Source organism: Micromys minutus (genome assembly GCF_963924665.1).
Source record: "Micromys minutus genome assembly, chromosome: 25".
NCBI classification, from domain to species: Eukaryota; Metazoa; Chordata; class Mammalia; order Rodentia; family Muridae; genus Micromys; species Micromys minutus.
Window position 1 is genome coordinate 2,262,113 of NC_137960.1, and position 68,568 is coordinate 2,330,680.

Consider the following 68,568-nt stretch of genomic DNA (forward strand, 5'->3'; position numbering starts at 1 on the left):
AGCATTTTTCATATGTAACATTTTAACCAGCAGGTTCCAAATGAGTTATTTCATTTAAGGCTCTGTCTTAAATGCCTGTTACCAATGGTTTGTTAGCTTCCTAAGCGTGAGGATTCTAAGTGTCGATTTGTTGCCAAGTTGCCAGACTGTTACAGAGCAGTTTACCTGACCCTGGGCGGAATGAAACTGACTAGGGACTGTTTTAGTACAAGTACAAACCACTCAGTCCTGGTCCCACCAGGAGGAATATAGCTTTCAGGATTTGGGAGGGAGATTTAAAGACAGAACTTTGTTAGTCTTCTGCCTGTTTTTTTTTTTTTTTTTTTTTCTTTCTTTCTTTGTTCTCACCGCCTTGTGGCTTAGAGCCAACTGTTGCCTGTTGATAGTTTGTGACCAATATGTGTCCTGTTAAATTGGCCCTTTGAGAACTCAAAAAGTCCCAACTTGGAGTGTTTTTTGTTTTCACAGTCTAGTTGTTTCCACTGCAGATAACTTCAAGTTGTCAGTGGTTAACAACTGTCTTTTAGAATTCTCAAGTATTTTGCGGTGGGTCTGCCAACCCTTGTAAGCCAGCTTTACATGCACTATTTATTTATTTATTTATTTATTTATTTATTTATTTATCTGTTTGTTGTGCAGGATGCCGGTGTGCCCTGAGGTCAGAAGACAGCTCCAAGGAGCCTGCATTTCCCCCTGACCACGTGAATAGAACTTTTTTTTTTCTATTCCACGGGGAATAGAACTTTGGTCATTACCCACTGAATTATCCACTGGGTCATGTTATTTTAGACAGTTGTGTATTTGTTTTAGCCTTTGGCTTTATTTATTTTCCTCATCCTCACCCTTCCCTTTGTCTCAGTTGCTTTAAAAAAAAAACATCTGTCTCTGGGAGATGTTTCAAACTCTTGGAACGAATGATGTTATTTGATTGACAGAACGAAGCCTTCCAGTTTGAACACGTTTGCATTTTACCTGGTTTCTGGCTGTGTGTGTGTTGCTGGTTCAGGCACGTCACAGGCTTCAGAAGTCAGGGGTAACTGAGTTTGGAGAGTCCCCATATGATCCCTTCTCGGTTCCTCTCACCAGGGAGACCTCCCTCCTGGCTGCCACTGAACAGCTGTGCACCGGGGCTGGTTCCAGGCCAGGCTGGGAGTTCCCACTCTGCCCGCTGCCACTTTCAGTTCTTTCTTTTTTTTAGGGTTTATTTATTTGTTTTATGTATGTGAGTACACTGTAGCTGTCTCCAGACACACCAGACGAGGGCATCAGATCCCATTACAGATGGTTGTGAGCCACCATGTGGTTGCTGGGAATTGAACTCAGGACCTCTGGAAGAGCAGTCAGTGCTCTTGACTGCTGAGCCATCTCAGAGGAGCCGGACCATTCAGAGCATATTGAATCCATGCGCTCAGATTCTTACTCGGGGTTTGGCTGACTAAGCCTGCTCATTTAGTTGTTTATTAGCAAAATGGCACTGAGCTCTAGAAACACAAACCGCCTCAGGGTGACTGAGCCTTGATTTGACGGGAGGATGGAGGAATGGCTGACCCTGTCTGAGGACATGAAACTGTGGGACCTGGGCGCTGTTTGACATGGCTCCTGGAGCACCTGTGAGCTGCCTGTCAGAAAACAATGGCTTTGTACCCTCCTCAGTGAGCCCCACGGTGAAATCATGTCTCCCCCTTTCTTCTGAGCTTTACCTCTGAGCTGTGCTCAGCAGTCCTGTGACAACTTTTATGGTTTACATTATTTTAAAACATTATTTGTCTTGTGTGGCTTGCGGAGGCCAGCGGTCATTAGCAGGTGACTTCCTCAGTCTCTCTCTACCTTACATTTTGGGACGGGGTCTCTAAGTGAACCTGGAGCTCACTGGCCATCAGTTCTGAGGTTCCGGGCAGGTGTCACGGTGCCTGGTTTTCAAGTGACTGATGGGATTCCCAAGATTTTTGTGCACAACCAGCCCTATACTGATGGAGCCATCTCCTCGGCAGCGGATCTACAATATTACAGCCCCATCCAGGGGCAGGAGGGATGGCTCAGTGGTTAAGCACCTGGCTGTTCTTGCAGAGGGTCCAGGTTCAGTTCCTAGCACCCACATGGCAGCTTGCAAACAGACTCCAGTCTCCTGGCCTCTACAGGAACCTGCACACATCCGTGCTGGAAGAAAAAAAAAACACAATAGTAAACAAATCTATAAAATAATAAAAAAAAAATCAACCCATAGTGACTTACGCATTTCTTTCCCAGGGTCCTCTTTGTCTGGGGGTGTTTGGCTTGGGGGGAAGAACAAGGAGGTATGCATTTGATGTGGGGTGTCACGGCCTCCATCTTAAATCCCATTCCTACGGTATAGAAGTACTGTAGACTTTAAACGTGGTTAGTTTTGATGTAGATACTTTTATTTATTTGCAACTTATGTTTTATTTATTTTTGTAAGTTTTTTTAATAATAAAGTTTATTTTTATAAAAGAATGGGAGGGCATGCTGGTCTCTGGGCGGGGAGGAAGCTTCTGCCCACACGGTGTGTCTCTGACACCCATTTCACCTTTGTCCATCACACCAGCCTCTAGTTCCGTAAAGCTTATTACAAACGAGGAAGGGGCTTCTGGGGGCCAGTCACTCATCGTAGAATTTCGGCAGCTCATCTCCCAGGATGACGCGATGGTCCACACCAGCAGCCGTAATGGTGACCAGGTAGATGACACCCCCACTGGAGCCATCTCGGTTCATGGCCAGAGCGATGGCTGCAGGGGTTTCACGTAGGAGAGAGGAGCAGAAAACGGCTTAAGTACTCATTTCCTTCCCTTTGCAGCTACATGCTATTCCCCTCAGAATGTCCAGCAAACCAGCGTCTGCCCGCGTCCGTGCTGTAAATGGTCCAGTTACCTAGAGGTTAGCAAGAACTGTCCAAGTCCTTGAGTGCTGAGCAATCAGATCACGTGAGCTGGCTGGGGGCGGGGCTAGCCCAGTTCGCTGTTGGTTCCCATAGTGACCTCACACCCTTATGTGATTGGCTTAAGACAGTCCTGTTCCATCCCTACTGTCCCAGAGCTCCATCTCTTCCACCATGTGTCTTGTCTGTCCCCTCTCACTCTCTAATGTCTCTCCAGTTTCAAAAGTTGGAGATGGAGAGATGGCTCAGTGGTTAAGAGCACTTGTTATTCTTAAAGAGTTCGGGTCTCAGCAGCCACATCGGGTGCCTTACAACCACCTGTAACATCAGCTCCAGAGGACCTAGCATCCTCTTCAGGCTTCTTTCTACACACACACACAAACCCACACATAGACACAATCATGTACATGCGCATAATTAAAAGTAAATAATTAAAAAAAAAAACCTTGGGCATGGAATGGCCACCCTTGTATTCCTTTTCTTATTCCTCATGATCTACTTTCTTTCCACATCCACAAACCCTCTGCAAGTCGCCTCTCAGTTGGCTAGTTACCGTTTGTGGTGAAACGCCGGCACTCCTCGGAGGTCATGCCCGGCTTATAAGCTGCGTCCACATAACCGTAAATGTAGGTGCTTCCGGAACCGCCAATGGTAAAGGGCTGTCGAATTAGCATCCCTCCCATGGTTCCGTACACCTAGAGAGAGGGTCCCTCAGGTCAGGGTCGGGTCATCCACAGCTTCTCTGTGTTAGATGAGCTAATGTGAAGACCCAGGATCCTCACACTTGAGCTGCAGTCTGCTTTTATCATTTATTTTGTTCGTTTTGAAACAGGGTCTCATTACTGTAGCCCTGGCTTGCCTGGAGCTCTCTCTAGAGAACGAGCTCTTCAAACCCACAGAGATCCACACGCCCCTGCCTCCCGAGTGCTGAGACTGAAGTTGTGTACCACCACACCTGGGCTGGAGTATCTCTTTAAGGAACCATCTTTGGACCACAAAGCTAGAAAGACATGCGACGTTCATCTCTCTGAGGAGTGGGGAACCCTGAAACCTGGAATGGGCACACTCACCTGGCCTCCCTCACGCTGGTCCCAACCAGCTACTATGAGATGCGCTAACAAGTCCTCACGGTACTTGTAGGAGATGTTCCTCACCACGTTTGCAGCAGCCAGAACAAGGGGTGGCTCCTCCAGTTCCAACCTGAGCGGGTGTTGAGAGTGAGGATCAGTGGCACTCTATTCCTCTGCCACCAACACCCTCTCTGCCAGGTCACACTTGAACCAGTAGCTGCCACAGATACCAGCTTCTCCCCCAAGTGCCCAGGGGAGCCGGAGCCCCACAACAGAGGTCTTCACCTGCTTCTCTCTTCTCCACCTTCCCACTCCCAACGATAAGCCCCTCCCTTGACTCTGAGGGCCCTGCCCTCATCGGTTAAGGCAGATGATAAGCTGGCTTCCGTCCCAGTGACCTTGGTTTGTCCCGGCAACTGCCTGATATCAGGAGTGGGCCAAATGGCTGTCTTCTTCCTGATTTCCTATATCAGGGCAGTGATATTCACTTTCCAAGTCAGCACAGGGGAGATGGAGTTGCTATTGTGATTTCCTCTTCACAGATGCAGAACACTGGCTCCCAGACGCTCCAGTGTGAGCTCAAAGCTGGCAAAGCCACGCAGTAGGGGAGTTTTAGCGGGAGGGGAGTCAGGACCCCGGGGCTTTGTACCCGTGCAGCTCCAGCTGGTAGGTGGCCATGTCAGCTATGGCTTGGGCATCGGCAGCGGAACCAGAGAGGGCACAGTAGATGCGCTGGTGCAGAGGTGAGAGCTTGTCAAACACACGGTTCACTACTGCTGCTCTGTAAGGAAGGAGCCAGGTGGCCAAGTTGATTTGAAGGGATAAGAGCAAGGCTTACAGTGCTTTGATTAAAGCAGGAAACAAACATCTCAGAACAGCAAGTCACTGCAGTAACTGAAGTCAGATGTGCTGGGCAGGGCAGGGGAGAGGGGTGTAGCCCAGGTGGCAGAGTACCAGCCTGGCTCGCACAGAGCCCAGCATAGCAGGGGTGGGCATGGCGGCCAGACATACTTGTACTCTTAGGGCTCACGAGGTAGAGGCAGGAAGAACAAGAGTTCAGGGCCAGACTTGACTACATAGCAAGTATGAGGCCAACCTGGGCTACAGGAGAGTCTCTATTTTAGACACTACACTCCCAAAAGACTAGTTTTTTTTTAAGTTTATTTACTTTTGTTTTATGTACATTGGTGTTTTGGCTGCATGTTTGTCTGTGTGAGGGTGTCAGATCCCCTGGAACTGCATTTACAGACAGTTCTGAGCTGCCATGTGGGTGGTGGGAATTGAACCAGGGTCGTATGGAAGAGCAGTGCTGTTAACCACTGAGCCATCTCTCCAGACCCAAAATACACTTTTAACAACCTTTCTTTTTTAATATATTATTTAAATGAGTACATCATAGCTGTCTTCAGACACACCAGAAAAGGGCATTAGATCTCATTACAGATGGTTGTGAGCCACCATGTGGTTGCTGGGATTTGAACTCAGGAGCTCTAGAAAACAGGCAGTGCTCTAACCCCTGAGCCATCTCTCCAGCCCCTGTAGTACATACTTTTAATCCCAGCACTCAGGAGGTAGAGGCAGGTGGATCTTTGAGTTTGAGGCCAGCCTGGTCTATCTAGTAAGTTCCAGGACAGCCAGGGCTACACAGAGAAACCTGTCTCGAAAAACAAAAACAAAAGGTGAAACAAGAGGAAAAAAACTGCCTCTTTCCAGAATTCCTTTGCCGTTCATCACTTCGAGCGGCGAGGGAAGTTCTGTGGAAACACCACTGTGATCCCAGTCTGGCGTGTGTGTGTGTGTGTGTGTGTGTGGAAACTGGCCAGGACGGAGACCGAGCAAACCTACTCCAAACTCAGGCAAACGAGTAAGATATAAGCTGACAAAACCGCCATTTTTTATCTTAACCTCAGACAGCCCCACCCCTCTACAACCTGCCCTGTGCCCTCCCCACTCCGAGACACTATCCCTCCATGTCCTGCCCCAGATTCAGAGGATGCCTCTCCATCCGTGCATTAGGATACCTTTCGGAACGTTCAGCTTCATTTCTGGGAAGGTTACCATACTGCTCAGAAGCGGGCAAGAAAAATGAGCACTTCAGGCCACCCAGCTTCCCCCCAACACAGGCCTTCCATGTTACTCACCCTGCTGACACCCGGGAATCGGAGCCCACCACGACACCCCCGTCAAACTCCACCGCCATGATGGTTGTCTGCAGAGGGACAGAGTTAAAAAAAAAAAAATCAGAGCAAGGAGTGTCTTGACCCTTCATCTTAAGGAAGAGGAAATGCCCATGGCTGGAGATGACCGACTCAAGGTCACACAGTCCTTCTGTGTGGTGTCTGGCTGCAGGGGACTGTCATGGCTTGGCTGTGGCACAGGGTAGAAAAGAACCCTCTCCCCAAGCCCTGGCTTCCCTGACTGAACTTCCCACCCTGGAAAGCAAGGATGGGTTCCCAGAGGCAGAAACTATCCATGTGGGGAGAGCAGGACAGGAGGAGAAGGCCCAGGAAACTGTCCCTGCTCCTTGTGAAGCATGCACCACACACGTTATTACTGTCACACAGGCCAGGCCTTTCCTGGACCCCCCACCTGCAGCCTTACTTTATCAGAAGGGGCGCCTCGGGGTTACTGGACAAGGGTCACAGAAGAGGCCAGTGGGTTAACATGGCCAGGAGCTGAGGCGGGACAGAAGCGGCAAGGATCGTTCAGGCAGGGCACAAGTGTCATCTAAGCGAAGTCTCTGCAGCAAAGGGCTGCTGGATAGCAGGTTTTCCAGGCCAAGGAAAGAATTCGGGAAGAGTGGAGGGAGCCATGTGTACTTCCCCCCATATCCTCTGAGCTAAAGACACCTTAGAGACCCTCTGTCGCACCGAGAAGACTGACTTATGGAGAAGGAGCTTTTGCAAGCCACCCAGGTCTCACTCTGAACCCCTGATTGATCTGATTTCTAAGTCTCACAGCTCCGTGGCAGCGAGGGAGATTTTGTTCCAATCTTTCTGTCCACTCCACACCTCTCTCTGATCTCTGGGGACCCTGCACGTGAGTGTACTTTCTGATCACAAATAAAAGGCCAGAAATGGCCACTCCGTTCTAGAGGCTGCTCTTCCACACCACTTTAAGAGTGTGGTTGGTGGCTTTCGGAGAACAGAAACCAGCTGCCATCTTCTCCCCAGCTCCTAGGCCTGAGCAAAGTTCTCAGGCAAGCATGAGAATGGGAGGAGGGGGGAGGAGGGGGGAGGGAGGAGGGTAGCACCTGGAACAAGGAGGACCACCGATCATCTCTGCCTCCCCCCAATCCCAGAGCCAGAGAGTTTGTCCTCACTCAGGGTGGAGGTTGTCTGGGGCCAGGTTAAGCAAAGCTCTGTAGGCTGTATAGGTACGATCTTTGCAGCGACCTTCCATATAACCTTCCCTCAGGCGCTTCACTTAGGACACCTCAGCTCCCCTTTGCAGGGGGTCCCCAAGCCCCTCACATGATTCAACCAGTAGTCTCCACTGCGCAGTCCAGAGTGAAAGCGAAAGCGCTTTGAGAGCAACTTCCCTTAGACGCTTCCAACTCGGGCCAAAGCACGCACTTTTCCCCCCAGCTTCGCATGCCGATCCCTCCACAGACCCCTGGACACCACCACACTTCTGAGCAGGGATACCCTATGTTCACTGCGGAGCGCAAGTGCTGGAGGCTATTAAGCTTCCTAAGTCTCTTAGTCTCTTGGTTCAGTTCCCAGAGCTGTAGGGGGTCCCTGGTCACCCCACCCGCTAACTGCCACCCCCAGACTCCATTACCCCGGTGTGGACTTCTCCGGTCCCGTACGAGCCGGAGGTAGGTGCTCCTGCCCGCAGCATCCTAGCAGAGAGGAGCTCGGCTTTCCAATCAGCAGCGGCGCGTGGCGCAGGCCCCTTGCAGCCCGCGGCCCCGCCCAGTCAGCGCTCAAGGGGCGTGCCGTTCTACCAGGCATTTGGCGCCCAGAGACAACCTGAGCAGGGCAGATCTGCCCAGAGACAGGTGACGACAGAGGGTCCCGCCTTAAAACTGGGGCGGTGCCTGGGATGGGAAAATGCACGCAAGTTAGGGAAGAAGGCTGGGGAAGGAGAGGGCAATAAGAGTCATGGAGAACAGGCGTGCCAGGGCTGCTAGGCAGAGCTCCAACTCGGACTTCAGTGGCAAGCCAGTCTGAGAAGGGGGCGTGTCTGGTGATTCCGCGGCCGCTTTCGGTTTCTTCTTCCTCTAAACGCTTTACTTCTGGCCAGGGCCACCAGCCCGAGCTGGTTCCTGGGACTTTCCGCGCACGCCCTCGGACCCGCCCTTCTTCCCTCCCCACGGAGACTCCCGTGCGGCGAGGACGCGGAGAGCGAGGAGAGTTCCAGGATAGGACCAGACTCTGGACAGCGCACGCTCGATGGCTGCGCACACGGGGCTGGCGGCCGCCCTGCTGCTGCTGCTGGACTGGCTGCTGCTGCGGCCCGTGCTTCCGGCAATCTTCTCCCTGCTGGTTCCCGAGGCTCCGCTGCTCCGGGTCTGGGCGGTGGGCCTGAGCCGTTGGGCCATCCTGGGACTCGGGGTCCGCGGGGTCCTCGGGGTCACCGTAGAAGCCCGTGGCTGGCTGGCTGCTTTGCAGCCACTGGTGGCAGCCTTGGGTTTGGCCCTGCCTGGACTTGCCTTGTTCCGAGAGCTGGCCGCCTGGGGAGAACTCCTGAAGGGCGACAACGCTGGATTACTGCACTGGAACAGTCGTCTAGATGCCTTCGCTCTCAGTTATGTGGCAGCATTGCCCGCAGCCGCCCTGTGGCACAAGTTAGGGAGCCTCTGGGCGCCCAGTGGCCAAAGGGGCGCTGGAGACATGCTGTGTCGGATGCTAGGCTTCCTGGACTCCAAGAAGCGGCGTCTCCACTTGGTTCTGGTTCTCTTGATCCTCTCCTGCCTTGGTAAGGGGCGAAAGAGCAGGCCACAGGGGACAGGCAGGAACCCAGGGTAATGGGCAGAAGGAAGATTAAAGAGGTCCGGAAAAGTGTCAGAACCTAAGGGGTGCAACTCAGGAGGAAGAGAAGGACCCAGGCCCGAGAAGGGGTCCTGACCAAGGCGTTAGGGACAGGGTCTTCCGGGACAGAACTTCACATCATAGTCCTAGTGTGAGAGTTTCTTTCCACACTGCTATCTTTCCGTTTTTCTTTTCTTTTTCTTCTCCTTTCTCTTTGAGACAGGTCTTTCTATGTACTCTGGCTGTTCTGGAACTTACTATGTAGCTCAGGCTGGCCTCACACCCACAGAGTGAAGGTAGAGAGGCAGAAGTCGTGGGTGGTTTGCTCATAGTTTGTGACTGACATGTCTTCTCTCTCTCCCCAGGGGAAATGGCCATTCCCTTCTTCACAGGACGCATCACTGAATGGATTCTTCGGGATAAGACAGCTCCTAGCTTCACCCGCAACATATGGCTCATGTCCGTTCTCACCATCGCCAGGTGTGGAGGGTGGGGGTGGGGATCCCGGAGCAGAGGGGACTGGATGTTGGGACTGTTTACGTGACGCTTCTGTGGGGATCTGGGACTCTGCCTCAGGAAGGGACACCGCTGACCCCCCTGTGTCTCTGACTCTCCAGCACAGTGCTGGAGTTTGCAGGTGACGGGATCTACAACATCACCATGGGCCACATGCACAGCCGTGTGCACGGAGAGGTGTTCCAGGCTGTCCTTCGCCAGGAGACAGGGTTTTTCCTGAAGAACACAGCAGGTCTCTCACAAAACCTTTTCACTTTTATAATATAATCTACAGATCGTCACACACACACTCTCGTCTGCCCTGCTACATACATGTATACACACATTCCCAGGTTGGATCCCCAGTACCATATGAATGGGGTGTGGTGATTCCAACACTTGGGGGATGGAGGCAGGAGCTAGAGGTTGAAGTTCAAAGTCGTTGCATAGCCAATCTGAGGCCAGCCTGGGCTACAGGAGATCCTGTCTCTAAAGCCAAGGCTTCCTGTATGTTAGGCAAATCTCTACCAACTGAGAGGTCCCTTCCCAAGCCTTCTTATTCATCGTATACCTCAGATGTAGCAAACACTGTCCTTTTTACTCTAAGAAAAACAGTGTCTGCATTCAAACTTCCCTATAGATAGAAACGGCAGATTTTTAACTCTGGAAAGCCAGAGACCCTCCACTCCAACTGCCTCATTTAAAGTAGAAGAAACTGAATTCTAGACACTAGACGCCGAAACCTACCTATGCAGAAACATGGGGTCAGACCCGAGGGTCTCCGTTTCCTAAAGGACCCTGGGCCTGCCTTTCCAGAGCTGTTGCCTCCCTTCTCCCCACAGCCACTGGAGGGCCAGGGGCAGGACACAGACAGGGTTTACACAGTATCCGAGGAGCCAGAAGCTTTCAGGGAACTGGAAGTTCATTTTACATTAGCTTTCATTTATTTATTTTTAAAGACAGGATCTCACTGTGTAGCCTTGGCTGGTCAAGAATTCACTAGGTAGACCAGACTGGCCTATGCTTCCCCTGTCCCCAGACTGTTGGGATTAAAGTGTGTGCCACCACACCCAGCCACAACTTTTCCTTTGTTTCCCCCTGCATTGAAGTCCCTGCACCTCCCCAGTCCCCTAACCCTGTTAGTCCTCTCAGGATGCCTTACTGACATGCCCACCCTGGCCCCAGACTGTTTGTCAGCCCTCTTGTCTCTGAACCACTTGCTCATTGTCTCTGTCCTCAATCTGGGCAGGTTCCATCACGTCCCGGGTGACCAAGGACACAGCCAACGTGTGTGAGTCCATTAGTGACAAGCTAAACCTGCTGCTGTGGTACCTGGGGCGAGGCCTGTGTCTCCTGGTGTTCATGTTATGGGGGTCACCGTACCTCACTGTGGTCACTCTGCTCAGCCTGCCCCCGCTTTTCCTTCTGCCTAGGAAGCTGGGGAAAGTGTACCAGGTGCGTTCCCAGGATCCTCAGCTCCTATGCTGGGTGTCCCCTAGCCTACCTTCAGTGTGACTTTGCACTCCCGAATCTTCCTGAGCCTCTGTCCTGTTACCTCTGGCCCCACACTACCCTGCACCCACATCTGTTTACTATGCCTTCTGTGTAACTTCTGGTCACAATCTGTCCTTACAAATCCCAGGCTGGAGAGACAGCTTAGGGTTAAGAGTGCTGGCTGTTCCTGCAGAGAACCTGAGTCTGGTTCCCAGTACCCACGTGACGCAGTTCTCCGTGGCCTGTAGTTCCAGCCTCAGAGGATCTGACTCCCTCTTCTTCTCTCCATCGAGATCTATACACACGATGCTCACACATACACAATAAAATAATCTGAACAAAAGTGGACTTGTTTCCTCCACGCCGCTTCTGCCTAGAAGGATGGCAGAGCTTTCTCTTCCCTCTGTCCCTCGGACTCTTTAGTAGGAAACCTAGATGCCCGTATTCTTTCTCATCTGCACACCCTGTGTGATGTCTCTGGTCCTTGTCCCCCATAGTCACTGGCAGCAAAGGTGCAGGAGTCTCTAGCAAAGTCCACGCAGGTAGCCCTTGAGGCCCTGTCGGCGATGCCTACCGTGCGGAGCTTTGCCAACGAGGAGGGAGAGGCTCAGAAGTTCAGACAGAAGTTGGAAGAAATGAAGACGCTAAACAAGAAAGAGGCCTTGGCTTATGTCACTGAAGTCTGGACCATGAGTGTGAGTTCCTTTGTGTGAACATGTCTTGATTTTGATGTTTCCCAACCCTCTTTCTGCTCCTCCTCCAGTGGGGAATGGTTGGCTCTGGGCTCTGTCCTTACTTCTCCCCCTGTTTTGTGGGTGCAGGGTCCTTCCACATCGGCACACAAAGCCCACGTGACCCATGTGTTAGGGAGACACCACTGTCCCAGCTCAGGACCTTCCTTGTCCTCTCAGAAAGCCACACACTTCTGACCTTCCACAAGGCGCCCTTAGTGCTGCACACACACACACACACACACACACACACACACACACACACACACAAACACACACACAAGTAAATGAGTGGAGTGCTGACCAACAGCAGCAGGAAAGCACGCGGTAACCTGCCTACAGGGGCTCCCGAGGTAACCTGCTCTACAGGGGCTGGAGTGAGTAAGCCTCTGAGCTTGCTTTTGTAACACTTCCAGGTGGAGATGGTTCAGCCGCTCAGGACTCAGACTGCTCTTCCAGGTGACTGCACTTATGCAGGCAGCTGGCACCAACTGCAGCTGTAGTTCCAGGGCTTCTGACGTCTGCGGGTGTCTACTCTCACCTGTGTGTACCCGCAGACACCCCCACCCCCACACAGACTTAGAATTATAGGAATAAGTCTTTAAAAAAAAAAAAGAGTCAAATGTTCCTCAAACAAGGAGACCGCGGCGATGGTGAGGACACGGAGCTGTGTTTGAGTCTGGCCCTTGACCCCGCCTTGCAGTCCGTTTTATCCCATGTTTTCCCTGCAGGTCTCGGGAATGCTGCTGAAGGTGGGGATTCTGTACCTCGGAGGGCAGCTGGTGCTCAGAGGGGCTGTCAGCAGTGGCAACCTTGTCTCCTTTGTCCTCTACCAGCTTCAGTTCACCAGGGCTGTTGAGGTGAGCCCCGCCCCCGCAGGGCCCGGGCGGCGGTCTCTGGCTGCGCACCCTTTGCCTGTTCAGCGAATGCTGTCACGCTGGCGGCCCACCTGCTTTCCTGGTCCGTCCCAGCCTCACCCACACCCCACTCCACGATGCAGGTCCTGCTCTCCATCTATCCGTCCATGCAGAAGGCTGTGGGCTCCTCGGAGAAAATATTCCAATACCTGGACCGGACTCCTTGCTCTCCACTCAGTGGCTCATTGGCACCGTTAAACATGGAAGGCCTTGTCCAGTTCCAAGATGTCTCTTTTGCCTACCCAAACCACCCCAATGTCCAGGTGCTCCAGGTACTGTCTACTCAGCCATTTTACCTCTTCCTGCTTCTTACCAGTGACCCAGGCCCTCTCTAACGCTCAAAGGTGACAAAGAGAACCATGTGTCTATAAACCACCCCACCCAAGGAACCAGCTTGGTTCTTGGGGAGAAGAGACCTACAGGAGAAGGCTTCTGGGGCTCAGGATGGCTCAGGGGCCAAGAGCATGTGGTGCTCTTGTGAAGGACCCCAGTTTCCAGCACTCAGATTGTGGCTCACAACCACCTGCTTCTTTTCCAGAGGATCCTGCATCCTCTTTTGGCTTCTGTGGGCACAAGGCATGAACGTGGCAAGTCTACAAGCTGGCCAAACACTCATGCACATAAAAATGAATAACTAAAACGGTTTATTTTTGTTTTGTTTTTAAGATAAAACTCCTTTAACTAAGGAGTTAGCAACATGTGACTCTAAATGTCGCACTAAGTGACAGAGGCCTCCAAATGCTTTCACTGTGTGCTTCTCTGGCCTCCAGGGGCTGACATTCACGCTGCATCCCGGAGAGGTGACCGCGTTGGTGGGACCCAACGGGTCGGGGAAGAGCACCGTGGCCGCCCTGCTGCAGAACCTGTACCAGCCCACCGGGGGCCAGCTGCTGCTGGACGGCCAGCCCCTGGCCGAGTATGAGCATCACTATCTGCACCGTCAGGTGAGCAAGAAGGAGGTGTGGGGGAGGGGAGGAGATCAAGCCAAGAGAAAATTCTCCACGAAAACCCTGCCAGCCATGGGCAGAGTCGGGCTGTGTACCGAAGTCACATGACTGTACGGTATGCACCGGACTGTGACTCTTCAGTCCCTGGACAATGACACTTCTGTGTTTCTTGTCTGTGGCTCTTCACATTTCATCTCAGGTGGCCGCAGTAGGACAAGAGCCACTGCTGTTTGGAAGAAGTTTTCGAGAGAACATTGCCTATGGCCTGAACCGGACTCCAACCATGGAGGAAATCACAGCTGTGGCCATGGAGTCTGGAGCTCACGATTTCATCTCTGGATTCCCTCAGGGCTATGACACAGGTGTTTGCATTCTCACGTGGAGGCTCCAACAGTCCTGCCTCCATTACTCCATCCCTCCAAGTGTGTGTGTGTGTGAGTGTGTGTGTATGTGTGTATATGTGTGTGAGTGAGTGTGTGTATGTGAGTGAGTGTGTGTATGTGTGTGTGAGTGTGTGTATATGTGTGAGTGTGTATGTATGTGTGTATGAGTGAGTGTGTGTATGTGTGTGTATGTGTGTGAGTGAGTGTGTGAGTGTGTGTATATGTGTATGTGTGTGAATATGTGTGTATGTATGTGTGTGTGAGTATTTGTGTATATATGTGTGTGTGTATGTGTCTATGTGAATGTGTGAGTGTGCATGTATGTGTGTGAGTGTGCATATATGTATGTGTGTGTATATGAGTCTAAATATGTATGTATGTCTGTGTATGTAAGTGTGTATCATACCCTGAGGCAATTTATATGTGTGTATGTGTGTATATATGAGTGTGTATGTACATGAGTGTGTATGTGAGTGTTTCTGTGTGTGTCTGTGAGTATGTATGTGGGTGTGTATTATGTGTCTGTGAGTGTATGTATGTATGTGTGTGTGTATGTGTGTGTACACCTACCTACATCTCAGCTGGACTCTTGTCTCTGCAGAGGTAGGTGAGACTGGGAACCAGCTGTCAGGAGGTCAGCGACAGGCAGTGGCCCTGGCCCGAGCCTTGATCCGGACGCCACGCCTGCTTGTCTTGGACGATGCCACCAGCGCCCTGGATGCTGGCAACCAGCTACGGGTACAGCTCTGCCTCTCATCCTTTGTCTTTTTGGGCCACCTCGCTATGTGGTCGCAGCTGGCCTGGACCTCACTTTGGAGACCACGCTGGCCTCAGACCCTTAGTAATCTTCCCACTGCTACATCTGGAGGGTGGGGTCACCTGTGTCATCTTCCTGAAGTGTCTGTTACCCATCCCCTGTTAGTTACACCACCAGCATAGCAGTTCAAACCTGTCCTTGGGATTCTCGGTTCCCATTAGCTTTTCTCCGGGACACCGGCACCAGTGAACAGAGTCCCTGCCCCAACAGTCGGTGTGGGCTAAGCTTCTTTGTGTCTCAGACACTCTATCCCACCCTTTGTACTAATCTGCCCATCAGAGTCTTTTGCTGTGCTTATTCTGTGGATGACAAAACAGAGGCTAAGAGAGGTTGATTAACCTTTTAAAAGTCACACAGCTGTTGAGCAGTGGAGCCTGGGCCCAGATACAAACCATCCAAATCATCATGTTCTTTGTTACTGTTACATTTCTTTTTTAGAAAATTAACATTTATTTATTTTATGCGTATGAGTGTTTTGCCTGAATGCATGCCTGTTCCTAGTGTCTTTGAAAGTCAGAAGAAGGTGTGGATCCCCTGGAACTGGAGTTGTGGATGGTTGTGAGCCACCGTGTGGGTGCTGGGACTCACGCCCTGGTCCTCTGGAAGAGCAGCCAGTGCTCTAAATTGCTGAGCCGTCTCTACAGCCCCTGCATTACATTTCTTTAAATTGAATATAAAAATTCTCAGCTTAGGGGCTGGAGAGATGGCTCAGAGGTTAAGAGCACTTGCTTTTCCTGAGGACCTGAGTTCAATTCCCAGCAACCACATGGCAGCTCACATCTGTCTGCAACTCCAGTTCCAGGGTTTCTGACACCCCCACACAGGCAAAACACCAATGAACATAAAACGAAAATAAATTATATTTTTTCTCAGTTTATTAGTAGGTTATTAAGATATGTATGATATAGAAAGGACGTGAGAGATGGGCCATGGGGGTGAATCATGGGGGTGACGTGGTGGTGGGGTGAGGACGAGGGACTGGGGAGGGTGGAGAACCAGCTGTTGGGATGTAACATACGGGAGAATAATTTTCTTCTGAAATTTCCCAGTTTATGGGTAGAGATGAGGGGCTATTCAGACCCCTCCCCCTGCGCTTCTGCTCTTCGGGCGCCACCTCTTGAGAAGACGCCTTAACAAATTAAAGGCTTGGAGAGCAGCCCGGGATAGAGGCGTCCTTAGGGACTGAGAATGTGCCCCAGGGAAGCCCAGGGGCCCGGGACTGGAAGGTCTGTGTTTCCGCAGGTCCAGCGGCTCCTGTATGAGAACCACAGTCGGGCTTCTCGGACGGTTCTTCTCATCACCCAGCAGCTCAGCCTGGCAGAGCAGGCCCACCACATCCTTTTTCTCAAAGAAGGCTCTATCTGCGAGCAGGGCACCCATCTGCAGCTCATGGAGAAGGGAGGGTGCTACCGCGCCATGGTGGAGGCTCTAGCGGCTGCTTCGGACTGACAGGCGTCTGGACTGCGCACTGCGCACGCGCGCGACCCTCCTCCCGCTGTCCTCTGCTCTGTGTGGCAGAGAACCTGGGAGCAAAGACGTTACCACATCCATGGAGATAGCCGAGGAGGGGAGGTGTTTGTTACATGAGACCATGTAACGTCCAGGAGATGCCCAGAATTTACCACCAATGTTTCCCGACCTATTAGACGGTTCCAGGTACCCCAGGCTAACACGGAGCTGCTAAATCTCCCGTCTTCACCCTTCTGGTGTCGAGTTTGTGTCACACCACGCACCCACAAACCTGGTTTATGTGGCGTTGGGGCAGAATGAGAAGAAACGCCCAAAATGTGCAGAGAAAGGACAAGCAGCTTGCAATTAACCAGAGGCCTAGGTGGCATTCTGTGGGGTTTTGATATTTATAATAAAACTGCTGTTTTGTATTGTGGCTTCTCCTGTTTTTTGGCTCCCACAAACTGCTCGCCAGCACCCTTCCCCCAATACAGCCCAGCGTCCCGTTCTTCTTCTGTTTTACTGCTGGGTCTGGGTCCATCTTTTATTTCCGGAAGCCCTCATTTCTCTTTTCTACCCACCCACCGACTCCTTGTGCTGAGCAGGACCAGGCGGTAGCCTCTTCCTCTCGGCACCTCCAGTCATCAGCAACTGCATCTTGGTGTCCTCTTCCTGGTTGAGGCTGGAGGAAGCGCGGTGGCGCAGCGGGTGGGGACCCCAGAACGCCAGACTGGATGACCTGCCCGCTCTGATTCTTTCTGAACCCGCTCACCCTCAGCGGCGCACGCCAGGATAATCTCAGTGAAATGGAAAGGATTATCCAGTAAATCTCTTCCATTCAGGGAGGGCCCGGTGGTGTGACGTCAGCAGTCGCTGGGCAGATAAGGTCCGCAAAGGTTGCAAAGAGAGGTGGGGTTTAGGATTCAAGGAAGAAGCGCTCAGCCCTGACTTGCTCGGCGTGAGCAGCGCGGGGCAGAAGGGTGCGTCCTCGTGGGTGGCCCCCACGTGGTGAGACTGCTGAGTCGCGAGGGGCCCTAGCAGGGACACATGGAAAGACCCGAACTGCGTCCTCTCCTTAGTTTGTCTTTCCCCCTTTTTTCCCCTGGTTGTCCCAGGACCTAAAGACCTCGTGCACCCATTTATCGCACTTTCCAGTTTCTAGAAAACGAGCTCGTTTGAGTGCTGCCCCCATCCCCAGGACGCACGCCTAGGTGAATCTGCTCAACGCTCCTGTCAGGCTCCAAGTTTCTAGAGCACCTCTTTAGGTGACAGAACCCTATCCAGTCCCCCGCTGTTCCCAGAGACGCCCACCCCAGCCGCCCTGCTTGTGGGTCCTCCGAAGGCACAGCTCCTCTTCCACGCCACAGTTCATTCTCTAGCTGGTTTCACCGACATGGCAGCAGGAAAACTCGTCCCCAACACATTTTTAGTTCGGACACTCATAGACTGGGCTCTACACAGAAAGGGCAGGAGATGGGGGTGGGGGACTGGCTCCCTCCCCTCCGAACTGTGGCTTTCGCTTTCACTTCCTGGTCGGAGAGTCGACGGATCTCCGGGGCTAAGTGGTCATGGCGTTACTGGATCTGTGCGGTACTGCTCGGGGGCAGCGGCCCGAATGGGCTGCCCCGGATACGGGAAGCGGGCTTCGCTCGGACCCGGGACACTACAGTTTCTCCGTGCAAGCTCCGGAGCTCGCACTTCCCAGGGGAATGCAGGTGAGGGCCGTGGGCGTTCTTGAGAGATGTAGGGTGGTCGTGATGGCACCGGGGAAGGAGAGTCTGCCTGGCTCTGAGGGGGTGAGGAAGCTAGGAGGGGCTGTTCAGATGAGCATCATCCAGACTAACTCTGGAGAACCAACGTGGAGATTAAGGCATGGGAAGGCGGGAGGGAGGGTGAGAGAAATAGGTAGGGAAGGGAGAGAAGGACACACACACACACACACACACACACACACACACACACACACACACGAAGAAGATGGTTGGTGCCTATCCGTGCACGAATCACCGCGCCTTCACAGGCCCACCACTAACTACTACAGGGACTGTACAGTTGTCTATGAACTTGGGTGGCTAACCTGGCCTCAGAAACCCGCCCTGTGTGTCCTAGGACACCTTAGGTGGTCTGGGTCTCAAGCCCCTCTGCTGTAAAATTCGAACACGGTATTAAAATGTGGGAGGGAGGCACGGATCAGGAAACACATTGAAGTCAGCTTCCATAACCTGCAGGGAGGCTCCTCATAACTGAGGTGCTGGTCTGCCTCTTGCCTCTCTTAGCCCACTGCATTCCTGAGGTCCTTCGGTAATGACCAGGAAAGGAACGTTCAGATTGACATGGCCCATGGCACAACCACACTAGCCTTCAAGTTCCAACATGGAGTCGTTGTGGCTGTGGACTCCAGGGCCACTGCAGGGAGCTACATTGGTGAGTAGTGGGAGCTGCTTCTCAGTAGAGCACAAGGCCTGCACAGAAGTTCCCACAGAGCGGGCATTGTGCTGGAGTGCACCAGGGAGAGCTGTGGGCTCACCTCTTGGATCTCAAACCTCTTCCAGCCACCATAAGGACAAACAAGGTGATCGAGATTAACCCTTACCTGCTTGGCACCATGTCCGGTTGTGCAGCCGACTGTCAGTACTGGGAGAGGCTGTTGGCCAAGGAATGCAGGTGGGCAGATTTTCTTGTCTCCTTCCTTTCTTTAGCCTCCCTCCACGGTGAGCCATTTTAGTGATGGTAAGGTTTTTTTTTTCTTACAAAAAAAAGCCTTTGTGTGATTAAAAATCTCCCAAACCCTAGCCTGTGTAATAAACCAGATAAGCTGGCAATTATTCAACCTGTAGGATGGTGTCATTTGCTAGGCTTTTAAAATGTGGTTAGGAGGTTTTAAATTCGAAATCTCTGCTCTGTCCTTCCATGGGAGAGGAGGAGCACTTCCCTGAGGCCTCCTTCCTCCTCTCACAGGCTGTACTATCTGCGGAATGGGGAGCGCATCTCTGTGTCCGCAGCCTCCAAGCTGCTTTCCAATATGATGCTGCAGTACCGGGGTATGGGCCTCTCCATGGGCAGCATGATCTGCGGCTGGGACAAGAAGGTGCGTGGCGTGTTCCCGAAGAGTTCTCTTACCCGTTGAAGCCTCCCCTCCCCCATGCTTGGTCCTACCAAAGTGTGCTGTCTTTTTTCTTTTTAAACACATTGTTACAGGTTTTTATTTAAAAATATTTATTTCATTATTTTATGTATATGAGCACACTGTAGCTGCCTTCAGACACAGCAGAAAAAGGTCCTACAGGTGGTTGTGAGCCACCATGTGGTTGCTGGGAATTGAACTCAGGGCCTCTGGAAGAGCAGTCAGTGCTCTTAACCAATGAGCTATCTCTCCAGCCCCTTAAAGTGTGCTGTCTTAACTCAAATGTTTCTATGATGGTATCTATGTTGCCTGCCCTCCACAAGTCACGCTTGCTTCTTTATAAGGGATGGTTTCCCATCTTCTAGGGACCAGGACTTTACTATGTAGATGACAATGGGACTCGGCTGTCGGGGCACATGTTCTCCACTGGCAGCGGGAACACGTACGCCTATGGGGTGATGGACAGTGGGTACCGGCAGGATCTCAGTCCTGAAGAGGCCTATGACCTTGCCCGCAGAGCTGTTGTTTATGCTACGCACAGAGACAACTATTCTGGAGGAGTCGTCAATAGTAAGAGAACAGCTCCCCCAGCCCCTGAGAAAATGGGGTGAACTTAGGTTGGGAGACTCAGGGGGGATGTATGGAGCATTGTCAGATCTGAGAACCCCGAAGTCCCAGACAAAGGTTCTTAGCTTGTGTGTGTGCGTGGGGTGTGAGTGTATGTGTGTGTGTGTGTGTGTGTGTGGTGTGAGTGTGTGTGCATGGTGTGTGTGGTGTGAGTGTGTGTGTGGGCATGGAGTGTGAGTGTATGTGTGTGGGCGTGGGGTGTGTGTGGGGTGTGAGTGTGTGTGTATGTGTGGTGTGAGTATGTGTGTGTAGTATAGGTATGTTTGTGTGTCCGGAGGGTGTGAGTGTGTGTGTGTGTGTGTGTGTGTGTGTGTGTGTGTGTGGTGTGATCACTCAATGCTCATGTAAGTTACTGCTGCTTTTACCACATCGTCCTGGTAGAGACTTCTGAAGAAAGGCCTGACACCCTGTTCTCTTCTCAATCACCCACAGTGTACCACATGAAGAAAGATGGCTGGGTGAAAGTGGAGAGTTCCGACGTCAGTGACCTGCTGCACAAGTACCGAGAGGCCACTCCATGAGGGCTGCTGGCAGACTCAGGGACCTGGGACTACTTCAGTTAGGAGAAAGACCCAAGCTGGGCAGGAGACAAAGCTCTGAGGTTAAGGAGACAGCTGCATTTACCCTCACTCAGCACCCTACTCACAGATACCTTTTCAGTACAATAAAAGAAGAAACGGTTGTACATGTCTCTGTGTTGTGGCTGAATGGGGTCAGGCTGTGGGGTCCTTTGGAGGGAGGGCTGGGAACCAATGGGAGACCAGGCCACACCCCTATTGAGAAGGGGTTCCTCAGGGCCTTCCTTCGGCTGCATCTCTTAGGAGGACCTGTCACCCATCCACGGTCCTTCTACGAGTGTCATGGTCTTGGACCTCCAGTGTGGCTCCTAGAAGGGCTGCCCTTGGGGGCGACTGGGAGGACTTTGTGGTGACTAAAAGCACGGAAAGGCTCAAGTAGCACCTTCGTGACATTGGATATTGAATGTAAAGATGTGCCGAGGTTCAGTTTCATGGTTTCACCCCTGGCTGGCTTCCAGATGGGAGCACATGGAGATGGGGGAAGCCGAGGAGAAAGTGAAAGAAAAGAAGGGGACCCCTGGGGCTTGTGTAAGTGCAGGATACTCAGCACGGGGGAGGGGGGCGGTGGGGAGGGTGGGGGTGGGGGGGGTCTTGGTTCAGGAGTCAAGAGCCAGGTCAGGGGTTGGAGGACTCCGAGAGCCAGAACAGCCAGGTGGGAGCCTTCTCCACTAAGGGTGGTTCTAAAGCCCAGAGCGGATAGATGTAGCAGGACCTGCTTTAATGCCACCCCTGCCCTCAACATCTGAACTGCAATGACTCATGGGTCACCACACCAACATGTCTGAGGGGGCTTTTCCTTCAGAGGTAATTTCAGTCCATTGAGTCATTTCTGCTTGTGGCACTCTGGTGGGGCAAAGACACCGTTTTCATCCCGAGATGAACTGGAGCCTCGTGCTCTGTGAGGCTCCTTCCTTGAGCCCAGAGGGGTGATTTCTACAATAAACTGGGCTCAGAGGATGGTGTCAGCCTACATCCTCCTCTGACTATCTCTCAAGCAGGACCCTCAGCGCAGGTGTGCAGGTGCGGTGTGCAGGGAAGAAAGTCTGAGGACAAAGGGCCAGAGCTTTCTGGGTTCAAAATCCTTGAAGGGGAGCCTTTGCCCTAGAGATAGAATCTGAGGCCTTCTTGAGCTTTCCTGGGGGGAGGGGGACTCAAGCCTCTCTTCCCTTCCCAGTCCTTCCCTCTTCTCCCTCCCTTTTCCCAAAGCAACTGAAGGTGAAACTCAAGTGTGGTTCGCTGACTGGGAGAGAACCCAAAGCCGCTCCCTCCTCCATTTTCTCCCCCTCCCTCCACGACCATTCTCTACTCTCCGCCTTTCTCCTTCACCTAAGCTCCTTTCTGTCCTATCCTCCTACTCTTTCCCCTTCCTCAAATATACTGGACAGCAAAGCTTCGGCTCAGGCAACTTTATCTCTGAACTCTATTCCCAGTAAAACGAGCACTTCTTAAAATATTCTCGGAGGTCAGAGAAATGCAAGGTTTACTCCCCCCGCCCCCGCTCCCCCAGGCCTTTCAAAGCATCTCAGACCCTCAGAGGTTTGCTAGTAGCGGCCTGGGAGGGCGAGCCTCCTTGGGGACCTGGGGCGTTCAACCCACCCGCTGATTGACATGCGCCATCTGCTGGCGGCTGTGTGTAGCACCGCGACCACGGCAGCGAAGTGAAAGCGAAAGCTGCGAGACCAGCCGCTCACTTGAGGGCGTCGCTGCTCTCCCAGGAACCCCAATTTGGGAAGAAGCAGATTTCAGAAGCTCCCCCGAACTGCCGCTCTGCAGCCGCAGGTGAGTTCTTCTGGATAGAACCCGAGTGTTGGTCCAACTCTAAATCTTTGGTGTCCCCATCCCGCTCCCCACTTCTGGTCCCCTGTTTTGGGTCTTCTGCTTCTCACTCCCTGCCCCACGTCTTCTGCTCCGTGGCCCTGCCCCTCACCTCTTTCCCAAGCTCCTCTGCTCCATTCCATTGCTCTGGGTCCCCGGCCTTCAGTTGGGCGCACCGTCCCAGCGCCCCTGCTCCGGATCTCCTGCCCCAAGCCCTCTATGGCTACCAAACTCAGACGCGTCCGGCTCCTGCACCGGGTCTCCTGGCTCTAAGGACCCGGGGGAATGGGGGCCGGGCTGTGTGTCTGGGGACTGAGTCTTCTTGGCTAACACCAAGAAGCTTCAAGGAGACAGACCCGGTGTCAGCAGACCGCCTCCCCACTGCCTGTGGGGTGTGTGTGTGTGTGTGTGTGTGTGTGTGTGTGTGTGTGTGTGTGTCTGTCTGTCTGTCTGTCTGTCTGTCCGTCTGTCTATCTATGTTAGAACAGTGTGGCCTTCACTGTTCCTTCAGACAGGCAGCGTGGCATCAATCCTAGGAGAGAGTTGACTAGGAGGGGACCTCTCCGGTGAGCAAGAAGTCTCTGTGGATTTGTGACCAGGGTTGGAACTCCACAGCCCTAATTTCTCCCTTTCTTTCCGCAGACCCTACCATGAAGCTGTCCGACCTGAGGCCCTGGGCCTCTCTGCTGCTGGTGGACATGGCTTTACTTGGGTTGCTACAAGGATATCTGGGAAATCTATTTCCCTGGGGGCTGCCAGGACTATGGCTGGAGGGCACGCTGAGACTTGGAGTTCTGTGGGGAATACTAAAAGTGGGAGGGCTGCTGGGACTTGTGGGGACCTTTCTGCCGTTGCTCTGCCTGGCCACCCCCCTGTTTTTCTCGCTGAGAGCCCTGGTGGGAGCCACCGCGAACACCTCAACCGTCAGAGTGGCTTCTGCCTCCTGGGGCTGGCTGCTGTGTGGCTACGTGGCTGCGGCCCTGAGCTGGGCGGTGTGGGCTGTGCTGAGTCCCGCTGGAGCCCAGGAGAAGGAACCAGGCCAGGAGAACAACAGTGCGCTCATGAAACGGTTGCTGAAGCTGTCCATACCGGACCTGCCTTTCCTCCTGGCTGCCTTGTTCTTCCTTGTGGTGGCTGTGTTGGGTGAGGGGGAGAGGGACCACTGTGGGAGGGAGGTGGGAGAAGGGCCTTGCCAGGGTGCGGCCTCCTTATCCTTCTTGCCTTTTTCAGGGGAGACGTTAATCCCTCACTATTCGGGTCGTGTGATTGACATCCTGGGAGGTGATTTTGACCCCGACGCCTTTGCGAGCGCCATCTTTTTCATGTGCCTGTTCTCTGTTGGGAGGTAAGAGATGATGGACTTCCGGTCCTTCCATTCTTACAAGTGTCTGCATGTACACCTGCCTGCCAGAAGAGGGCGTCGGATCCCAGTATAGATGGCTGTGAGCCACCAGACAGTGGCTGGGAATTGAACTCAGGACCTCTAGGAAGAGCAGCCAGTGCTGTTAACCTCTGAGCCATCTCTCCAGCCTGCCTTTGACTCTTTTTATACAGACCCAGAAGCCTGCAGTCTCAAGGAAACAAACATGGGCTGCTTAGCTGGGTTATGGCTGGGATCCTTAAGTGTGGCCAGTTCTCGGGCATATTCTGTCCTAAGCTATGTCCTTGTCTGTCTTTTGTGGACAAGGGTAGGCATATACGCCAGAGGTCCAAGGACAGCTGGAGTCAGCCCTGTCCTTCCATCGTGTGGGGTGCAGAGCTGGAACTCAGGTCAGCACCAGGCATGGTGGCCAGTGCCTTTATCACCTGAGTTGACCCACACAGTGCATTTTGATGTCTTAGAAATATTCTTCCTTCTGCACTAACTCAGATCATCATGGTGGGTGATTCTCAGATGCAGTTCCACACTTAGCTCTGTTTTATAAACCCGGTTGTTCCAGGGACACTGCTGCTGGTTAGAGACCCTCACCTCCCACATTGCATGCTCTGAACCTCAGTGTATCACACTCCCTCCTGGTCTTTCCTAAAGATGCTCCACCTTCCTATCCCCATACACAAACCCCAGTACTGCGCTCTGGGCCTCAGCCTCACGTCCAGACAGCATCCTGCTGTTTCTTGCTTTCAGAACTATCTCTCCTGAATTAAGTAGCTCAGTGAGTTACATGCTTACTGTGCAAACATGAGGACCTGGGTTTGAATCTCCAGCACTGTGCACCTCAGGGTGTGGGGTGAACACAGGTGGATCTCAAGGCAATGGTCCATGGCCAATCTAGCAGAAATGGTGGGCTCTAGTTCAGAGGGAGACCCAGGCTTCCAAAAATAAGGTGGAGAGTGATCTAGGAAGGCATCTGATGTCAACCTTCGAACACACACACAGCTGCACACTTGGATGTTCATGTGCACCCTCATGCAAACCACACACACACACACACACACACACACAGAGCAGTACACCTGTATATTTATTTGTACCCACATGCAAGGCACACACTCACACACCTGCATGCACACACATGCATGCACACACACATGCGCACAAACACACACACACACACACACACACACACACACACACACACACACTGTTGCTCTTTTCATTCTTACTGTGCCCACCCAGAGCTCACCCTTTCATGTCTGCTCATCCAATATGGCGACTGAAGTTGCATTTGAAACCCATACTTTGTAAAACACCCGCTTTTATTCATTTAGAGAATACTTCTTCTTTATGTTTCTGTTGTAAGACTTTGGCTGGTTTAGGAGGCTCTCACAAGGATTACAGACGAGACTGGTGACTGTGGGTATCACAGAATGGGAGGGCAGGACTTGCTGCTGTTTCCTTCGGAAGCACACGTGGCCAGTGAGCCTTGAGCACACGGGGATTTGAACCAGTTACGACAGTGATCCCACACCTGGCTTCCGTCTGCCTCTCCTAATTCTTGATTTGTATTCTCACTGCTATCTCCCTCCCCCTTCTCTCCATTTCCCCACATTGCCTGTCCCCCCTCCACCCACCCCAGCTCCCTCTCTGCAGGCTGCCGAGGAGGCTCCTTCCTGTTCACTATGTCCAGGATCAACCTGCGGATCCGAGAGCAGCTTTTCTCATCTCTGTTGCGCCAAGACCTTGGATTCTTCCAGGAGACCAAGACAGGTGAACCTAGCATGTGGGTCTTGGGTGCTCTGACCCTTCCTGGAGTCCTCAGTTGCGCTCCTGTCTGCCACCATGCTGGAGCCTGGGAGTTTTCTTTTAGAGCAGGATAGAGGTCGAGCCCAGTCTCTTTGTAAAGAAGGAGGGAATGAGACAACAAGAAGACCCAGAGTGAGGTTTGGGGTTTCCATCATTCTCTCGGTCCTCCCCAGGGGAGCTGAACTCAAGGCTGAGCTCTGACACCTCCCTGATGAGCCGCTGGCTCCCTTTCAATGCCAATATCCTGTTGCGGAGCCTGGTGAAGGTGGCGGGGCTCTACTTCTTCATGCTCCGGGTGTCCCCCCGACTCACCTTCCTCTCCCTGCTGGACCTGCCCCTCACAATAGCAGCCGAGAAGCTGTACAACCCCCGCCATCAGGTATGTGTGCGTGTCACAGTGCCCTGAGAGAAGGCTGAAGTGTAGAGGCGGCTTCTACCTGCAAATTGCAGGATGAGAAATTGATAGATAGATAGATAGATAGATAGATAGATAGAGATAAATTAATGGATGGAAAGATAGATGGATAGATAAGTAGATAGATAGAGAAGGACAAATAGAGATAGATATAGATATATAGATAGATGATAGATAGATGGATGGATGGATAGACAGATGGATAGATAGATGATAGATAGATAATAGATGATAGATGGATGGATAGACAGATGGATAGATAGATGATGGATGGATAGATAGATAGATAGATGGATGGATAGATGGATAGATAGATGATAGACAGATAAGTAGGTAGACAGACAGACAGAACACCTCTCTCCAGCCCCCACAGTTCTATTGGATGTTTGTACCACACTTAGCTAGTTCAGCCATTCACTGATGGACGTTTGAGTAGAGGAGGTTGGTGGCACAGTAGATCTATAAGCAGTGACGGAGAGGGAGGTGAGCGGGACGTCTTCCTGCCTTCTCATGAGCTGCTCAGAGTCTGTCTATGCCCTTCCCCCAGATGACTGGATCAGAGTGAAGGACATCTTAGGAGGTTTACACTGCGTTTTTATTTTATGTGTACGGTCATCTGCATCCAGTGCCCGGGGAAGCCAGGCTTCTGATTTCTCCACATTTCCCTCCAAACTTATTATCATTTTATCTTAATTTTTAATTTGAACAAAAGCCATTTTCCCCTGCAATAAGTTGCGGTGCAGTGGGTTATTGTGGCTTCTGTGTGCATTTTTCTAACCATTAACGACGTTACGTGAATTTTCCTGTGCTCACGAGACATCTGACAATTCTTTGAAGGGATGTCCACCCGGTGCCTTTGGTTACTCTTTGGCCCTTTGGCTATGAGAAATTCCTTTGCCCATTTTTCCATATTTTTTTTAAAAAGGTGTTTTTAAAAGATATTTTAAAAATATTTTTGAAACTGTATTTTTAAAATACATTCCACATACATCCCGGATGTTAGCTGTGGACTGCATGGGTAGGCTAGTGAGACATGGCTCTGACAGGGTTCAAACGGTGTCAGGAGACCATTGGTTAGAGACACCGAGTATGGCTGCAGCAGAGAACAGGCTGAGCACAGAGGGATTCTGAGGGGCTGCTGTTGTGGGGGTGTTTCTACAAGCACAGTCAGGCTGTGTTTAGTGTCACTGTGTCCTAGAATAGTTAGTTTGTGGTTATCACGGCCTTGAGGCAGGGGCAGACCCACCACAAGTCAGAAACGGCTCAACCCAGAACACGGGTCTTAAGATGGTGTCCACCCTTTGCAGCTGGGACTTGTGGTTAACTCTGAGGGGATAACGGTTATGCTCAGAGGTAAAGGATCTACGGAGCCCAGCCTTCCTGAGGCAAAACCGTCTTGTGTGAAGTTGGGTGACTCAGGTCAGCCGCCCTCCCGGAACAGCAGCTGCTTAACTGCTTAGCTGATGAGTGATTTACAAATGGCCATGACCTTGATGTTTTTTTCACTGTGGACAGGTCCTATCTGTCTTTGTTACTGGCACTTTCCGTGTCCAATCCAAGAATTCATTGTTCCATTGTCAAATCTAGTTAATTGGGGCTGGAGAGATGGCACGGTGGTTCAGAGTCTTACTGCTCTTGCAGAGGACTGGGGTTTGGCTCCCAGCACCTATATCCCAGCTATCCAGTGGCCTCTTCTAGACTCAGAGACACCTGTTCTCATGTACACACACACACACACACACACACACACACACACACACAAATAAAAGTAAAACAAATCCTTATACAAAGAGTTTTTACAGTTTTAATTTTTACATTTAGGTCTTTGATCTATTTTGAATTACAGCTCCACCTTTTTAAAACATAAAGATTTATTTTATTTACGCATTCACTTGTGTCTGTGTGCATGCTCATGTATGTGCGTGTGCGTGTGTGGGGGGCACAGAGGCCAGAAGACAGCCCCTGATTCCCTGGGGTTGCAGGTGTTTGTGTGGCATAGTTTGTGTGCTGGGGTTGCACCCTGGTCATCTGGAAAAGCCGCAAGCTCTCTGAACAGCTGAGCCACCTTCGCAGCCAGATCTCCGTCATAACTACTCTGTCTCTTTCCTCACCTGACATCAGGTGCAAGAATTCACTTCAAATGAAGGTTAAACAGAATAGCACGCATGTCCCACAGTGCTTAACACTGAGACTCCGCAGTTCACACTCATTCCCTACTTCCTGTGCCCTGTGAGTGTGTGAAGTGCACAGGGGGCAAGCACTTTACCCACGAGCTCCGCAGCACCTCTACCTCTTCTTCCTCCCCTCCCCTCCGCTCTCCTCAAAACATTCCTTCTGGAAAGAAAGGCACGGAACAGTGAAGAAGAGCTGGAGGGAAGCCCCTGCCTGTTGTGTATGCCTCACAACGGGCTTATCCGCTGCTCCCGTTTCCAGGCGGTGCTAAAGGAGATCCAGGACGCAGTGGCCAAAGCAGGGCAGGTGGTGCGCGAGGCCATAGGAGGGTTGCAGACCGTGAGAAGCTTTGGGGCCGAGGAACAGGAAGTCAGCCGCTACAAGGAAGCCCTGGAGCGATGTCGACAGCTGTGGTGGCGCAGAGACCTGGAAAAAGAATTGTATTTAGTCGTCCGGAGGGTGAGGCGACCTGTGCAGGGCACAGGGTGCAAGGAGAGGGCCCGTGGATGGAGGGAGGGAGGGAGGGCTGAGAAGCCAGACCACAGAGGCTTTGGGAACCTGTGCTGCTTCTGAACTGCGCAGAGCAGGGACTGAGGACTCAGCTCTCTCCTTCCGCCCAGGTGATGGCCTTGGGCATGCAGGTGCTGATCCTGAACTGTGGCGTGCAGCAGATCCTGGCTGGAGAGGTCACCCGGGGCGGCCTGCTCGCCTTCCTGCTGTACCAGGAGGAAGTGGTACATCATGTCCACGTGAGTGAGGCGAGCTCATGAGATGCTCTGGGCTTCGGTCTGGGCTTCTGGGCCATGAGCTTTATTTGTTTAACAACAACAACAATAACAACTCCCCAAAACAAACCAAACAAACAAAACCCCAAACAACAACAAAAACCTAGTTAATTTTCTTATGGATAATTTTAAACATGCTTTAAAAAGCCATTATAACAAGTCTTTAGTTAACTTTTATTTGCTTTAACAATGATCATAACCCTAATCTTAACCCAAACCCCACTCTCACTCCAGCCACAAACCACTCTAACCCTAGCTTCACTCCATCCTAAACTAACCCTTAATCTAATTTTAACCCTAACCTTCCCCACAGCATGCAGTGTTTGATCTGCCTTCAGTTCCCTCCTATTATTTTAAAACAAATTCAGATACACCCACTGTGACTGACTGGCGTCTTCCGGTCTCTGTGTCTACAGATTTAAAATTCCCACCTTGCTATCTATTTGCTGAAGGAATGGATATTTTTGCCCTGTGCTGTTCCCTATGGCCTGGGCTCTGTGTGTTCTTATTTGTAGCATTAGTCTGTAGTATTGTTCCGGTGTGTTCTTCGGACTCCGTTTTCTATCCATCGGTGATAAATCTGGAAGCTTTTAAGACCCAGGTCTCTCTGTACTTGTGTCTGTGTCTTCCTCTGGGAGATACAGCCTATCCGGCTCTCTTGGTGCTGCTGTCTGAATCTGATGCTTAATGCCTACATCTGTTAACTTGTCAGGGTTGTAAACTAGTACTCTCTGGGGTTCCATCCCTTATAACTCGATTCATCAGTGGAGAGACTTAATCTCACCCACCGTTGGGGTACCCAGTGGTATACTCTAATTAGAAAAGATGTTTAACTGTTTCTATTTGATCACTTCAAAAAATAAGTTATTTGCTTGGGGCATTGAGCATAGCTTCCTCAGTTACTTCTTTACGATCTGTCACGGGTGGAGGGTTGTGCTCAGCTCTCTGATGATCTCAAAGTCGAGCTGGCCACAGAGACGGCCTCATACAGGATTTCCTGTCCTGAGCAAGATGCTTCTAGGCACAGGGCGCAGAGCAGACGTGCTGTGTGGATTCCATGGCTTTTCAGTTGCAAATGAGAACACTGAAGTATTTCTGCATCTTTAAAAATCCACCAAAGCTGCTCTGGGGACAGCAACACATGTCTGTAATCCTGTGACACTGCAGCCCTGAGGGAAGATGTGACATTTGAAGTCAGCCTGGGCTAAGTAGCCAAAACTGTTTCAAATGAATAGAGACAGAGCCACCCTCCACTCCTAACCTGTTCCCTCCCAGAGATTCATCCTAACCATCCATTAAAAGGTAGAGGTTCTTTTTCTGGGGGTGGGGGTGGGGTGAGGAGCAGGAGAGACCCGCTGAGGCCGGGGTGTGGGTAGAGTGTGTGCGGAGTGAAGGACCTGACTTCCTGACCTGTCTGTTCCTGTTTTCCAGAACCTAGTATACATGTATGGGGATATGCTGAGCAACGTGGGTGCCGCTGAAAAGGTTTTTTCCTACATGGACCGACGGCCAAATATGCCAAACCCTGGGACCCTGGCCCCTGCCAGGCTGGAGGGGCGTGTAGAATTCCAAGATGTCTCCTTTTCGTACCCCAGTCGCACTGAGAAGCCTGTGCTCCAGGTGTCTGAGGGAGTCCCCATGGGGTCTGGACTTCTCTCTGCTGCGGTGGTCAGGCATCCCAGCCTGCACATCACGTTCTCTAGGAAGCCGCCCTTAACTCTTCCCTGTTTTTCTAGGGCCTGACATTCACGCTGCATCCCGGAGAGGTGACCGCGTTGGTGGGACCCAACGGGTCGGGGAAGAGCACCGTGGCCGCCCTGCTGCAGAACCTGTACCAGCCCACCGGGGGCCAGCTGCTGCTGGACGGCCAGCCCCTGGCCGAGTATGAGCATCACTATCTGCACCGCCAGGTGGGAGGGGCGCCAGGGAGGGAGGGGCCGGGGGGAGGAGCAAGCTTGAAGGGCAGATGGGACTGGCCCTGGGAAGGAAGGCTGGGGTCCTTCCCGAGGGTGCCAGTTTTTCGTTCTGTCCGATCTGCGCAGGTGGTCCTGGTGGGGCAGGAGCCTGTGCTGTTCTCGGGTTCTGTCAAGGACAACATTGCCTATGGCCTGAGGGACTGTGAGGACGCTCAAGTAATGGCAGCTGCCCAGGCGGCCTGTGCAGACGAATTCATAGCGGAAATGACTAACGGGTTAAACACAGGTACTTACAGGTCTCCAGCCCACCCTGGCAGGGCCAGGAGAAAATGGATCTAGGAGAGAGCGCATTCGATAACGTGCAGCGTTGCAAGCATGAGGACCTCAGTTTGATCTCTAGAATCTTTAAAAACAAAACAAAACAAAACACAAAACCAAACAAAAACCAGGCTGGGAATGAGTTCTGCCCCCTCCCCCACCCCCATGCACACACATGCTCACGCACATGCACGCACACACCAGATATTGGAATTTGTTCCTGGGGCGATGCTTGTAACCCCGTTGCTCCTCCCTTCATTCCCACTTTTCATTCTGTAGCTCCAGCTCCCCTCCTGCTAGGCTTTCCTACCTCCTGATTGGCTAACAGAAGCAGATGAGGGAACACATTGTCCTTTCCTGTGGGAGGGGTGTTTTCTGACCCCTCCTGTGTCTCAGGAGGGGGATTTTCTCTGATTTCCTCAGAAATCGGCGAGAAAGGGGGCCAGTTAGCTGTGGGCCAGAAACAACGTCTGGCCATCGCCCGGGCCCTTGTGCGGAACCCGCGGGTCCTCATCCTGGATGAGGCTACCAGTGCCCTGGACGCCCAGTGTGAGCAGGCTGTAAGTACCAGCATGGAAGGGCAGGGGACAGTGTCAGGAAGCGCGAGCTGAGCAGGACTGACGTCCAGCTGTTGGGGAGAATGTCTGCACCTTGGCAGGGCTGTGATTGTAATTGGTTACTTTTGTTGCGGGATCAAATACCGGACAAAATGAACTCGCCGGCCCGTTATTGTGGCTCCTGGGTGGAGAGCCCCATCCAGCAGGGGTGGTATGGCTGTGGGATTGTGTGGTTTGCACTCCATCGTCGTGGATGGAGAAGCCAAGCGTGGGAACACTGGCTCTCAGGTGGCTCCCTCTTTCCCTCTTTTTAAATATGGTCCAGGACCCAGTGCATGGGTGGGCGCCCCCACTTTTAGGGTGGACTATTTTCCTCAGGCATCTGTCCTCTCTTATTTACTCATCTGTTTGTGAGTCAGTCCTCACAGCCACACCCAAGTGTGCTTTGCTTGTGCCCTGGGCTTTCTTAGGTTGTTGGCAATGGAGATGAACTATCCCCAGGATGGAGGATGGTGGGCTGGGTGTCTGGTCGCCCATAGCTGCCTTTTCCAAGGGCAGCAAGACAGCCATGGAGAAGGGCAGACCCCTGTCGCCCACCCTTTGAGGCCCCCTGCACAGCCCAGACCTCCTTTAGCCCGAGGGGATGGCCCAGCTGCCTCATTCTTTGCCTTTCTGAGTCTTGTGCTCTGTCCTCTGCAGCTTCAGGCCTGGAGATCGCAGGGGGACAGGACTATGCTGGTGATCGCTCACAGGCTGCACACGGTTCAGAGTGCTGACCAAGTTCTGGTGCTCAAGCAGGGGCAGCTGGTGCGGCATGAGCAGCTCGGGGAAGACCGGGATGTCTACGCTCACTTGGTTCAGCAGCGGCTGGGCTCCTGAGCCTGTGCTGGAGGCTAGTGTCAGGATAAAAGATTGGGACCCTTTTGGACACTGTGTGTTTTGGTGGCCTTGATGGGTGGGGGTGGGGGATGGGGTGATCCTGGGTGGAGTGGGTGGTTTGTGGTTAAAGAAACATTTTTTTTCTGAATATAAAACTGATAAATATATATGTATAAAATGGTTTTCCTTAAGGCATGTTATGGTTAATATCGACTGACAGTTTAACAGCATCTAGAATCAGGGCCAACATCTGGGCAAACATCTGGGCGTGTCTGTGGAAGCGGGAGTTCTAGGTTAGGTTAACTGCAGTGGGAAGACCCCCTCTCACTGTGTGTGGGACCATCTCCAGGGCTGTGGGCCCAGACTGCATAAAAAAGACCAGCATGCATCTCTCTCTGCTCCCTGACTGCCTCTCTTTCCTGCCTTCCCTGCTCTGACAGACTGTACCCTTAAACCATGAGCCAAGTTAAACCCTTTCTGGTTTTGATACTCAAACCACCCAACAGGTGAATATCTATAAAGCTGCTTTTCTGTATCCTTTTTTGTTCCCACCAATAACTGATTGTGTGTGTATATTTTTCTTTTTCTTTTCTTTTTTGGTAGGGTCTTTCTATGTAACTCTGGCTGTCTTGGAACTTACTGTGTAGACAAGGCTAGCCTCAAACTCAACCTCTCAAGTACTGGGATTAAAGGCATTCAGTACCAACACCTGACTATGTACCTGATGTTTGTGTGTGTGTGTGTGTGTGTGTGTGTGTGTGTGTGTTTGTGTGTGTGTGGGGGGGGGGGAGTAAAGCTGGGCAAAGCACAGCTCTTAACAGTGTTGATAACTGTGTGGGCAAGAGTTGCACTTGTAGAGTTTGAGTGTGAGCAGGAACTTGGCGAAGTGATTCTCATGCGTCTCTTATTCTGAGCTCTAAAAGGTCCGCATATTTACGATTTTTCTATCACTTCCATTTCATGAACGGGGAAACGGAAGCTCAAACAGATTAGAGTTCTTTCCCAAGGTGCTTAGCTTCACTTTGGTTTCTGTGACAAACACCCTGACCAAAAGAAAGGGTTTCTTTGGCTCAGAATTCCAGACCATAGCCAGCAGCGAGGGAAGTCATCTCTAACGAAGGAACTCTTCACAGCCAGAGAAGGGCAGCCGGAAACCAGAGCTGTCGCTGCTCATTGGTGCCAGGCAGGCATTTCCGGCTTTGCTCAGCCAGCTCTCCCTCAGCTCAAGACGGCCTGCCCAGGGACCGGTGCTGTTCTCCAGGCTGGACTCTCCTACATCAACAGCCAAGTCTCCAACACCCCCAACAGACATGCCTACAGGGCAACCTGCCCTGAGACTCTTCCCGGGTGCCTTAGCTGTTGCGGTGACGAAGCAGCCGGAAGCCCCTTAGGGAAGGGGAGAGTCTGTGGTTTGTGGCTCTAGAGGGATAGCCTACTACGGTGATGGTGCGTGAGGCATGGCGGGAGGCTGTCAGAGCAGGAAACAGTGAGATGACATCACTGTCCCTAAAAGGGAGCAGAGAGCAAACTGGACAGGAAGCAAATCTCCAAACGCTCAGCACCCACCCTCGCTGACAACTTCCTCCAGAGAGTGACATACTTCCCCAAAGAGTGTCATCCACCGGGGACCAAATATTCAAATACTCGGGCCCATGGGTGATGTTTCCCTTTTAAAACACCACACCAGGTAATTTTAGGTAGTGGCAAGTCGGCTTTAAAAACTTTTTTTAAAGAAAGATTTAGATTTTTATTTTCTGCCTATGAACATCTTGTCTGCATGTTTATACGTGCACCACACACGAGCCTGGTGCCTGTGGAGGTCAGAAAAGGGTATCGGATCCTCTGACTTGGAGTTAAAAGTGACTGTGAGCTGGCATGTGGGTACTGGGTGCGAATCCAGCTCAGGTCCTCTGCAACAGCAACAAGTGATTTTAACAAAGCTACCTCTCCCACCTGAAAGTTGGCATTTGAAAGTAACCACCACACAGGGTCACACACTGTTGGAGCTGGTGTTTGGGTCTAGGCCTAGAGTCTGAATTCTGAACACAATTATATCTCCTGTCCAGAATCTCGAACTCCAGCCATACTGGCTTTCAGAAGCTGCAAATCCAGTACATTCTCTGCCCCCCACCCCATGACAGCTGTCATTCACGGCTTTAGGGAGAGGTTTCTGTGGCGAGCCCCCCCCCCCCCCCCGCAGGGTTTCTTTCTGGAGGGTTCTTGGAAGGGTGCTACTTCTATGACCTGCTTCTGGGCCTGGAGCCTTTGGCCAAGCATACAGAGGCCCCTGACCTCCTTTTCTTGGTCCTGCCAGCCCAGGGTACAGGGAGTTCCTGCTTTCCCACAAGCTAACAAGAGTTAACTGAAGAGTCTCCCTAAGTTGGGAGGCAGCCTCTCCAGTAGGCCAAGTCACACGGGGTGGGGCGGGGCTTAATCTGACCTCCTTTCTGCTCCACCCACTCATTTCTCATCCTCTAGACCAGGAGTTCCCCAGCTACATATCTCATAGGGTTTGCGTCTTTGACCTGGCACAGAGCCTAGGTTCACAGACCATGAATAGGGAGTCTGTTGGAGAAATGAGCTCCTGCCACAGGGAATTAGATACTGTTCAGTTCACTGGTGCTGTGAGGACCGGGCTTGGAACAGTCCCATGCTAGGAAACAGAAACTTAGCCGTTCCTGGAAACAGCAGGTACTTTCCAGCGCTGGCCCGAGTGCTGCCACAGCTTTCCACACCCAGCCTGGCAGCGAGCACAGTGGCGGAGTGAGAATTCACAACAGTCTCACACCCACCTCCTACGGCAGAGAGAAGCCTTAGCCAGGGTCCTTTATACTCCCACAAAATAGCCCTTTTATAAGAGGCTATAAGAATTCTTTTGTCTCCCACCTTACGATTGCTGTAGCCCATGGAAGATGGGCGGTGAGGAGTCTCTGGTATCCTTTTCTTGAGACCTGGGAGAGCATCTTAAAAATCATTTGGCTGGGGCTGGAGAGGTGGCTCAGTGGTTAAGCGCACCCTCTGCTCTTCCAGAGGTCCTGGGTTCAATTCCCTGTACCTGCACAGTCACAACTGTAACTCCAGTCCCAGGGGGATCTGGCGTCCTCTTCTGGCCCACATAGGCACTGTGCTCACATGGTACACAGACACACCTAGGCAAGTGTCAGGGATGGGTAATGAATGTTTTCTGTAGTCTGACGACCTGAGCTCACTCCCCCTGGACCCACATACGAGAAGGAGAGGAACAGCTGCCACAAGTTGTCCTCTGACCTTCAGATGTGCAAGCAGAGCCACAAGTGCTGTCTCTGTTTCTCTCCCCCCTCACATAGAATAAAATAAAATAAAATAAAAGACAATATAATGGCCAAGTCTTCACAGATATAGAAACATCTGGAAGTCACTCCTTCTGGTTATACAGCTGGGACAAACAGGAGCCTGGGGCAGTGAGGTGAGGTGGGGTAGGGTGTAGGGTGTGTGTTGTGGCTGGGTCCTCTGGAAGAGCAGCCAGTGCCCCTAACCACTGAGCCACCTCTCCACCCCCTGTTATATTATTTTTTTAAGATGCTCTCCCAGGTTTCAAAAACAACAAATGTCGGTGCTGGGATGGCAGGTGAGGTAGGCTGCCTTTCACTCTTAGCAAGCTCTGTAGATTTCTCTGGGACATCTAGACAGTCCCCCCGTCTGTCCGTGAGAACAGCATCGAGCTTCAGGTCCTCAGTGCTTGGCACTCTGGGATGACTTTTCACCTCGAGGTCACACGTCACAGGCTTCAGTGATCCCCAGGAGCAAATGTGGAGTCCTCAGGTTTGGAACCCTTATCCTGGTGCCGAATGAGCTCGGGCCATGAGGTGTGAGTCTGGTGCCATCTGGTGGCATATAAAACACTGGCTCATTTTGGGGACTCAAGAGCCTCACTAAATATACCCAGGAGTAAATACCCTCCCTGGGTGCTTCCTGGGTGCTATGTCTGCACCCCGGCTGGGCGCACATAGTCTTACTTTATTTAATATAACTCATGTGGCAGGTGTTACTATCCCAATCCTGAGCATGATAACACAAGTTCAAAGACAGTCACCACCCTGACAGGGTCTCAGCGTGGGCAAGGTGGACTTTGTCTTGGAAACAAAAGTCTTCGAACACCTGCAAACATTTATTTTTGTATTATTTTAAAATGTATAAACTTGCAACATTTTAACATAGTTGAAAATTCAAAAGGCAAGGAGGAGCGGCTCGCTGGCTGGAAGATCCGGTTCTGAGCTTTAGGCTCGTCATTCTGGAGAGATTCAATCTACACTTAGGTGAATATGTGGCCCTGCTTAGGTTTTGTCAACAACACAGTGAAGGCTGCCTGGGAAGAGGGAACCTCAGCTGAGAAAATGTCTCCACCAGACTGGCCTTGAGCAAGCCTGTGGTGTATCTTAATTCATGATTGATGTGAGAGGGCCCAGCTCACCGTGGGAGGTGGTCCATGGTTATGTTAGTTAGAAGAAATCATCAGAGCAAACCACGGTGAGCAAGCGAGCAGGCAGCATTCCTCCACCGCTTCTACTTCAGTCCCTTCCTCTAGGTTCCTGCTTTGAGTTCCTGCCGTGGCTTCCCTAAGAGATGGACATTCAATGGAGATTTCTAAGCCAGATAACACTTTTATTTTGGCTCTGGTATTTATTGTAGCAACAGAAAACTGTGATGTAAGCAGTGATAAGAAAGTGTATATATTCCTGCTTCACATTTTCCCAAATAACAGCTCGAAACTTCTGCTCTGAAAGCACATAGCTATGTGAGGCCCTATTTCATGGGCGTGCCTGTCAGCGGTGCAATGACCATTGCACTGGTGAACTCCCATGTGCTGCTTAAGCTCATTGGAAGTGGACTCTGGGAGCAAGGAGGCCCCTCCTTTGTCTCCTCCAAAACTCCTGTCCACAGGTCAGGCTGGCCTCCAGGCCTGCCACAGGGAGGAAGAAAAATGGCAAATAGGTAAGGATATTAGAGACACAGTGTCCTCAAGAACATCAGAAGGTGAGTCATTTCCAACCATGTTTCTCTATTGCTCATCACATAAGGTAAAGATGCCTGACGTGGGGCTGGGAAGTTGGAGGCTCTTCCAGGGAGAGTGTGGACCCTCCACCCTGAGCTCTCTTGACCCAGACTTCCAGATGGCTCCTCACTGCACTTCCCTTTGCTTGCTCTCTCTGCTGTGTGTTCTGAGCCTTCTGCCATGGCCTGACGTGGAAACCTAAGAACTGGAAAGTCGGTTGTGTTGGATGGTATTTTTCTGGGGCAAACAAGTGAGGGAACGTTTCATTAGTGTGGACACGGGAGTGAAAGGCTAAATCAGACTCATGAAGAAACATTTCGCTGAAGCCAAAACAGGAGAGAGGATGTTCTGCTAACACAAGCACATGAAAGGACACATGATGAAGGGTTCATTGCTAATAACATGCATGTATTGGTCCAACTTACATTGTGTAGTTGATCTGCATTTGTTGGGACTCTGAAGAAATGCACCAAAAAAACTTCTGGTGGTGTGCTGCAGTTTCTGGCTGCTTCCAAGGACTCGGGCTGTTTGGAAGAGTGATGTCAGCTGAGACAGAGGCTTTGCTGAGGCAGGACATGGGGGATAAATAGGTCTCACAGTGACAGAGGCTGAGCTTAGAGAGTGAGCTGTTCCACACTTACTGATCTCCAGTCTTTGCTGACCTTTGCTTCCCTGAGAGAGACACAGCCAAGAACTTCTCCTGGTTCCTCCTGGTTCCCCTTGACTGTCCGAACTGGACTGCTGATATACCTGTGAAGTGTTTGTGAATGGCTCGAGCCGCCGCTGAGCTGTGAACTGAATTGCCGATTTCCAGACAACACAGACAGGAGTTGCTCCAAAGAACCTTTCTAAACGGATCCACTTCCCCTGTATTCTTTCTTTCCACTACCTCTGGTGGGTGGTGGGCTACAAGGGAGGTTAAAGTGTTTGAGGACCATCACCAAAAATAGGATTTGAAAGTGAACTAAAGTTGCAATGACCTGCTGCGTCACTCCGTCTGCTCCTGGCTGTTTATTTGTTCTATTTATTTTGCTTGCTATATGTTTAGCTTGCTATATGTTTGGCTTGCTATATGTTTAATAGACGCCTTCATTCTGAGCCAAAGTACAGATTTCATCATCGTCTTCTGGGCCGCAGAGAACCAGCAGGGAGCTGGCTGATGTCAGTACAAATCTTTGGCCATTGTTGCCAATGTCTTATTTAGATGCTAAAACGCATGTGTACAAACATATTAACAGGACAAAGTTCCACAAATAATATACACATCATTAAGTTATCTTGGTAGGTATACTTTGCTTTGTGCATGTGTGTGTGTGTGTGTGTGTATTTGTGTGTTTGTGTGTCAGGAGCCATAATGGAATAAGCTAATAACTAGCAGGTGATTATCCTGAGATGCCCAGCCTCAGATTATTATATTATTCAGCACGACTGTAAGGGATTCGTTTTAGAAAAGATTCCTGCTATTAATATGCTTTTCCCGTTATTATTAAACATATGTAACAATCATTAAGTTATAGCACACACCTTTGGAGCAGATCTCTCCAGATCTATGAAGATGTACTCTCTTGTAGTGATGCTATATAGACATATAAATGACTTCTTAAGTCTTAATGATGATCCTATCAGAATTCCTAAACTTATAACTGATTATTAAGCTCTTTTACAGTGAGACTGCCATTAAGTCATTTTGATAGCCAAAACTGCAGTGAGAACTGTGCCAGTCTCCCAAGTGACACCAGTTAATTACGCGTTCATAGTAACCAGACTTTCTCCTTCTCAGAGAACATCCTAAGAGGTTGTAAAACAATTAACCAAAGGTCATAAAAAGGGAACCAATGACTTATTATAGGTGCTAGAACAGAGGATAAAATATTGACTAGGTGTATCTACACAAAAACTCACTAATAACCTAGTTACAGTTTTAAACCTTCAGTGAACCTGTGGAGCTGAGACGGGTGATGGATGTTTAGCCAGATAATCACTCCTAATGGATATGTGTGTAAAAATTCTCTGTGGTAAACTTCTATTTCAGTTTATGATTTGACTTTTGGTGTGAACTTGGGATGAACTTTGTAACACGTGATCATGTGTTCTGGAAGATGTATAAGTACTGAGGACAAAGAGAGGGAAAAAATTCCACAATTCCATTTCTACTTAGGATCCCCTTCCATTTCCCATTCCCATTCCACTCCTCTCCATCCCTTTCTCCCTTAGAAGAACTTTTACTTTTAGAAACCTTTTTTCTCTTTCCCCACTTAGGATCTTTCTGCTTTCCCTTTAGATAGCTTTCATAGGACACTTTTACTACTTAGTAATGAACATTATAATCACTTTTCTAAGTGTCCCTTTTCTTCCTGAGACTTCCTACTAGCAGACTAAAAGTTACAGCCTAGCAGTTTCAATTAGATAGTACAAAGTCTACTTAATCCCTTGCTGTTTTAGGAAGAGATGATAAGAGGCAGAGACTGTAGTTTATGGCCTCAAAAGATCACAGAAGGCAGGTTAGCTACAGTAGCATAGTGACTTAGACGTAGATAGTAAACTTTTATTATACAGAAACCCTAAATATCTCGTAAGACCAAGTCTCACCCCTGAATCCTGTAAGACCAACTCTTACCCTCCGCCAATGCTCTTCCTCCTCCACTGCCTCAAGAAGAACCAACAAGAAAGTAGAAGAAACCTTCCATGCCAGGGTTGGCCCCCAGCATTTGTGTGTGTGTGTGTGTGTGTGTGTGTGTGTGTGTGTATGTGTGTGTGTGTATGTATGTGTGTGTGTTTGTGTGTGTGTGTGTGTGTATGTGTGTGCTTGACAGTTCTGCCAGCTAGTATATACTATAGTCTCCCATCCTGCCATCTTTCTGACTTGGCCCCCAGTGCTTCCTTACATTCGGTCCTTATGAGCGTATTTGCACAGTTTTATTGTTTTGAGAATTCTGTCTTCCTGTCTGTCTTTCTGTCTTAGTTGTCCTCCCTCCTCTCCTTGCTTGGCATACAAGACACCGAACAGCCCGTCTTCTGCTTTTGCTGACAAGCCTGCCATAGACCCCCCTTTAAGCCACAATCCACAGAACCATCCTCTTTGCTCAGCAATCCTGCTGTCATTGTCAGCCACGGTCTGTTGGTCAGATAATCAGGGACCCTACTAAGTGAGGGCAGCAGAGTACACAATAAACAGCCTACTTTGTTCTAGGACCTCATACTCTGTAGACTTTCCTCTCCTGATCCTCTTCCATTCTCCCACACTTAAACCACCAACACTGATTCTCCAGGCAACCAGTTCCTGACTTTTACAACACAGTGTAATCAAAGTATTCTGCCTAGCAACAAATGATGCAAACTCTTCACTCTTGATTGGTTAACAGTCTGAAGAGGGTTCCAATCTCAGGGAGGCTGCATAATTATCAATACTTAGTGATTTTATTTCCAGTTGTGTGGGAGACAGCTCCATTCTAAAGAGGTGTATCTGTCTCTTTACTGCCCCTTTGTTCCCTCTAGAATGGGTGCTGGGAGGGCCCCCTGGGTGGTGGCTCTGCTAGTGAACCTCATGAAGCTGGATTCCTTCATGGTTGAAGGCAGAGACTCCCCAGGTAAGAACAGAGGGGTTTGTTTCTGGGTGTGTTTTCTAGAATCTGCATGGGGCTACCCCCCCCACGGATCACAGTCTCAGACTGGAATGGCTCCTAGAGTCCCCTCTTTGACCAGGAAGCTCTCATGCCCGCCTCAGCACCCGTGATGAACTAACTAACTGTCTGGGAAGGTCTTCCCACACCCGAGACACAGATACCAGGTGGGGGAGGAAGGAAGGAGACATTTTCCCCTGGTGGGTTCCTTAGGCATCAACATCAGATACCAGAACCTTGAAAGTTGGAGTCAGAGAGCAGCTGAGCCTCCTATACAAGCTTCTTCTCTTGTTCTGGTCGGATTGGAAACAACATCTCCCGTCAACTATTAAGTTCCTGGTCAGCGTTCAGCACTGTAATGAGGAGTTTTGAGGTGTAAGGGAAGTTAAGGACTCAGACAAGTTGAGTATAGCCTGGGCGAGGGGTGGACAGGCTATGCAGATGCCAGCGTTGTTAGACCACGAAAACACAAGGTTGTGAGCAGAAAACAGGATGTGATATGTGCTAAGAAAAGACTCCTCCCTAATGTCAGAGTCTCATTAAATACAGAAGAGGAACAAGCCTGGGGAGGGACATCGTTTTTCTCTGAGAACAAAAACCGCTCTGATTTTATCATGACCACTTGACTAGGGGGAAAATCAGCATGGAGTTTTAATGGTGATGAAAGCCCCACACACTCTTTCTTTAGCTTGTAAAGAGGGGACAGAGAAGGGTGGACACTCAGAGACTGGAGGCTGGCACCTCATCTGAACTCAGTGACTCTCAGAGGGCCTGGGTGGTCGTGGAAGCCATTCTTAGGTGATGCTGAACATCCCTGGAGGAGACATCTCAGCAGACCCATAGCTCAAGCCCACAAGCCGTTGTCCTTCAAGTCCCAGTGTAGCTGCTTTATGGAGGTTGGCCTGCTCTGTCATTCTCAAGCACAGAACTGAGTCACAGCACGCCATCGTTACAAGAAGTCTTTCACTCCCCATCCCACCTATTTCTCTTCTTTCCTCTCCATGAATACCATTCCACGTGTGTCTTCAACATGAGTGTAGTGTTCAGAAACATAAAACGGGCTGCAAGATGGCTCAGTGGTTAAAGTCACTTGCTGCCAAACATGACAACCCGAGTTTAAACCCCAGGACCCCACAAGCTGGATTAGGGGTGAGAGGGAATAGCAGGGGAGGGGGAGGGAAGAGGGACAGGGAGGATGGGATGGGGAAGAGGGAGGACACAGGGACTCTGGGGGAACAGGGACAGGGATGAAGGGAGCCAGGAATGGGGGAGCAGACAGGGGAGCGAGGCTGGGGAGACAGGGTGGGGGAGGGGGAAATGATAGGGAAGGAGAACAGGGGATTAGGGACAAGGGTGGGGGAGATGGGGGTGGGGGATGACATGGGGACTGGGGGGGACTGGGCTGAGGGGTGGCACACAGGACAGAACAGGACAAACTCACTCCTGATAACTATTTTCCCTGCTCACATTTTAAACAAATGCCAATAAGTATTAAATACCATCCTGTGACTTTGTCTCTTAATGTCGTGCTTTTGAGCACACGGCTTCTGACTTATTGTCAGGCACAGGCTTTCCCAGAGGTACATCTGGCTCCTAATTCTTTTATGGTTTCCAGAGGACTTTGTGATCCAGGCAAAGGCAGACTGTTACTTCACCAATGGTACAGAAAAGGTACGCTTCCTGGTCAGGTTCATCTTCAACCTGGAGGAGTATTTACATTTCGACAGTGACCTGGGGTTGTTCGTGGCGCTGACAGATCTGGGGGGACCTGATGCTGACCAGTGGAACAAACGCCCGGACCTCCTGGAGACAAGTAGAGCCGCTGTGAACATGGTCTGCAGGCAAAAGTACAGGCTGGGGGCCCCCTTCACCGTGGAGAGAAATGGTGGGTGAAAGTGAAGGCTTCTCCGGGAGAGCCTTATAGTAGGCATTTAAGAGGTTTTAAATTACATCAACCGTCTGTCTGTCTGTCTGTCTGTCTATTATATACGTGTGTATGTTCTGTGCATGCCACAGTGCACACATGGAGGTCAGGGGACAATTTGAGGCAGTTGGTTCTCTCCTTCCATCCTGAGGATCCTCAGGTCATCAGGCTTGGGGGCCTGTGACTATGCTCTATCCTGAGCTGTGAATTGTTGGCTTCGGTCTTTAAAACCTCCTTTAATAAGGGCTTGTAAATGCTTCAACCTGCCTCCTAGCCCATCACACAGCAGAGGTAGTGGAAAGGAAAGGTTAATAGGAAACGGGTTGTAGACCTGCTTAGAAATAGTTCTTTGGGATGATTTCAATCTTTGTTGTCAGCAATCCAGTCCTCCAGGAAAACACCAACACGAATCAGCAGCTGCAGTCCACGCCACTTGGCAATCACCACTCAGGAATCAGCAATGGCAGTTAGATCTGGGAGAAACCCGATTGCAAGACTCCGCCAATCGGCCGGAGTCTGCAGAAATAGGAAGAAGCAGCCGGAATATCACAAAACGTTCTTTGGAAAGTTACTCTCCATGAAGCCATGGCAAGGGAAGATAAGACATGTGACACAAGACAAACCAGTGCAAGAGTGTCCTCAGTGAGGCAGAGCGAGGCGAACCAATGTCAGAGCCCCTCCCACTGTCTGTGGCCATATTTATATTCTTTCCAAAAATCATGCTTTCTCTCACTTGTCTGCCTCAGCAAGACATCTGACATAACCAAGCTTCCACTTCAGGGAGCCTCGGAGCTCTCAGGTCTTTGAGAACTGTGTACCCTTGAACACAGTGGGTGACTGGGGGTGACCTGGCAGAGTCTAAATCCTCCTTGTGGCCATCCACACTTGCTTCTCAGTCTAGAAGGCTTAGGTACCCCACACTTCCAGCTTCTGTGTGGTCTGGGAGACGCCTCGGGGTGCTCACAGTCCCTATAGACATCCTGTCCTCCTGTGCCTTTTGTTTCCTGCCAGTGCCTCCAGAGGTGACAGTGTACCCAGAGAAGACCCCATTGCTGCAGCAGCACAACCTGCTGCTCTGCTCAGTGACAGGCTTCTACCCTGGGGACATAAGTGTCAGGTGGTTCCGGAATGGACAGGAGGAGCGGTCTGGGGTTGTATCCACCGGCCTTGTTAGGAACGGAGACTGGACCTTCCAGACGACGGTAATGCTGGAAATGACCCCAGAGCTTGGAGATGTCTACAGCTGCCTTGTGGAGCACCCCGGCCTCCCCAGACCTGTTTCTGTGGCATGGAGTGAGCTTCATTTAGTTTTCTGTATTTCTGGGCCTTGGGCAGTATGGGCTGCCACTTCTGTGTGCATCTCATGTCGATGACAAGACAAGTCCCCCTGGAATAATAATCCTAGTACCAAGAGATAGAGAAGGAGGGCTGTTAACCCACGACTTGCCTCTAACCCTGGGACCTAGTGTCCTTTAGCCTTTTGATCTTTAGGAACACTGTCATGGGCTGTAAGTTGGGGATAGGCCTGGAGAAGTGGCTTAGCTGGTGAATGGCTTGTCATGTAAGTGTGAGGTCCTGAGATTGGTCCCCAGAGTCTATGTAAAAAAATCCAGGTGCTCTGGTCCCTGCTTATAGTCCCAGGGCCTGGGGTGTGGAGACATGAGCCTACGTAGTGAGTTCTAGGTCAGTGGGGGACATTGAACTATAGCAAGAATAGCAAAGGAGGGACACACACACACACACACACACACACACACACACACATACACACACACAATCAGTGACAGATTGGAAGCAACTGCATTTCTAGATCGAACTCTTCCCTGAGTAGTATTGGGCTTTGGGGTTTTCAGAAGCTGTGGCCAGTACTGGGAGCATCACATTGACTTCAAGTCTCGTTTTCCCATAGCGGCTCAGTCTGAATACTCCTGGAAAAAGATGCTGAGTGGAGCTGCAGCATTCCTGCTTGGGCTAATCGTCTTCCTGGTGGGGGCTGTGACCCATCTCAAGGCTCAGAAAGGTAGCAGGCCTCTGAAGGGAGCCGTCCCACCCGCCCGTGCTTCACTTGCTTTACTGTAAAGATCTGAGGGAGAGAGGGAAGGCTGGCGGTGCTCAGGCGGCATCCCCGTGACAGGGTTTCCTGAAGCCAGGGGTAAGCAGAGACAAGTGCTGACACCCAGGGCCTCAGCCTCTCCTGGGAAAACCACACTTGATCCTCACTGGGGATCCCATTCTCTCTTTTCAGCATCTATGGAGACTCTGCCTGGCAATGAGGTAAGCACTCTGGTTCTCTGTCTGGCAAACCGTGGCCTTGTTCTTTAGCCAAAGCGAGCATCATGGAGTAGGGGAGGCGATTGTCTCCTAAATGTCTGGAATTGGAGAGAAGTCTCCCGAGACCCTCCCATTCTTCCTTCGGGCCTCACTCTTCTCCCACCTCACCCCTGGTAAGATCCCAGTGGAAGCCTGAAGAAGCGTGAACAGGCTGGGGACCCGGGCTGGGTAAAGCATGCTGGCTCTTCAGCCTGTGAGATGTGGTCAAGGACCTTCCCCTCTGTACCTCAGTTCTCCCTCAAAACTTCCTTAGGACCTAATTCATTCCAGATGCAAGTTGCTCTGGTCTCTGTGGCCCAAGCCTAACCATGTGACTGGGGAACCCCAGTCATCCTGCCTTCCAACCACAGCGCCTACTCTTCCATAAAAAAATCCTTATTGTAAAAATAAAACAGTCACAGGTAACCACAATGTATAACTATAATTCAATGACTTATTCAAGGCACAAGACAGTGGTAGTCTCTGTGGAATTACTCATGCGCCTCAGAAAACACACCCACAGCACACACTGTCCATGTGGGTGATTGGATGACTTCTCCCATCGAGCACCCATTTCTGTATACAATAATCCATGGTCTTTCTTGTCTCCCAGACTTACTGATGTTTGACCTCATCCTTCCTTTCTGTTAGGATTAAAGCTGCCAAGAAACCACAGCCTCCAAGGTGAAGAGTCCCTACCCTCAGATTTTGTTGCCTGCACATGCACGGTGCCATTGGACACACTCTTTTGCGCTTTATGTTTTCTGTGAGTTAGCACCTGAGGCAGACATGGGGGTGGGACTCTGGTTTTGGAGTCTGGAGGAGGTCATGACCTTTTCTGGAGTCACAGTGTCTCTCCTTGTTTCTCTTTTCATGATGTTACAACAAGCATTGATGTTAACTGCCCAGGTCTGCTAATTTACGGGGGGGATTGCTACACTGTGATTGCGTTTCTAGGATTCTTTGTTTATGTATCACATGTTGTTGGCCCTGCTCACTGTTACCTGCACTAGAAGTTCAAAGTAGGTGATGGCAAAGCTGGCATCTTGCAGTGATCCCAGCCTGCAAGGTACCCCCACTGTGTCCACTGCTGCAGGATTCTCAACAAAGCACCAGTTTCACGTAAGAGTGACTTTAGTGGAGCAATGAGTTCACTGGTTTTGCTAAGTCTTGACACCGGGGTAACTGATTTGACAGGATTGAGATTGTTAACGCTGTATGCAGCTGGGAAGGCTGTAGTAAAAACTGGGCTGCGAGTGAAACTTAGCATGCCTCCTTCAGTACAGCATCCTTTGTCTTGGTAGAAAATATTTGTTATTAATTTTTTATTGTTTGAGAATTTTGTACATGTGTATTATTTGTTTTGATCAACTCCACCCCATTCCCTCTCCTCATTTCTCCTCTCCCCTGACCACATTTGCCTCTCAACTTCATATGCATTTTTGCTTTAATTCAATGTAGTTTTGCCTGTATTATGTGGGGGCGGGTCCATCTTCGGGAGTGTAGGTGGCCTCTCAGGAGCCACATCCTTGAAACATGGAGTTTCCCTCTGCGTCAACCGTCAACTGCTTGCCAATAGCTCCTCAGCTAAGGGTGACACTTCCAAATCCTGACCCACCCATGCTGGGACTTTGGAATGCTTGATCTTGGTCATTTGATGCCCCCTTCTGGTGTGTCTGAAGACAGCGACAGTGTACTCACACAATACAATAAATACATCTTTAAAAAAAGAAAAGAAATGTTCTAAATGACTTTTACCTAGTTTTAAAATTAATTACAGTTTAGTTGGTGGGAGATTTCTTGGTCTATTTTCATTGTCTGAAGGGATATTATTGTGTTTTAAATGGTCTCAACATTAACTGTTTGAATAGATAAAGCCTGATTCACTCTCTGTTGCTTATTTTTAATGTAAAATTGTTTTTATTTCCTTTTCTGAGATAGTGTGCTGACACACTTGTGCTCTGGCAGGGAGCCCATGAGATGGTGGCTCCCCACCAGGGACACCCGGCTGCTCCCATCCACACTTCGGCTTTTCCGTTCCACTCTTCCTGGGTTAGTTTTGGTTATGTTCCCCACAGTTTTCCCTATTTAGATGGTTATTTCTGAAGATTTTTTTCTAAAAGTTTTATGACTTTGTTTTATAACTGAGTCCATAACCTTTAAGTTAATTTTTAAATATAAAATGGAATATTGTTTGCATGTAGATGTGTGTGTGTGTGAGAGAGTGTGTGTGTGTGTGAGAGTGTGTGTGAGTGTGTGTGAGTGTGTGTGTGAGTGTGTGTGAGTGTGTGTGTGAGTGTGTGTGAGTGTATGTGTATGTGAGTGTGTGTGTGTGAGTGTGTGTGTGAGTGTATGTGTGTGTGTGAGAGAGAGAGAGCATGTGTGTGTGTGAGAGAGAGAGAGAGAGAGACAGAGAGAGTCATCTTTATTTTGATATAAGTCTTAACATTGGGCAGATTGACTTCGTCTCTTCATTCCTTTTCAAGATAGTGTTACATCCTTGATTTCCACATCCTTGTCCTCTGTGACAACGGTGATGAGTTTGAAGAGTGTCCCCGTCTTTACTCGGCTAACTGCTCTAGCTCATAAACAACATATTTTTGTATTCATTTGTCATTTTGTTTATTGGTTAGATTTCATTTTGTTTTGTGTGTGAGGGTTTTGCCCGAGTGAATGTTTGTGCACTGTGTGTGTAATACCCGTAGATGTCAGAACAGGGTGACAGGGACCTGGAACTAGAGTTATAGTTCGTTGGGAGCCACCATGTGGGTTCTGGAATTGAACCTGGGTTCTGTGAAGAGCAGAGAGAGCTCTTAACTGCTGAGCCTTCGCTCCAGCCCCTTCAACTTATTTAGTGAGCCCTCTTAGACCCACACCTAAATATTTTATTTCTGGAACTAGTTGACAAAAGTATCAAAAATACATCAGTATGATTTCCTGCATCTTTCTTTTGTTTCCCTCCTCTTTTGGATTTTCCTAGACAGGGTCTCTCTGTAGAGCCATGGCTGTCCTTCAGCCTGGACGAACTTGCTTTATAAACCAGGCTGGCTTCAAACTCAGAGATCCTCCTGTCTCTGCCTCCTGAGTGCTGCGATTAAAGGTGTGTGCTACCATAGCCCAGCAATCTCCTGCATTTTTTTTCTCTCTCAGTGCTGAATGGAATCCAGAGACTTATAAATGCCCATGTTCCATCTTGAGCTACATCTCAAACCCTCTTGGACACTTTATTTGATTTAAAATTTGAAGTAGGGTTTCACTATGTTGACTACAGTGGGCTCAAGCCCACTTTGCAGCCCAGGCTGGCCTTGAACTTGGCATCTTCCTGCTCCACTTTACCAAGTAGCTGGACTCACAGGCCTGTGCCATCTGGCCCAGTGACTCATTCCCTCACCCACAGGATCACATTCTTGCAGGGAGGTCATCACAGCCCAGAAGGCATTGTGTATTCATGGCTGGTATAAAAAAATGCAATTTATTTTTATGCTTATCTTCTGTCATGTATAGGAGACTAAAGATGGAGATGATGTTTGGCAAGTCACCTCAACAATGAAGTACTCGTAGGTCACTTTGCAATATCCATCAGGAAAGGTCAATCCACAGCCACAGGCCAGCAAAGGTGGAGACTCAACCATCCTATTCTTCTTTTAGGTAATGTGAAATTCACAAGGAAACAATCTGGACTGAGCTACTGAAGCCATATCTCAATACTCTCTGTCTCTATCTCTGTCTCTTTGTCTCTGTTTTTCTCTGAAGTCTTACCATGTAGTCCTGGCTGTCCAGGAGCTCACAGAGATCCTGCTGTCTACATCTAAGAAGGGAATCTTCTGTGTCAAAGGAGACGCATGCCATTTCCCACACAGTCTTTGGGAACAATCAGTGGCCTTACTGGACCATAGCTGTCCAGGTCTTCATTTCTGTCTCCACCTCTTGTTGAGTTGTTGGCATAAAGGTGTTAGTGACCCACCTTCACCCCTGGTGTCTGAATGACTGTGGTGGCCCATTGCCCGCCACGTTCTCGTGGTAGCATTTGCTTCCTTACGTGTCGCAGGAGTTTATGACGTTTATTAGTCTCTCTAAAGAACCATCACTAGTTTAAACTCGGTTTTCTATTTGTCAGTTTTCCTTTATCTTCTTGTGCCTTCCTTAAGTTTAATTAACTTCCTTTTTTATCATGGATAAAAGGGCACATTACTAATTCTAGAAGCCTCTCCAGTGACAACATACATTTATAGGAACTAATGTCTCATTAAAGATTATTTTAACCTGATTCTGACCTTTTTGATGTGTTGTTCACCTAACCCTGTTATCAGTTTCTCTGCACCCTCAGGGCTTATGTTCTGAGGCAGACAAGGGACAGCGTAGGCGGAAGAATATGATGACGTTCGACAGCACATCCACAGGACGGCAGGTACTCAGCCCCAGCAGAGCCACACGGATCTGTGATAGAATCTGACTGAGAAGAGACTGGAGGGTCCTGGGCAGAGGAAACGGTCTTTGCAAAAATAACCTTTCCAGCCTGTTGTGTGCTCTGCACCCTTTAATCCCAGAATCCGGGAGGCAAAGGCAGGTGGACGGATCTGTGAGTCTGAGGACAGCATGTCTACGTGGTGAATCCCAGGACAGCCAGAGCCATCTCAAAATTAACCACACACACACACACACACACACACACACACACACACACACACCTATGCATATATATTCCGTTGTGAGCAGGCTCATTATGGAAGAATCTGTGGCCTTCCACACAGGTGCACTCTGTTCCACTGCTGCTGTGGGTCTGAATTGGGGAAACTGGGGAAGGGGAGGTCTTGGGGAAGCATTAATCTCGGGAGTGAAGTGATGGCGTCACTGGTGGAAACTCCGAGTATCATGGTTTAAAGAGAAAAGGGAACTGAGGAAAATTATTTCCAGAAACAGGAGTCATAAAATCAGACATCAACTTGGTTAATGAAATGGCACTGTGCCATGTTAACTCTAGAGGGCGACTTTGAGCAAAGAAATGAAGAAAGCCTTGGAGCCTGTTCTGGGTAGTAACAGAAAATAGAAACAAATGAACACAAAGCTATAGCTGTGATCCCTCAAATCCTATATTAACTGGTGCACATTGTCTCCAGACAAAGGATCAGAACAAGGGCAACAGCAGTGAGGACAGAGTGAATCTTTTTATGCTTTAACCGCATAAAAGAAAATCCAAATCAATGCTTAGGAACTCAGCAATTAAATGGATAGGAAACAAGAAGATTCAAGATGAGAGTTAAGTGAAGCCAGAGGAAAAGAAAATGACAGAATTGTAAATGAAAACTAAGTTGCGAACGGGTGATATGCCAAAATGTAATTATATAAAATATAATTATAATTGCAAAATGGCGCCAGAGTCAAGACAATGGCTGTGAAACAAAATTTCCCTTGATTGGGTTTCAAACAATGGAGACACATCACTCTCTCATGGTCATGGCAGAGGCCAGCCCTCCCACCACAGCGCGCAGCCAGCTCCTGGGTGTTTTTGGTTCTGCCCTGGGGAGTCTCAGGTCTGCAGATGGGAGCTTCATCTGTTTTCTTCCTCTCCCCCGGAGTTGAGAAGGTGATGTCCTCCTGTTGTTCTTCCTCCCCCAACCCCCAAATTTGCTGTTAGACCAAGCTTTCTTTAAAAATACTGTTTCTATTTTTCCACCAGTGTTGGCCATTGACTTTCTTAGGGTTACTGTTGCTGTAATGAAACACCGGACCAACCAGTTTGGGGAGAAAAGGGGTTATTTAGCTTATGCATCTACATCAGGGCTCATCAAAGGAAGTCAGGACAGGAACTCACACAGGGCAGGGACCTGGAGAAAGGAGCTGATGCAGAGGCCATGGAGGATGCTCCTCAAGGCTTGCTCAGACTGCTTTTTTATAGAACCCAGGACCACCAGCCAGGGGTGCAGGGGTGGCCCAACCTACAAAGATCTGGATCATCTCCCATCAATCATTAAGTAAGAAGATGCTTTACAGCCTGATCTTAGGAAGGTATTTCCTAAATTGAGGTTCCCCCCTCTCAGATCGCTCCAGCCCATGCCAAGTTAACACAAAATTAACCAGCACAGGAATCAAACTCCAGCCTTGTTCATGTGCTCTACCTAGGCAAACTCTATTGCTGGGCCACATTCACAGCAGCAAGATAATAGCAGGCTCGGTGGAGCTGCCTTTAGTCCTTGACCTTAGGGGCAGAGGCAGGCAGATCTAAGTTTGAAACCAGCCTGGTCTACAGAGAGAACTCCAGGACAGCCAAGGCTTCACAGAGAAATCAGGTTTCAAGGGGGGGAAAAAGAAAAGAAAAAAATATTGTGGGTGTTTAGTAGATGTTATATTTTCATGGGGAGACTGAAGGGCTGAGCCAAGAGAGCACCCTGAACGGAAACTGGAAGGCAGGTGGAGAGGACAAAGCCCACGCTTTCCTAACCTCCAGGGTCCTCACTGCCTCATGGTCAGAGACTCGAGTCCTATTTGGTCTTTTTTCATGTCCAACTGTGACAAAATGCTTTGCCCCATGACAGTCCCGGGGCAGTACAGCTTTGAGTGTGAGGCGGGCCACAGGCCAGCAGGTGGCCACCGTGAACTTCGTACAGTCAGGAAACCATTGGGGTCCTGTCTCTGGGTCACAGGTCTGGACTGGGAAAGGCCAGAGATCCTGTCCGGAGGGTGGCGGCCAAGAGCCTTCATCTCACCGAGTGCTCCGTCAGAGTCCCAGTGGGCGATGCCGCCCCGCCTGAGAGGAGGTTTGGATGCTAGAGAAGCAAAGAAGCGTGAGGCAGGAGCTTGAGTCCGCTTTAGCGTGACAGCGGACATGCTTCAAGTTACATGCTTCAAGCCGAAGCCGGAGAAAGGGCTGAAGAGATGGCCAAGGACTCTTGTTAGTGCGGAGAACCTGGGTTCACTTCAGCTCCACGCGGTGGCCCACAAACTCCTGTGACTCCAGCTCCAGGAGATCTTCTGGACTTCCCCAGGCATCCTTCCCTCCCTCCCTCCCTCCCTCCCTCTCTCCCTCCCTCCCTCTCTCCCTTTTTCCACCCACAGTGCACCGATAATAAATTAAATAGATATGTGGCTTACTGAAAGCAAGAACCCTTTCTACATTTAGTGTTAAGAAAATATGTCTACACTACTGTTTTATCGGGTAATTTAAACATCAATGCAGCCTGAATTACATCAAATGTTTTTTTGGGGGGGATATCTAAGGATTGATAAAATCGAAAGAATTCAAATCAAACAGTTGTCTGTGCTGGTTAGTTTTTTTGTCAACGTGATTCAAATTGAACTTACCTGGAAGAGGACAACTTGGTTGAGTAATTGCTGACTGATGGAATTGTGGGTGGTCCTGGGTTCAACGGGAGAGCAAATCACCAGGAACAAAGCAGTGTCCCTCCATGGCCTCTGCCTCAGGTCTTGCCTTCTGGCTCCTGACTTGAGTTCCTGCCCTGATTTCCTTCATGATGGATTGTAGTCTGGGAGGTGAAACACACCCTTTCCTTCTCAAATTGGTTTTGGCTAGAGTTGTATTACAGCCATGGAAAGAAAGCTAGAAATTTATTTGCTCACCTGAAATTAAATTAGAAGTTAATGTAACATACATCACCAAATATTTGTAAGTGAAAAACCAGGCTCCTTTTGAATAAGGCACAGGAGAAACCAGTAGAGGTATTTAAAAGTGGTTGTGCACACCTTCGATCCCAGCACTTTGGAGGCAGAGGTGGGAGGATCTGAGTCCAAGGCCAGCCTGGTCTACACAGAGAGCTCCAGGACAGCCTGGTCTACACAGTGAGTTCCAGGACAGCCAGGGCTACACAGAGAAACCCTGTTCTGAAAAAGAAAAGAAAAGAAAAGAAAGTAACAAAGGACACAAAATGTAATGCTGCAGCGTTTCCATCAACAGTGTACACAGGCCAGAAATGAAAAGAGGGCTCAGGCAAATGACCTAAAGATTTTATCTTTAGTATTAGAACAGGTAATATATTTTAAAAATTATTTTATTGAGTATTCTCTGTATTTATATTTCATGTTATTCCCTTCCCCCTGCTCCCACCCCCATTCCCTCTGCTTGCTTCAGTGAAGGTGCTCCTTCTCCCAACCCCCCTCTCCACCTCAGTCCTAGACATTCCCCTACACTGAGAAAACACGCCTTCACTGGATCAAAGGCCTCTCCTCCCACTGATGCCAGACAATGCTATTCTCTGCTACATATGCACCTGGAGTCATGGGTCTGTCTGTGTGCTCAATGGTTGGTGTTTTAGTCCATGGGAGTTCTGGAGGGTTTGGTTGGTTGATAATGTTGTTCTTCCCGTGAGGTTGCAAACCCTTTCAGCTCCTTCAGTCCTTTCTCTAGCTCTTTCATTTGGGCCTCCTTATTCAGTCCAATGGTTAGCTGCAAGCATCCTCAACTCTATCTGTTTGACTCTGGCAGAGCCCCTGAAGAGGCATCCATATCTGGTTCCTGCCAGTAAGCACTTCTTTGCATCAGCAATAGTGTTTGGGTTTAGTGGTTGAATATGGGGTGGATCCCCAGGTGAGGCAGTCTCTGGATGATCTTTTCTTCAATCCCTATTCCTCTATTTGACCTTGCATTTCCTCCTGTGAGCATTTTGTTCTCCCTTCTAAGAAGGACTGAGACTTCCACATTCTGGCCTTCCTTCTTTTTGAGCTTCATAAGGTCCGTGACTTGTTTCTTGGGTATTCAGAGCTTTTGGGGGTGAGTATTCGCTTCTCAGTGAGTGCATACCATGTGTGTAGAACAGATAATATTAATTTTAACCCAAATGAACAGAAGAAAGGAACACAAACGGCAGCATGAATCAATGTGGAAGTCTGAGACATCAGAGGCCCAGTCAGTGAGGTTTGGGAACCCTGGTGATACTGAGAGACAAAATATTATTCTGACAGGGGAAGAGGCAAGGCTGGGTAACGAGGACTTCCATGATGGCTGGCTTCTTCCTCCGACTTGAGCTTTTGTCTCCCAGTAGGGCCCCTGATGACGGAGTGGCTCACCAAGTTCAAGGCTGGATCAGGACATGTCACAAGAGAGTTGTGAACCAATCAACCAGCCTGTGTTCACACTGGCCACCCCTAAAGAGAGGAGGCAAATCTTCAGAGCTTTACAGCCCAGCCCTCAAGAAGAGCCTGGATTTTTGGCTTCGGGGTGCATCCCAGTCCTCCACACTCTGGGTGCAGAGTGTTTTTCTCCATGTGTCCTCTGTGTGTATGTTTTCTCACTCCCAATAAACACCTTCCTTTACCTGCCGATTCTGTGTGCCATGCATGAGATTTCCCCGCTGCTGTTACACTTCAGATTTTCTTGCCTTTTAATAATTCTTTAACTAACAGAGAAACTGAACCCAATTGTTTCAAGACCTCTAGACTGTATCAGACACACCAGGATAAAAGACAAACACAATAATATCAAGAACAAGAGTAGGGACATAATGATGTAGTACTTACATATGTATGGATAACAGTCTATGAAAACTTCATCTTTATACATTAGACCACTCGGATGAAACTAAAATGAAATGAAATTAAATTCAAAAGGCTGATGCCATGGCCACCCAAGATAACAGACTAAGAGAACATGGTCATGCCTCTAACAGTTAGGTTGAACTTGCATTTAAATCATTTCTACAGAGTCAGCTCTGGTTCATGTGTCTGCACTGACAAAGTGTACTAAGTATTTAAGGAAGACATGACATCAGTGTGAATGGAAGAGGAGTGTGTCCTGGTTAGTGTTTGAAGAAAGAAAGAAAAAAAGAAAGAAGAAAAATGAAAAAAAAAGAAAAACAAGAAAAACTATAGACAAATATCCCTTATAAGTATAAAATTTAAAAATACTATTAATGAAAGTTTAATAAACATCAGATAAATAAGTAAACCTGGACTGGTGACACATTCATGCAATCGCAGTCCTGGGGAGGCTGAAGATGGGAGTCTGAAGCCATTCTCAGAGCTCATACACTATAAACATGTGGTTGACTGGGTTTGGTCAGCTGCCCACCACTTGTCAGTCTCCTCTCTAAAGTGACTTACAGAGTCCACACTAAAAACAATGCAGAGGAAACTTAACAGCTTTCTATCTATGTATTTTGTGTTATTATATATTTGTGCTGAATAAACCCTTTCCTCCCAATTTACTTCTTGGTCATGATGTTTGAGCAGGAATAGAAACCCTGACTAAGACAAATTGGTACCAGCATAGTGGGGTATTCTTGTGTTAACCTGACCATGTTTTAGGAAGGACTGGGGGAGGACTTTGGAACTTTGAGCTAGAAGAGCCATTGGGATGTTCACAGCTCTGTGGGATGTTCTGTGGGAGTTTGGAAGATAATGTTGAGAACAGTGCAGAAGATGGAGGCCTGGCTTGTGAAGTTTCAGAGGGAAGATTAAAGACTTTTATCAGTGCTGTTGCTGTTTTGATTGTGAAGATTCTGTTGTTTTGGTTAACTGGGGCTGAAGAATCAGCTGTGATTAACAAAATACCAGAATTACTAAAGCAAAACCTTTGCATTACTGGGACTATTGATGCTGGTCAGCTGGAGCTAAGAAATTAGTGGTGATTAAGAAGAGACCAAAATCACTGGGGTGAAATCTTCTGGGAACTCTTTTCTGAGAGCACAAAGAGGACGTGTTCCAGAGATAGCCAAGGTTGTACCTCGTGCTGTGGCTGGACTTGGTAATGTGTGAGAGTCACCCAGGTGGTACTGGTTTTGAAGGACTGAAGGTGTCATGAAGAGCAGCTGAGGCTTGGCACTGTGAGAGGCCAGGGAAGGCCATTGGTGAAGGTGCAGCCTCAGTTGCAATTAGTGCCTCAGGACTGACAGTAGTGTTTTGGAGATGCCAGTACGATGACATGACCACCAAGAACAGCAGCAGCAGTGGAGTACCGGCATCAGGAGTCTAGAAGACAAGGTGTGTGCTACAAAGGGCAGAGCTGGAGAAGTGACCCAAGCCTTGAAGGAACCCAGAAATTCATTAGTGAATCCCAGACATTGGATGGTTAGAGTTTGATTTTGCTTTGATTGTGAATGTGTCCTAATGTTTTTCCCTCTTGAATGAAGAAGTGGAGTCCACAATTAAGAGACTTTGAATTGAAAACAGACTTTGAATTTTAAAAGATATTGAATATTTTAAAGGGATTGAAAATTTAATGGGGGGGGGGGCTGGAGAGATGGCTCATCAGTTAAGAGCACTGACTGCTCTTCCAGAGATCCTGAGTTCAATTCCCACCAACCACATGGTGGCTCACAACCATCTGTAATGGGACCTGACGCCCTCTTCTGGTGTGTCTGAAGACAGCTTCAGTATACTCACATAAAATAAACAAATCTTTAAAAAAAAAAGAAGAAAATTTAATATGTAAGATTTTGTAAAGACTGTGGGACTCTTAAGGTTATTTAGATCTTGGGATGAATAAGAAAGTAAGATTTGAGGCTTAAAGGAAATACGTTTGTGTGTCAAGTTGACAAGGGGTCAATTGTACTGGCTGGTTTTGTGTCAACTTGACACAAGCTGGAGTTATCACAGAGAAAGGAGCTTCAGTTGAGGAAATGCCTCCATGAGATCCATCTGTAAGGCATTTTCTCAACTAGTGATCAAAGGGGGAGGGCCCAGCCCATTGTGGGTGGAGCCATCCCTGGGCTGGTAGACCTGGGTTCTATAAGAAAGCAGGCTGAGCAAGCCAGGGGAAGCAAGTCAGTAAGTGACATCCCTCCATGGCCTCTGCATCAGTTCCTGCTTCCTGACCTGCTTGAGTTCCAGTCCTGACTTCCTTTGGTGATGAACAGCTATGTGGAAGTGTAAGCTGAATAAACCCTTTCCTCCCCAACTTGCTTCTTGGTCATGATGTTTGTGCAGGAATAGAAACCCTGACCAAGACATATTCATAATAAAAGACCAAAACTTAAGATGTATAATTTTTTTCTGACAATTCATCAAGAATTTTTATTTGCAATATATATATATATATATTCCATATATGTGCATAAATTTGACAAAGAACACATACAGTCCATAAACTGAAAACCATAAAAAAGAGGTGAAAAAAATCATAGGATACTAAGTGAATGGAAAGATGAGCCATCTCTGTGGAGAAGACCAAGTGTTGGTGATGATCAATTCTCTCCAATTCATATGTAGTTTGGGCACAGTTTCAATTTAAATATGTATGACTTTATTGAAGGGATTGATACATTTACATGGGAAATGCAACTAATGGAAAAGAAAGAACAATTTTCAAAAAGAAGATAGATGCTTGATTTTAAAGCTGTTTATACAGTTACATCAAGACACTGTAGTATGAATATGTATAAAATGGTGTATGTTACATATATTCCAAATATAAGAATATAATTATCCTCTAACAATAGTACCCGATGGGGAAATATTTTTAAGTAGTCGGTATTGAAATAATTGAGTATCTACACCCCAAAATTGAATCTGCACCCTCTCTCAAATGAAAGCCCAGATGGATCACAGATGCCCAGGTCCCATTATGAAATGTCCCCCATGGGCACACACGTTTGGACATTTTGTCACCAGCTGAGGGCACTGTTTTGAGAGGCTGCGGAAGCTTATGTGCGGTGGCCTATCTAGCAGCAGTGGGTTGCTGGTGGCGGACTTTGAAAATGACATCTGCTTCCGGTTCCGGTTCCAATCCACTTCCTGATCCGTGAAAAGGTGAACAAGTTGCACAGGAAGCTGAAGCTGCTACAGAGGAAACTGTCATAAACGGCTCCGCCATGATGGACCGAGCCCCTCCGAACGGTAAGCAGAAATGAGTCTTTCCAACCTTGTTCCTGTCAGGTGTTCCATCCCAGGGATGTGAAAGCGACATGGTAGTTTTAAACGTAATAGAGAAAACTTTAAAAAGAAGTCAAGAAAACAAGAAGGGTACACGGAAAGCCAATAGGGGTGGAGGGGAATCAAGACCGGAAGTAGGCAGGGGCTGAGGGGGGCATGGTGTGCACAAGACCGGAAGTAGGCAGGGGCTGGGGGGCATGGTGCGCAGGCTCAGCATGGTGGTCCTCAGAGTGTGGAAAGCAGTGGTACCGAAGAGGTCAGATATCAGGGCTGTAGGTGAGAATCAATGGTGCCAGAGAGAACTCGGGTGCTCCGGGGCTGCAGAGGGATTTACAGATTATGGCGGGGACGGTGAAATGCGTCAATGGTGAAATAACCATGTATAATGATGACCTCAGGAAGAGAGGATGGATCCAAGGGACAGAAAATAACGGTTGGGACTTTTGTTGGGTGAGCGTGCGAACCATCCAAAATGTGTTCAGCGTGGACTACGAGCTCACAGATGAGCAGGTAAGCATTCTGTATGAATTGACCACAGGGCGCCATGATGAAGACGGTGGAGACGTACAGGAAGCAGCAGGGAAGGAAGGGAGTCCTCTTCCGGCCTCCGTGAGCATCCACACACCCGGGACATTCACTCACACAGACACGCATACAAACACATAGATAAAAATAATAAAAAATGCAGTTTAAAATGTTTTTTAATATTCTGGGGACTGATTGTTTCTTTAGATCTTAGAATATGACACATCGTCCCAGCAACGTCTTTACTGCAAAGTCCCACATGTCTGTGATTTCCGGGTGATCGCGTGTATCATTTCTTTATGTCTATCCCCCCCCCCCCGCACGTCTGTGCTTTCTGCAGGCCTTCTTGGTGACTTAGTCTGCCGGAGACAGGTGATGCTGCCGCATACTCACTGCTCATTGGCTGGATCAGAAACCAGCATCTGTAAAGCCTCTTTGTCATGGATGCCTCTATTTCAGCTTTGGTGGTAAGTGTGAGGTTTAGATGTAAGAGTTTTGGGGAAACCTGTGTGGGACGTTCCCCTTGTACAGGCGCTTGGCTCCGGAGTGTCCTGCTCTTGTGTCTACAGCATTATCTGATTTCAAAGGGAGACAAGGGGGACACAGCACTCTAAGTCACAGTCAGGTCATGGGTGCTCTAGCACTAGCTGCTGTGGAAGTAAACGAGTGCTCAGTGTCACACAAGGAGTAAGAACTGCTCATGTTCTGGCAGCAAGAGGAAGAGTCCAGAGACACTACATCACCAACAAACCTTCTCTTAGTAATGTCCTGGCCAGAGCCAAGCCTTGATATTCCCAGATGCCTTTCAAGATGGAGGCTGCAAAGCGGAAAGTGATGAGTGTGCAGGGGATGTGTGTGCAGGGGATGTGTGTACAGGGTGGGTGTGTGTACATGTGATATGTGTGTACAGAGGATTGTGTACAGGGGATGTGTGTGTACATGTGATATGTGTGTACAGAGGATTGTGTGCAGGGGATGTGTGTACATGTGATATGTGTGTACAGGGGATGTGTGTACATGGGATGTGTGTACATGGGATGTGTGTACAGAGGATGTGTGTACAGGGGATGTGTGTGCAGGGGATGTGTGTGTAGGGGATGTGTGTGCAGGGGATGTGTGTACAGGGGATGTGTGTGCAGGGGATGTGTGTGAAGGGGATGTGTGTGTGCAGGGGATGTGTGTGTGCAGGGGATGTGTGTACAGGGGATGTGTGTGTACAGGGGATGTGTGTGCAGGGGATGTGTGTGCAGGGGATGTGTGTGTGCAGGGGATGTGTGTGCAGGGGATGTGTGTGTACAGGGGATGTGTGTGCAGGGGATGTGTGTGCAGGGGATGTGTGTGCAGGGGATGTGTGTGTACAGGGGATGTGTGTGCAGGGGATGTGTGTGCAGGGGATGTGTGTGCAGGGGATGTGTGTGTGCAGGGGATGTGTGTGCAGGGGATGTGTGTGCAGGGGATGTGTGTGCAGGGGATGTGTGTGTGTGCAGGGGATGTGTGTGCAGGGGATGTGTGTGTGTGCAGGGGATGTGTGTGCAGGGGATGTGTGTGCAGGGGATGTGTGTGTGCAGGGGATGTGTGTGTGCAGGGGATGTGTGTGCAGGGGATGTGTGTGTGCAGGGGATGTGTGTACAGGGGATGTGTGTGTGCAGGGGATGTGTGTGCAGGGGATGTGTGTGCAGGGGATGTGTGTGTGCAGGGGATGTGTGTGTACAGGGGATGTGTGTACAGGGGATGTGTGTGTGCAGGGGATGTGTGTGCAGGGGATGTCTGTGTACAGGGGATGTGTGTGAAGGGGATGTTTGTGTACAGGGGATGTGTGTACAGGGGATGTGTGTACAGGGGATGTGTGTGTACAGGGGATGTGTGTGCAGGGGATGTTTGTGTACAGGGGATGTGTGTGTGCAGGGGATGTGTGTACAGGGGATGTGTGTGCAGGGGATATGTGTGCAGGGGATGTGTGTGTGCAGGGGATGTGTGTGCAGGGGATGTGTGTGTGCAGGGGATGTGTGTACAGGGGATGTGTGTACATGTGATATGCGTGTGCAGGGGATGTGTGTGCAGGAGATGTGTGTGCAGTGGATGTGTGTGCAGGGGATGTGTGTACAGGGGATGTGTGTGTGCAGGGGATGTGTGTGAAGGGGATGTGTGTGTGCAGGGGATGTCTGTGTACAGGGGATGTGTGTGTGCAGGGGATGTGTGTGTACAGGGGATGTGTGTGTACAGGGGATGTGTGTGTACAGGGGATGTGTGTGCAGGGGATGTTTGTGTGCAGGGGATGTGTGTGTGCAGGGGATGTTTGCACAGGTTACCACAGACCACAGAGATGTTTATAAAATGCATCTGCTTTAAGCCACTGGTGTGTGCTCTATGGCCTCTGTAAATAACTTGAATTTTCTGACGTTCACACTCGGTGTCTGTGCTGCCGTGTGACTCGTCTTCTGGATTTTCTAAAATATTACTTAAGGAGAAAAACTTGTAAAATAATAAAGTCCATATGGTTTATATATATAAGGAAAGTTAATATAACTCATTGCTCAAGACTTGAACAGTGGGAATATGTAAATAACTGCAAGTTGACTGAGTAAAACTTGGGGTAGTTGTGTGATACTTTGTTGCTAAAGGAAAACTCAGCAGCACCTTAGCATTAGATTAATAGTGGAGCTACAGCTGTGAGGCCCTGTAAGAGCACCTGATGCCTGACGTGGACACAGTAGGGTCCTGTGACCTTTTGGTGACGAGTTGATTACTAGTTGGCCCCACTGACCAAGCACTGATTTCCAGGGTGCTGGCTGAGGAGAGGGTTTCTTCGTAAGGACTCCACAGCCCTTTCTCCTACAGGTATGAACGGAAGATGTCCCTGTAAAACTTTGGCCAGGATGTAAAAGTTTTTCTTACAGCCAGATGGAGTTCAGACTGCTCTCAGTCTACGTGTCCTGTCTCCACCCAGGATCACAGCGTGAGTCGGGAAGTCACCCTGGGACTCTAGAGAAGGCTGGGCTGAGCAGGAGCTGACAAGCCCCAGGCCCTGGGTCTGTAATGTGATTTTAGCCAATCAGCAGAAGGACTCCCAATGATGCTTCTGTTGCTAGGTGAAAAGCCAGTGTGAGGAGGCCTGGGAGAGCTGGAAATCCCCTGTGTGGCACAGGCTTCCCTTCACAACCCCATGACAAAGCCTAGGAGTTTTCCTTTTAGGGAAGGTGTAGAAGAGGCAGAGGTTTCAGATTACTGTGTGGAGGTCTGAGGTGGGGGCTGAGGACACTGAGAACATCACGGCCATGGTCCCCGAATGGCCATGTTTGTCTGCTAGCCCATCCCCAGCTGAGCTGATGTTTCTCCTTAATGCTCCGGGTGTAGGCTGAGGAGATCTTGTCTGTCCTGAGCACAGCTGTGGTGGGAGCCCATGCTGTCCTCTGGTTCTCCGGGGCCAGTGTGGACCCTGAAATCCTGCAGTTCCCCTGTGCCGCTGGAGCCCTCACGGGGGGTTCTTGTTGCCCATCTTTATGCCTTTCTCTCTTCCCTGGTCAACTCTGCTCTCAAATCCTGACCCAGTTTAACTAGGATCTAAAATGATATCAGGTGTTGTGGTTCTAGGGAAAGATGTACTGTTTAGTCATTGGCGTTTGGCAGGCACCGGTCCAGCTGTCGGATAATGAGACTCAGGCGTGTATACCTGAGGGGACACATGTGGATGACGCTGTGGTTCGGGCTGGCATAGTGTGACAAGCCTGTGGGTGTCCCTTCCTGAGGCTGTTGCTTTATACATGAGCCTTTTGTCCTTGGAATTCCAGGCAGCTGTATCTGGAAGCCCTGAGAGGTTACAGCATTTTCCTTAGCTGATATATTTGTGGAGGATTTAAACAGCAGAAGAATTCGTAAGAGAAAAGTTGGGTTGAGTAACTTCTGTGTTTTCCTTGAATTACCACGTATGCAGTACATGAGCCAGCAGGGCTGGGCACACTAACCTGTCATTTCCCACACACGACAGCTCAGCCACATCACACTGCTCCTTCGTGGGAGCTCAGCCAAACCTAGTGTGCAGTGCAGGGAACATGGCTTGCATTTTACAAAGAGAAGCCCAGGGTTAGAAGAGGCTCAGCATCTCCCTACGAACTCCACTTTCTCACCTGAGGTGCCTCAACGGGTCAGATACAACAAGAGACAACCTCTCTGTCCCTAACACACCACACTCCTCCCACTTAAACCTCAGTGTAAGAACAGTAGGTTTGAAATAATTACTCCGAAGTTGTCTATACTTGATTCACAATTTTCTCTTTATTCAGTCTGCAACTTGGAAAAGTTTACTCTGTAACTGAGAGGAACAGTCACCTCAAATGTTCATCCAGTGGGGCTCCGTGAAGAAACGGAACATGCCCTGCACAGAGAGCCTTTGTAAACAACGTCTGCCCAGAGACAAGTGACAGGCTTCAGCTCCAGTGCTGATTGGTTCCTCACTTGAGGCCAACCCTAACTCTTCGGGTTTCAGATCACCCTAGGCTACAGAACTTTGCTTTCTGAAGTGGGCACAGCAGGTGTGAGTCCTGGTGACTTCCATTACCGTTCCTCAGAGATGGCTCTGCAGATCCCCAGCCTCCTTTCAGCAGTGGTGGTGGCGCTGATGGCGCTGAGCAGCCCAGGGACTGAGGGCAGAGACTCCCCAAGTAAGTGCAGGGCAGGGCTCTCCAGAGCCAGCACTCTGGGGGGACCGGTTCTGAGGGGCCCTGGGGTATGTGTGTGGGGGCTGGGGAATGGCAAAATTCTAATTTGGAGCAGTCTTTTACCATAGATTTGCTTTCTCTGAGGAGAGTGAGAGTCCGTTCTCATTTCCGTGCTCTGATACAGGAGTTAGGATCATGTCTGCCGCACTGGGCGAGCCTGGCATATTACAGTAGCAGGCAGAGCTTAAATCTCCCTCCAAGGACAAGACAAAGAGCACAGCAGGATAAACAATACCTATACAATACCACCCCCTTCTTTCCCCTCCCCATACACCTTGTCTGGAGGAAACATCACATTCTGAAATGGGGAAAGAAGCCTGGGATGACCGTCCAGTGTTTGAGGAATATTCCTGATGTGGAGCGGAAGTCTTAGAGAGGCCAACTCTAGGTGTCTGAGAGAAGCCAGGGCCAAGGAGTCTAAATGTTTGTTCCCATGGAAACGAGGACTCAGACACAGGTTTCATAAATTGAATTTCCAAGAAAACACTAGGCTGGAAGGGAAATAAGAGATACCCGGGGTTGGGGGGTCCTGGTTCGGAGACCGGAGAGTGCTTTATAGAAAGCCCTCGTCCTCCAAGGTCCTCTCAGCCAGTGCACGTAGGTGGCTTCCCTATTCTAGTTACACTTAAGATGCCCGGGGTGACCCACACAAGCGGGCAGTTCCCAGAGATGCCTGGATTCCCCCGGGGCTCTCTGAGAACGAGCGCCCCCTAGCGGCGGTGAGGTCGGGGCCTTGTGAACACAGGCGAGGATCTCACGGGTGGGGTCGCGGCAGCAGATCCTAGTTTTATTAGTTCGCTGAGAAGTTCGTACAATTTTGGTCATATTCACCCCTTCTTCCAACTCCACCCAGACCCACCCCCATTCTACCCAAACGTACCAATTACAATTTGTGCTTCCTGAGGAGTTTTATTTTTAACTTAAAAAAATTATCTTTATTTAGTTTTTTTTCCTGATTCAGCACATGTACTAAAGACTGATCAACATAAATTAAATGAGCTCGGGCGCTCGTCCTTCCCTTGCTCCCTCCCCTGGGTGAAACCGTCTCGAGCCGCCCGGGCTCTGGGGAAGCGGGGTCGGCACGGGTGAGTTCCGCGGGTCTAAGCGCAGGCGGGCCCGGTCCCCCACGCGGGAAGCGCGGGACGCGGCGTGGGGTCGGCGTGGGGTCGGCGCGGTCTCCGTGTCCCTGGGCTGACCGCGTCCGTCCGCAGGGGATTTCGTGTACCAGTTCAAGAGCTACTGCTACTACACCAACGGGACGCAGCGCATACGGCATGTGAACAAATACATCTACAACCAGGAGGAGTATGTGGGCTACGACAGCGACGTGGGCGAGTACCGCGCGGTGACCGAGCTGGGGCGGCACTCAGCCGAGTACTTCAATGAGAATTACCTCGAGCAGACGCGGGCCGTTATTGACACGGTGTGCAGACACAACTACGAGGAGACGGAGGTCTACAACTCCCTGCGGTGGCGTGGTGAGCGCGGGTCCCGCGGCGTGGGGGCCCCGAGGGGACACGAGCCGGGGTTGCGGTGCGGAGCTGCCGTGGCCGCCTCCCTGCTGTCTGCCCCGCACAGCCAGCGCCTCCATAGTCTCCCTCCTCTCTCACCTTTGCCCTTTGCCCTTTGCCCCGTGCGGCTCAGCGCCGACCCCTGACTCCGTGACCTCCGTGACCTCCGCTCCCCTGTCAGCGCCAGGGTTAGAGGAGTAGAAACAGAGAACAAAGCATGTTCTCGTTCATTAAATACTTAGGTGTGCAAGCTGTTTTCAACCTTAGTGGGTAACAGCACCCGGTGAGGAGGCGTCTGAGGAACTGGGCAGTGTATCAAAGTCAGGAAACACGTCTGTCCGACTGTACATGACAGTCTGAGGAGATGAAGGAAGGATGTTGTACTGCAGTCATTTTTGCAGCTTTTCTCCCCAAAAATTATTAACTTGAAATCTGAACCAGTTTTTCTTTTGTCTTATCTGTTTTTTTAGAAAAACAGTTGTTTTTATATTTTTGCATAAATAAAATTTTATTTTATGCAAATACATTTTATTTACACATAAATTTTAAAAATACACAGAGGGTTTACAAAGACGGTTTCTCTCTGTACTTCTGGCTCTCCTAGACTTGTTCTAGGCCAGGTTGGCCTCAGGCTCATAGAGATTTATTCTTCTGGCTCTGCCTCCTGAGGGCATCACCACCCGGCCTCTTTTGTCTTACTATATTTCATATGTAAGAACAGGCCACACTGACTGTTATTTTCCGAGTGAGTTAAGCTGTATTTGTGGAGTTGATCTTCGCTCACTGTTAGAACCCTGGCGTTCATTCCCACCCTGCCTCCTCCCTGTGAGGAGTCTCCACGTGACCCTCATCTCATTCACTGTCTTTTCTGTCACCCCAGAGCAGCCCAAGGTCGCTATCTCCCTGTCCAGGACGGAGGCCCTCAACCACCACAACTTGCTGGTCTGCTCGGTGACAGACTTCTACCCAGCCCAGATCAAAGTGCGCTGGTTCCGGAAATGGCGAGGAGGAGACGGAGGGGGTCGTGTCCACACAGCTCATTAGGAACGGGGACTGGACCTTCCAGGTGCAGGTCATGCTGGAGATGACTCCTCAGCGGGGAGACGTCTATACCTGCCATGTTGGTCACCCCAGCCTTGAGAGCCCTGTCACAGTGGAGTGGCGTAAGCGAGTATTTTCTTTCACTGTGGGCCCCACATGACATGAAATTTTAGCTGTTATTACCCCAATGCTCTGATGTCATCCACTCCATCCCTCCGGTGTCACCCACCCCATCCCTCTGATGTCACCCACCCCACCCCTCTGGTGTCACCCACCTCATCCCTCTGATGTCACCCACCCCATTCCTCTGATGTCACCCAATCCTATCCCTCCGATGTCACCCACCCCACCCCTCTGATGTCATCCACCCCATTCCTCAGATGTCACCCACCTCATCCCTCTGATGTCACCCACCTCATCCCTCTGATGTCACCCACCCCATCCCTCCGATGTCACCCACCCCATCCCTCTGGTGTCACCCATCCCATCACTTGCCCTGCATGGTCTGCTTCCACTACTGAGCTGAGAACTACAGGAAGCCATATCTCTTGCCTCACAGTCAGGGTCAGGAGAACCCAGTTCACTGGGGCCCTGGAACTCATCTCTAATATCCAGAGGAGTTGACAATGGCAGCTAGTGACTGGGTATCTTAGCTCAAGATTATAGATCAGTCTGTGGGGCGCAAACACCCCGTATCCCCTCCCCCATCACTGTGCTCAGAGCTCCTGGCCCTTCCTGGCCCTGGGTCAGAACACAGAACTGGGTCCTCCTCATATGGCTCAGGCTGGACTGTGGGCTCTCAGTCACAGCTGCTGTGACATGAGGGGACAAAAGCTGACTCTGGGCTCTGCTCCCCAGGGGCCCAGTCTGAGTCTGCCCAGAGCAAGATGCTGAGCGTCATCGGAGGCTGCGTGCTCGGGGTGATCTTCCTCGGGCTCGGCCTTTTCATCCGGCACAGGAGTCAGAAAGGTGAGGAGCTCTGGGAACTGGGGTGGTGGGCTCTGCTGCAGGAAGGAGCCGGGCTGCGGGTGGGAGGGCCTGGAGCTCATTCTGTGATCCCCATCACTGTCCACCACGCTCGCTGGCTCCTTTCCGGAAGCTTCTGGCAATGAGTACGCTCACCTTCCTTTCCCTCCTTCCTGTGCAGTTTCATGCATTTGGGGGTGGTGCTCAGGGTCCTAGTGAGTCCAGTCGGTGAGAAAACAGGTCCAGCTAAGCTAAGCTGCAGGACCCATCGCCCTTCCGGCTCATGCGAGAGCCCTGTGTCTCTAACCACACCCTTCTCTATGTGACTTCCCTTTGCAGGACCTCGGGCGCCTCCTCCAGCAGGTAATACTTCAGCTCTTATCTGTGGGATGCTGCAGGGGTGAGGGTGTGCGGGAAGGGTGTGCGGGAGGGGTGTGTGGCAGCTGGGCCTGGCACAGTCCTGGTTCACAGTGTGTCTGTGCTGTGGGGTTGAGAGTGTCACAGCCAGTGTCTGTAGAAGCTCCAGTGGTTGTCCCCAGCAGACTTTGCCACCATCACTTGAGTGGAGCCCGAGCCATGGGTTTAGACACCAAGATGTTGCCTGCTCTGTGCCCACACTGGAGACTGTCATGGTGGACATAGACAGTGGTAGGAAGAGGCTGACGGTACTTCAGAGGAGACAGACCCCTCCAACTTACCCAAAGATCTGATCTTCCATATTTTCTGAGAGGGTTGGCTTCTCTTCCACCTCCCACACGCTTGCGGTTGTGAGGCTCTGCTCCTTTAGCTGCTTACACTTTGCACAGGTGGTGAGGTGGTGTATGACCGGGACACCAGCTTTCTTTGTCTAATTCTATGGGTTCAGAAGAGTCACATATCTCCAGGGCACTCCAGTGACTGCTCCCTTCTCCCCCACAGGGCTCCTACAGTAGAGACTCAAGAGAGTGTTTCAACTATTTGAAGAGACACAGGAAACCTGTCCCCATCTCTGCCATCAAATCCTGCATTCTCCTGTCCCTGCACAGAGCCAGAACAGTTACCCCCCCCCCCCAACCTCCCTGGGCAGGTGCGGGCCTTGGGAACAGACAAAAGACAAGCCTACTCCAGCTTCAGTGTTACTGAAACTCCCTGATTAACAGCCAGCATTTCTCTGATGCAGATGGCTCCTGCCCTTGAAGGAAGCAGAAACCAATATCTTTGAGGTGATAAAAGCCCACTCTTGGGACTATGGGAAAGAGGCAGTCGAATGTTCCCAGGCAGCTGTGACCAGTCTGTAAAGTACACTAGCTTCTGATAACCTAGAGTTAGTGCTCCCCAGGCCGGGAAGGTCCCTTTCCAACTGCACCGTTCTGACCCCACCCCCACCCCCATGCTGTCTGAACAAACTATCAGGTTTGAAGGACGGCACTCTCTCATCACCCCCCCCCCCGCCCCCAACCATGTAACACCAAAGCTCAAGATGCCAGCTTACGCATACTCCCATATCTATCTGAAGCCCTTGGACTCAGCATCACATTCCTAACCTGAGGAGCAGGAAAGGCTTACAATCCAGGTCAGACTCAT

At 50.0% G+C, this 68,568-nt stretch overlaps 6 protein-coding genes across 7 annotated transcripts; 5 read left to right on the top strand and 1 right to left on the bottom strand.

Annotated features, from left to right (window-relative positions):
• Window positions 1-2,479: 2,479 nt before the first annotated feature.
• Window positions 2,480-7,872, bottom strand: PSMB9 (proteasome 20S subunit beta 9). The gene is made up of 6 exons (XM_080938426.1): window positions 7,747-7,872; window positions 6,105-6,172; window positions 4,613-4,744; window positions 3,964-4,093; window positions 3,447-3,588; window positions 2,480-2,744 (listed from the first exon to the last, which is right to left on the bottom strand). Exons 1-6 carry the CDS (start codon window positions 7,804-7,806, stop codon window positions 2,617-2,619), a joined length of 660 nt encoding a protein of 219 aa, XP_080794552.1. The 5' UTR covers window positions 7,807-7,872; the 3' UTR covers window positions 2,480-2,616.
• A 416-nt stretch (window positions 7,873-8,288) lies between these two features.
• On the top strand, window positions 8,289-16,449 carry TAP1 (transporter 1, ATP binding cassette subfamily B member). Its single transcript, XM_080937528.1, has 11 exons — window positions 8,289-8,886; window positions 9,305-9,419; window positions 9,557-9,687; window positions 10,684-10,889; window positions 11,426-11,623; window positions 12,391-12,519; window positions 12,660-12,848; window positions 13,347-13,520; window positions 13,723-13,885; window positions 14,508-14,644; window positions 15,966-16,449. Exons 1-11 carry the CDS (start codon window positions 8,361-8,363, stop codon window positions 16,170-16,172), a joined length of 2,175 nt encoding a protein of 724 aa, XP_080793654.1. The 5' UTR covers window positions 8,289-8,360; the 3' UTR covers window positions 16,173-16,449.
• A 1,280-nt stretch (window positions 16,450-17,729) lies between these two features.
• Window positions 17,730-20,557, top strand: PSMB8 (proteasome 20S subunit beta 8). Its single transcript, XM_080937655.1, has 6 exons — window positions 17,730-17,887; window positions 18,449-18,596; window positions 18,725-18,836; window positions 19,131-19,260; window positions 19,662-19,866; window positions 20,356-20,557. Exons 1-6 carry the CDS (start codon window positions 17,741-17,743, stop codon window positions 20,442-20,444), a joined length of 831 nt encoding a protein of 276 aa, XP_080793781.1. The 5' UTR covers window positions 17,730-17,740; the 3' UTR covers window positions 20,445-20,557.
• Window positions 20,558-22,184: 1,627 nt separating this feature from the next.
• Window positions 22,185-32,605, top strand: TAP2 (transporter 2, ATP binding cassette subfamily B member). Of its 2 annotated transcripts, none has more exons than XM_080938026.1 (12): window positions 22,185-22,280; window positions 22,959-23,459; window positions 23,547-23,661; window positions 25,334-25,464; window positions 25,674-25,879; window positions 28,349-28,546; window positions 28,708-28,836; window positions 30,304-30,492; window positions 30,609-30,782; window positions 30,915-31,074; window positions 31,530-31,666; window positions 32,363-32,605. In XM_080938026.1, exons 2-12 carry the CDS (start codon window positions 22,967-22,969, stop codon window positions 32,540-32,542), a joined length of 2,112 nt encoding a protein of 703 aa, XP_080794152.1. In that variant the 5' UTR covers window positions 22,185-22,280; window positions 22,959-22,966; the 3' UTR covers window positions 32,543-32,605. The 2 variants fall into 2 exon arrangements, with proteins under 2 accessions (XP_080794152.1, XP_080794153.1); XM_080938027.1 differs by lacking the exon at window positions 22,185-22,280 and adding an exon at window positions 22,838-22,882.
• An 8,465-nt stretch (window positions 32,606-41,070) lies between these two features.
• Window positions 41,071-45,463, top strand: LOC308436749 (HLA class II histocompatibility antigen, DO beta chain; the record flags this gene model as incomplete). Its single annotated transcript, XM_080937724.1, has 5 exons — window positions 41,071-41,161; window positions 42,810-43,079; window positions 44,130-44,411; window positions 45,028-45,138; window positions 45,441-45,463. The coding sequence occupies 5 exons, from the start codon at window positions 41,071-41,073 to the stop codon at window positions 45,461-45,463; spliced, it is 777 nt and encodes a 258-aa protein (XP_080793850.1).
• A 17,837-nt stretch (window positions 45,464-63,300) lies between these two features.
• Window positions 63,301-68,037, top strand: LOC308437002 (rano class II histocompatibility antigen, B-1 beta chain). The gene is given in 7 exon segments (XM_080938028.1): window positions 63,301-63,430; window positions 64,699-64,965; window positions 65,879-65,994; window positions 65,996-66,161; window positions 66,898-67,008; window positions 67,345-67,368; window positions 67,924-68,037. Coding segments are annotated over 7 exon segments (789 nt in total). The 5' UTR covers window positions 63,301-63,339; the 3' UTR covers window positions 67,938-68,037.
• The last annotated feature ends 531 nt before the right edge of the window (window positions 68,038-68,568 follow it).

Coding starts and splice junctions, on each gene's coding strand:
- TAP1 (XM_080937528.1), top strand. CDS start 8,361: ATGGCTGCGCACACGGGGCTGGCGGCCGCCCTGCTGCTGCTGCTGGAC. Junction 9,688..10,683: donor TTTCCTGAAGAACACAGCAG/GTCTCTCACAAA, acceptor CAATCTGGGCAG/GTTCCATCACGTCCCGGGTG. Junction 13,521..13,722: donor ATCACTATCTGCACCGTCAG/GTGAGCAAGAAG, acceptor ATTTCATCTCAG/GTGGCCGCAGTAGGACAAGA.
- PSMB9 (XM_080938426.1), bottom strand. CDS start 7,806: ATGCTGCGGGCAGGAGCACCTACCTCCGGCTCGTACGGGACCGGAGAA. Junction 6,173..7,746: donor CCGGAGAAGTCCACACCGGG/GTAATGGAGTCT, acceptor GTCCCTCTGCAG/ACAACCATCATGGCGGTGGA. Junction 3,589..3,963: donor ACCAGCGTGAGGGAGGCCAG/GTGAGTGTGCCC, acceptor CCCTCTCTCTAG/GTGTACGGAACCATGGGAGG.
- PSMB8 (XM_080937655.1), top strand. CDS start 17,741: ATGGCGTTACTGGATCTGTGCGGTACTGCTCGGGGGCAGCGGCCCGAA. Junction 18,597..18,724: donor CACTGCAGGGAGCTACATTG/GTGAGTAGTGGG, acceptor AACCTCTTCCAG/CCACCATAAGGACAAACAAG. Junction 19,867..20,355: donor TTCTGGAGGAGTCGTCAATA/GTAAGAGAACAG, acceptor AATCACCCACAG/TGTACCACATGAAGAAAGAT.
- TAP2 (XM_080938026.1), top strand. CDS start 22,967: ATGAAGCTGTCCGACCTGAGGCCCTGGGCCTCTCTGCTGCTGGTGGAC. Junction 23,662..25,333: donor TGCCTGTTCTCTGTTGGGAG/GTAAGAGATGAT, acceptor CACCCACCCCAG/CTCCCTCTCTGCAGGCTGCC. Junction 31,667..32,362: donor ACGCCCAGTGTGAGCAGGCT/GTAAGTACCAGC, acceptor TGTCCTCTGCAG/CTTCAGGCCTGGAGATCGCA.